Source organism: Macaca nemestrina, chromosome 16 (genome assembly GCF_043159975.1).
Source record: "Macaca nemestrina isolate mMacNem1 chromosome 16, mMacNem.hap1, whole genome shotgun sequence".
Classification (NCBI taxonomy): domain Eukaryota; kingdom Metazoa; phylum Chordata; class Mammalia; order Primates; family Cercopithecidae; genus Macaca; species Macaca nemestrina.
Window position 1 is genome coordinate 33,531,740 of NC_092140.1, and position 72,089 is coordinate 33,603,828.

The following is a 72,089-nucleotide window of genomic DNA, read 5'->3' on the forward strand; positions in this document are numbered from 1 at the left end:
TGGTATTCCACATAGCATTGTTTCTGATCAAGGAACTCACTTCATAGCCAAAACAAGTGTGGCAATGGGCTCACGCTCATGGAAATCACTGGTCTTACCACATTCCCCATCATCCTGAAGCAGCTGGATTGATACAACGGTGGAATGGCCTTTTGAAGTCACAATTACAACACCAGCTAGGTGACAATACTTTGCAGGGCTAGGGCAAAGTTCTTCAGAAGGCTGTGTATGCTCTGAATCAGCGTCCAATATATGGTACTGTTGCTCCCACAGCCAGGATTCACAGGTACAAAAATCAAGGGGTGGAAGTGGAAGTGGCACCACTTACCATCACCCCTAGTGATCTACTAGCAAAATTTTTGCTTCCTGTTCCTGTGACATTATGTTCTGCTGGCCTAGAAGTTTTAGTTCCAGAGGGAGGAACGCTGCCAGCAGAAGACACAATGATTCCATTAAACTGGAAGTTCAGATTGCCACCTGGACACTTTGGACTCCTCCTACCTTTAAGTCAACAGGCTAAGAAGGGAGTTACAGTGTTGGCTGGGGTGACTGACCCAGACTAGCAACATGAAGTCAGTCTACTAGTTCACAATGGAGGAAAGGAGGAGTAGGCATGAAATACAGCAAATCCATTAGGGCATCTGTTAGTATTGCCATGTCCTGTGATTAAGGTCAATGGGAAATCACAACATCCCAATCCAGGCAGGACTACAAATGGCTCAGACCCTTCAAAAATGAAGGTTTCGGTCACTCCACCAGGAAGAAAACCACTACCTACTGAAGTGCTTGCTGAAGGCAAAGGGAATACAGAATGGGTAGCGGAAGAAGGTAGTCATCAATACCAGCTACGATCATGTGAGCAGCTGCAGAAAAGAGGACTGTAAATGACATGAGTATTTTCTCCTTCTTTTGTTAAAAACATGTTTGTGCATGTATACACTTGTACTAAGAAAATGTCTTCATTTTATTTCCTTTTCCTTTATTTTGTGACACAAGATTTATTGATTTCATGTCAGCATTTAAGTATAGTTAGCTTTATGTAATATTATTTGGGTTGGGGGTTGGTGCGTTTCCAGTTGTAGGAAGGATAATTGTATTATGTTAGGTGTAATTATGACTTAATTATTATCTTTATTTGAATATTATGTATGATGTCAGGAGATGTGTATGGGTTCAAGTTGACAAGGGGGTAGACTTGTGATGGTTAATACTGAGTGTCAATTTGATTGTCTTGAAGGATACAAAATATTGATCCTGGGTGTGTCTGTGAGGGTGTTGCCAAAGGAAATTAACATTTGAGTCCGTGGACTGTGGAAGACAGACTCACCCATAATCTGGTGAGCACCACCTAATTAGCTGCCAGTGAATATAAGGCCGACAGAAAAACATGAAAAAGGGAGACTGGCCTAGCCTCCCAGCCTACATCTTTCTCCCATACTGGATGCTTCCTGCCCTCGAACATCAGACTCTTAAGTTCTTCAGTTTTGGAACTTGGACTGGCTTTCCTTGCTCCTCAAGCTTACAGACAGCCTATTGTGGGACCTTGTGATCGTGTAAGTTAATGCTTAATAAACTCCTGTATGTGTGTGTATATATATGAGTGTGTGTATGTATGTATATGTGTGTGTGTGTATATGTGTGTGTGTGTGTATGTATTTATTCTATTAGTTCTGTCCCTCTGGAGAACCCTGACTAATACACAAATGCTCATTTAATAATTGTTGCATGCTGTCATATTCTTCTTCTCTGTAAACTAGCATCAAACAATCTGATGAAATCTTTAGAAGTCAAGTTAAACTCACAAGATTTGACAAGATTTGAGAATATTACCTAAAGAAAGAAATTTAATGAAAAACTGAAGAAACCATGAAGGAATAGATTCTTCCTCTACCCAACCCCCATCAAATATTTTGCATTTTCGGAAAACAGCAACAGTTGTTGGATAATGTGTGTGTATACATATACAGACACATATTTAAATTGGAATAAAATATCTGAAGCAGCACAAATTCATTCCATTTAAAAGGTGTTTACCTATTTATTTATGATTCATTCATTCAAGAAACATTTATTGAAAACCTCCTAAGAATCATTGGTCTATGGACTGGAGATATAAAGTTTAAGAGAACAGAGCCCTTGCCCCTGAAATATACTGTAAGTACTTTAATAGAGGTATGTGAAGAGAGCATTATGCAGAAAAAGAAGAATAAACCTCCAACTTTCCCTAAAAATAAGTCAAAGAATGCTTAATAAAAGAGAAAGGAAACGTTTATCTGAGTCTGGAAGTAAGAGTAAATATTTGTTGAGAAGATCATTTTGAGGAAAGACTGACATTCCAGACAGATGTTCAGAGAACTTGGCTGACCATTGGGTACTGCTGGAACCTGGGATTTTTGTGGGGAGTAGTGGGAGGTGACATTTGAAAGCTGGGCACACACCAGAATATAAGAGCCTTAAATGTTTTGCTGAGATCCTGGATATATTCAATGTCAATGGGGGACTGCTGAATAATTAAGTAGTAAAGGGACATGGTCAGAATTGCCCATATCAGTTGTAGAGTACAGAGTGTAGGAGGACATTGTGCACTCAATGATTTAAACATGGTGCTAGGTGCTAGAAACACAAAGTAAGGCAAAAATGGGAAATGATCCTCCTCTTACTGGGCTTATAGTTCAGTCCAGTGGGAGAGGCAGACGTTAGACAGATAACTCCATTGGTGAATATATAATTGCAAACGGAAATAAGTGCTCTGAAAGCAAGGAGCAGATTCCATGAGAGCTTGTGATAAATAGATTTTCACCTAGCTAGGGGTAGTGTGTATAATACTCTAGGATGAATCAAATTAATATATATCCACAAAAATGTACAAGGAAAAATGAAGTTCACATTAAAAATTTACCAAAAAACTTAAGCTAGCCCTTACAGCCTTTTTTTCTTTTTCTTTTTCTTTTTCTTTTTCCTTTGAGACGGAGTCTCGCACTGTTGCCTGGGTTGGAGTGCAGTGGTGTGATCTCTGCTCACTGCAACCTCTGTCTCCTGGGTTCACGCGATTCTCCTGCCTCAGCCTCCTGAGTAGCTGGGATTACAGGTGCACACAACCACACCCAGTAAATTTTTTGTATTTTTAGTAGAGATGGGGTTTCACTATGTTGGCTAGGCTGGTCTCGAATTCCTGACCTTGTGATCCGCCCTCCTCAGCCTCCCAAAGTGCTGGGATTACAAGCATGAGCCACTATGCTCAGCCTAGATTTCTTTAACTTCAGATTGTTCTACTTGCAAAAACCTTAGTTGCAATAACATATTTTTAAAGACTTTTTCAATTCTGGAGTTTAAAAATATATTTTCCAAACCTTCCATTTCAAGCTAATTACTTAAATATTTTAGAGTACTTAAGTAGGTAATATTTTATTATTTCAGACAAAATTTTAGAAATAGCGATGCAACTTTTAACAGCCTAATTTACTGAGCATGAGATAGAAATGAGTTAAACATTTACTAAATGCATATGATGTTCCAGTCACTTTTACGTCTGTTGTATCATGTAATCTTCACAATAATCTTATAGGTATTTTTACTGGAGAATTTACAAAAGGGAGGGAGGAAAGTTTAAAAGCTTCATGTTCAAAAGTAGAAATCTTCAGGGAAAGAGCATTCTTGTTCAGAAAAATATATTTATAATCCCGTTGGTTATGAAAGAGGAGAAGCCTTGAATATAATCAGGATGATTTGGAGTAAAATAAATAGCCAAATTCCAAAAAACAAAACAAAACAAAACAAAAAACAAAACTGGAAATATATGGACAAGACAGCTTAAAAGCAGGAGATAAAGTTGGCAGAGAGAGAGAGATAAGAGAAAAGATATAAAAAAAAGATGAAAACTGGGGCTCTGCAAGAATCAATAACTAGAGACAAGTTTCTAGTAAAGAAAATGTTTGAAGGGCTTCGAGAAAGAGAAATATTGAACATTACATTGAAAGATGTCTTTTTGGTTCGACTCAAGTATGGAATCTTCAGATGCAGTTCAGGAATTTAGAATTCAGAGGAGAGAGGAAACTAGATCTAGAGTGTCTAGCAGAAACACAAGGCACCCCAAAATTCATAAATATGTATGATAAGTTGGAAAGTAGATTTTCCATCATATATGAGAGGGATATCATCCAACTTTATTTGAGTCTTAAAGAACATGTGTCACAGCAGGCTGAAATTGTTGAGAACACCCAGGGGAGTGACAGTTGGTTCATTTATTAGTATCCCCATTTTATAGTTAAGAAAATTGAACCTAAATAGATTAACAGTATATTCTAGGTTACACAATAAGTAATGGAGATGGAAATAGAACAGCCACTTTGTAACCACACAGCAACAAATTGGAGAACAAATATCACATACTAATTTTGATGGAACAAAAAGAAAGAAGGAACCTGGATCACTGCTGATCTCATGAAGCCACTGGGCTGCTTACCTCCAAACCTTTCTACAAGAAAAATACACAGTAATTTCCTTCCATATGGGATCCAATTAAATGCCACTGGTGACTCTAATTCTTCAGTAATAGAACATTTGCTTAATCTGTCAGCACATTGTATATTGACCATGTACAAACCAAGGCTGCTGTGACAGGAAAAATGATGGAAACAATTCAGGATGGTAGAATCTGCTCTTTCTTCCTCTTTCTTCTTTTCTCTTTGAGCCAAATTCTACAAGAGATAAATCAACTGAGACTACCCTTAGACATCTGCAGGCAAAAGATTAGGAGAGTAAATTGGCTGAGATGCATATGCATATGTGCATAAGACCCAGAAACCAAGTTGCGTGAAACTATCACGGTTTTTGCCTCGATAGGTTGAACAAGGTAAGTTATTCTCTTTCCAAAATAGGGGACAGCTTAGAAGAGATGGTTTCAGATTGATACCTTCAGCCTTTCCCACACCTTGTCTACAAAAATTCCCTGTTGGGAAAAAAAAAAAAAAAAAAGAATGTCACATTCAATGTTTGTATCTGCACACAAGATTATTTCTAACTACTTCAAGGCACTGACCAGCAGGAGTTTAGGAAAATAGTCAAGTCACAGATGTCAATAGATAAAATACTTTAAAATACTTTAATGAATAAAACTATGTCCATGTGAGATCCTTGGCTATAGTTACTCAGAGAATTGGCTGCAGCAAATAGCCTTAAAACCTGCTAAGTTTTGAGGGGACTATATTGACTAAATAAACAAAAAATTTCAGGAAAGGACATCATCTGCCTGTGACTTTTCAATCCCCCAAAACAGTTCTTAGACTCTAAATTGTACCAGAAACACATGCAGTCTTGAAGGTGTACTCCCACCCCAGTGCTCTATTAAGATGTAGGGGTGGAGGATTAGTAGACTAGAGGGAATTTCCAAGGTACCCGAACTGGAGCTACCAGGTTGGTCAATAAAGAGTTGTAGCTACTCTTATCAGCAGGATCTGATATTTGTGGTAACCACTGGCTTCTCTATTTCCCAGAGGGTATTTTTTTATTGCAAATAATGCTATTTTCACTCCACCATTGTACATTGGATATTTTGTATATTTTGCAAGGAGATAACTAGATTATTGGATAAGGACAAATTACATATGGTAAAAGTTACACTGTCCCAGAAACTCACTATTTGACCTAGAAGAGAAATGGTTATGAATTTAGGATATCACCTCCTTTGGGGACAGAAACAATATTCCTATGTTTGACAGTGTTTCTTAACAGCAGTCAATATTGGGATTCTAGATGAGATAACTCGTTATTCAGAATCATTGACATCACTAGCTCCTATACACTAAATGCTAGTGGAATCATACATCACTAGCCCCTATACACTAAATGCTCCTCAATCATTATGACAAGTATGTCTCCATACATTTTATAATATTTACAAAGTGGCAGGATACTAGAATAAACATGTGTGTGAGTGAACATTGGGTAGCCAAAGTGGTAGACTGTGACAGAGATAACTAATTTCATACTAAATATAAATGTTTTCATCTTTGCTACTATAAGAACCCCACCTTTATTTGGGTGAACCATTGTGTCAAGATGAACTGCCCACCTTCCCAGATTACACTGTACTTAGCTGAAGCTCTAAGAAGGTATACAGAAATTACTAGATGAGGCTTCCTGGAAATCTTTCAAATATAGTACAGACTCTTCTGTCATGAGACCTCTGTCCTCTCTCTTTATCTTTCCTGTCCTCCTTCTTCCTGCCTGGAACATGGATGGGATATGTGGAGTTTCTAGAACTGTCCTGTATCCATGAGCCTTCCATCAATTCAGCAGAAAAGTACATGCAGTACCTGAGCCCCCAAGGTGTCCTTGGCTGTGGCATCAGCCCAGTCTATCCATCTCCAGACTTCTACATGAGCAAATAAGCCACTTAATTGTTTAAGCCTCTGTTTGGGAGTGTCTGTTGCTGGCAGCCAAACTCAGTTCTAACTGACACAAAGAGCATCTCTCCCTACTCTAGTTTCAGTAAAGATTTCATGGACTAGGGAAGGGCAAAGAGGGGTGAAAGAGAGCATTGAAGTAAATTACAACTGGGTGCTTTTGAGAAAGAACGTTGAACTCTGTCCCTCCAGCTGGCTGAATCCCAGGAGGAACCTCTAGAAAGCCCGAGGTAAACATGGGAAAGCAGCTGACAGGGAAGTTCTCGCTGGGTTTCTTTGTACCCCAATGAATCAGAGATTATTTTGTCAGTACTATTACGTTTAACTTATGAGAATGCTCAAAGTTAAACATAATGGGAGAGAAAATGAGGATCATTAGTCTTGTAAATTTTTACTCAAGTTCAAGGTAAAAACACATCCTGTGACATTTGTAGAGGACAGTTTTCATTGTAGCTTAAGTACTTTGCATTTCTCCAAGTGAATTGGTTGACACCTGCTAAATATGAAAAGTTTACTGTAAGCACTGGTCCTATGAAATACTAAACCCCAAGGAAAAAAGTGGGAATGCAATCAATTTTCCCCCTTTACAGATTAAGAATATATATAATTTCAAGAGGCAGTTTGCTAGGGTACCACATGGGAAATTTAAGGTAAAGTCAATTAGTAGTGTCACATGCTGTATATCTCATTTGGAAAGTGTCCCTGTAAGAGTTAAATCTATCTGGAGCCACATACTGAAAACCCGATCACAACAGCTGCTCTCTGAGACCCTTCTGCAGAAAAGAAAGAAAATAAGTTTTAATTAAATTGTATTAATTGGTTTAGCTGATCTGGAAATAGAGTAAGGGTTCTGCTCTAATTTTGTTTTTTGGCTCAAGTCCACTTGTCTTTGACATGAGAATAAAGGAATGAAGCAATAAAATGCCTAGAAATGCCCTGGTAGAGACTTTTAAACTGTCCAAGGTTAAAAAGCGGTGCTATCTCTGAGATGAACTTAAAATTCTGCTGCCAACTCCGAGAAGTCAGAAGTGGAGCAAGAAAAGAAGAGTGTGATTAAAAACCCTGCTTCCTTAAAGCTCTGCAAAGCTGCAAAGAAAAGGCAGGCATTCTTCCCATAATAGTGAGCACTTGTTACAGAGAAAAGGAGAAGGTTGTGAAAGCATCAGGGTATAATGACCTTATTTCAGGCCACTCAGCGTAAGTTTTCGTATATAAGGTAACTGAAATTTGTAAGTGTAGCTTAAGTTTGATGTTACCATGTGTAAAATACATTTTGTTTTACTTAAAAACATATTTGATTCCACCTTCCATGGCTGTATTGCAGCATTTTTTACTAGTTATTAAAAATAGAAATTATTTTAAAAGACACAATGATAATACAACATACTCTGTTTTTTGCTTCCATGTATAAGGTAAAGTTTAAATATAGTCACGATCACCTGAAACCATTCATTAAATGGCAAAATTCTGTGACACAGAGAAGATACTCTATAAAGAATGGCTTAAATGTTGTTCTCTAGAAAACATGCAGTTAAAATTTGTTGTTAGAAAAATGCATATGGGATAACAAGCTTGCTATAGGCTGAATGTATGTCTCCCCAAAATTCACGTGTTAAAGTCCTGAAATCCCCAATGTTATGTTATTTGGAGATGTGGTCTTTGGGAGGTAATTAGGGTTCTATTAAGTCATGAGGTCAGGACTGCCACAATGGGCTTAGCGCTTTATAAAAAGAGACACTGGAAAGCTTGCTCTCTCTTTTTCTCCATCATAGGAGGACATGGTGAGAAGACAGCCATCTGCAAACCAGAAAGAGCCCTCACCAGAATGCAACCATGTGGATACCCTGATCTCATAGTCTCAGCCTCCAAAACTGTGAGAAAATACATTTCTGTTGTTTAAACTATGACTTTTCGTTATGGTAGCCCAAGGTGACTAATATAGAACTAATGGGGAAAAAATTAACAGATGTCATTTATAAGCAAAATTTGTAGTAATGAGATTGTATCTGTGCCTTTTGGTTTTAATCCATGACTGGGCTCTGAGAGTGTCTGACTATTACTCTGTGACTGCTTGTCCTTCACACACTCCTGAATGGTGATGCATTTTCCCCATAGTGACAATTGCTGAAAGGAAACATCCTAAATGTTGGTGACTCAGGCAATCACTAAGAGTGTGTATTTCCCATCTGTCTTGTATATTAGAACAAATTGTGTCTCCAGAACTCAAGTCATGTCTTTAGAAAGAGCTATATTAGCTGTTTTCCTTTTACTAGAAGGTACGTGCAGCAATGCTTCAGGAATTGTGGCCAAATGATGATATGAATGAGACTGGATTCTCCAGTAGGAAATGGACTTGGCCTCAAGGTGAGAGCCAGAAGTTGAAGTGGACACAGTGCTAAAAAGGGGTAATGCTCAGCTGGATGGAGATACTTACGTGGGGTAGAGCCAAGAGTGGGAGGAAAAGGGAGCAGAATTAATTTACAAGGAACAAGAACCCACTCTTACATCCTTGCCTGGGTCTATTCAGCCACTTATCTGAGTCCTTGTCCCTCTTCCTTGAGCTCCTTCCTGACTCCATTGCATACCTATATACATATATAGTTTTAAAAGTTCAAAATGCCTGGTTATAGAAAGTTCTGACATACAAAATCATACAGACATGCTCTCTTGAATGCCATTTCTCACCCCTTTCCCAAACTCTAATTGTGTCTTTCCTTCCGATAAGACTGGTTAAAGAAGGATTCAGTGGTCAAGGATGAACAATTTCATGCCCCCTCCACCACAATCTATAGGTCCAGGAACTCACCCTTAGGGGAACCCTCCTGGGTCAGCCCCCAGAGGTGGAGGTTGGAAAGCTCCCCTGCAGCTCCTTTCTGAAGGCTCCTCTGTATGACCTCCTCAGATAACATCATGGTCAACACTAGAGTCCTTTTGTTCCATCACTACAGTCATTTTGCAGTCTCATTGGTATTATAGTCTCATGTTCCTTCTTTCCTGGAAGGCAAACCCTTATAGGAGCATGAAGTTTTCTCCCAAATACATTTGTGACAGGTTTTAAATTCCAGGATGCATCTTCTACTTTCCAGATCACTGAGTCTTCTGGGAGAGCAGAAGGATAAAAACTCAAATATTGAAGCACCCACAATAACCCCATACCCCTGTGGGCTTGTGTGAATATTCTGTGCTATGCAGTGATGACACCCACACTCTCCCTTTCTCTCTCTTCCAGTCAGGGAGTCGGCTTCTAAGGGTCACCTTGTGTAGGAGATGTTTGATATGGTCTGGCCCTGTGTCCACACCCAAATCTCATCTTGAATTATAATCTGAATTGTAATCCCCAAGTACTGGGGGAGGGACCGCATGATTAGATCACAGAGGAGTTTCCCTCATGCTGTTCTCACGAAAGTGAGTGAATTCTGGTGAGATCTGATGGTTTTCTTTTCTCTCTCTCATTTATTTATTCATTTATTTATTAAGACAGTTTTGCTCTGTCGCCCAGGCTGGAGTGCACTGGTGTGATCTCGGGTCACTGCAACCTCTGCCTTCCAGGTTCAAGCGTTTCTCCTGTCTCAGCCTCTGGAGTAGATGGGATTACAGGTGCACGCCACCACACCTGGCTAATTTTTGTATTTTTAGTAGAGATGGGGTTTCACCATGTTGGCCAGGCGGGTCTTAAACTCCTACCTCAGGTGATCCACCCACCTTGGCCTCCCAAAGTGTTGGGATTACAGGCGTGAGCCACCACGCCCGGCTGAGATCTGATGGCTTTCTAACGGGTTTTTTCACCATTCGCTCTACACTTCTCCTTCCTGCTGCTTTGTGAAGAAAGTGCAGCAGTTTGTTTGTTAGTTTTTTGAGATGGAGTCTTGCACTGTCGCCCAGGCTGGAGTGCAGTGGCATGATCTCAGCTCACTGCAACCTCCGCCTCCCAGATTCAAGTGATTCTCCTTGCCTCAGCCTCCCAGGTAGCTGGCATGTACTGTCCACCAGGGTAATGTTTTTGTATTTTTGGTAGAGACGGGGTTTCACTAGGTTGGCCAGGCTGGTCTCGAACTCCTGACTTCGTGATCCACCCACCTCAGCCTCCCAAAGAAAGTGCCTTGCTTCCCCTTTGTCTTCTGTTATGATTGCAAGTTTCCTGAAGCCTCACCAGCCGTGTGGAACTGTGCATCAATTAAACCTCTTTCCTTTATAAATTGCCCAGTCATAGGTATTTCTTCATAGCAGTGTGAAAATGGACTAAGACAATGTTGACAAAGTCATTTACCATTTCAAATTCATTTTATTTGAATATCCTTTTTAAAAGAAGTTTACTACTGTGTTATAAAAACAATACCTTCATATGCTAGTTGGTTATTGCTCTGTAACAAATAACTCCAATATTTAGTAGTTGAAAACAGCACATTTTCATTGTCTCACAGTTTCCAAGGGTCAGGAATCTGAGTACAGCTTAACTGGATCTTCTGCTTTATGTTCTCTAACAAGGCTTCAATCAAAGTCTGCAGTGTCATCGGAAGGCTTGGCTGAGGAAGGCTTGATTGATGCCATTTCCAAGCTCAATAGGTGGTTTTGGCAGCATTCATTTTCTTGCAGGTTGTTGGGATAAAGCCCCCTGTTCCTTGTTGGCTGTTGACCAGAGGCTGCCCTCAATTCCTTGCCAGGTGGGCTTCTCCCAGATGGCAGCTTGTTTATCAAAGCATGAAAGCCAAGAAGGTGATAAAGTCTGCTAGTAAGATATAAGTCACAATCTTTTGTAATCTAATTATGAAAGTGACATCCCATCATCTTGACCATAATCTATTGGTTAGAAACAAGTACAGCTCACCCTCAACAAGAGGAGAGACTATCCAGGTGTGAACTGCACAAGGTGAGTACAACAAGAGGCCATGTTAGAGGTTGTCTACCATACTAATCATTAGAGACATTTAGAAAATGAAGAAAAATAGAAGGAAAATGAAGAAAAGGTGAAAGTAGGCTTTCGACGTGATAGTTACTCGCATTTATCTTGCTTCTATTCTTTCCAGTCTTGGCTTCTATGACTAAGTTAAACAGACAGGCAAACAAGACTTAGTTATGCTCTATAAAGTAAATCTTTTATTTTTTAAAAAAAAATTACCGTAATATTGTAGTGATATTTCCATATAATTACAGTGCTTTCTCTTTAGAAACATAATTTTAATAGTTGCATTAAGGTATATCGGATGGTTTATTATTCTTTATTAAATACTCTTTTGTGGCTGGCATATTCTAATTATTTTTCTGTTACAAATGAAGACACTGAGCATCTTTGCAGACTTACCCTTTGTTCTGCAGTTTGGATTTCTCTTATAATGTATCTTCAGAAGTCGTACATGAAAGTTAGGATCCTGTTAAAGACATGTGATAAATATTCTGAGCAGTTTCCACCTTTCCTAGTGCTAAAATAGTACCATGTGGGTGACAGATGGCCCCTTAGATAGGTCATCAACATAAGGAAGGTTCTTAAAGAGGTTACAGATGATGTCTCAGAAGAAAGTCAGTGTAAACATGACTATGGAGGAAAGGGAAGCAGGAGGCAAGCAGCAAAAATGTGGGCAGGACATGAATTGGCACCAGGAAGTCTGGGTAGACAGAAAGAAACAACCACTTAACTAATGAAGAGGTAGTGGGTAGGAAGCCACAGCATAAGAGAATGGATGAGAGAATGAAGATAAAGGAATAGAATGAAAAGGATGAGTAGGTTTTCCAGGTAAATACTCAAAGATGGCTATGTCAGATATTCAGCTATTGGTGACAAATGTGGGCACTTGGTCATGGGACTGGTCAGAAGACTAGCTGCTAGTTGAGAACAAGACTAAGCAAGGTTAATTTGATGCTGATTACTTTAAACTGTTAAAATAGTGTTCTTTCAATTTCTCCCAATAAAAGAATTATTCACAACATCTATAATTTGCATGAGCCTATTGATGGAATTTAAATGGATAGTTGAAGAATGAGGGGTTAGGGATTGATGCTGATACCTTTAGCAAGGATCATTTTGTGTGATGGCAACCAGGAAACTGTGAGGAGAAAGAGAGAATGCCCAAAGGAGCATGCAAAATCTGGTGAATTAGAAGCAGAGAATTGAGAATTATCTAATTTTTTAAAGATCTAATTTCAATTAAATTCTTGTACAAGTTTCTAAGGTTTTTTCATTACCTGACTTTGGGAGGTGAGAAGGGAAGGAAAATGCTCACCTGTGTTTGTGCATTTTGCACAAAATATTATGAAATTTGTCCCTTAGCGAAAGAAAGGGAAACGTTCTACTTATGTGTTTAGGGTTCAGATGGCAAGTGTGTTTTGGCTTAAAATATATGATGAATCAGAAAATATCTTATATATTGGTCAGCATGAGCTAGCTAAAAGAATAAATTTATTTATTTAGAAATATTTTTTAAATTTTATTTCTCCTAAATGAGCTAAAACCATTGTGACAATAATAATTCTTTCTGAATGGATGTTTGGTAGAGGAAATAAAGCACTAAGAAAGGAACCACATATGTCATGTGACAAGACTGGGAGAGAGGAACCACTGAGGAGGCAGCCCTGTTTGGGAGGAAAGGGCAACATAATCAAAGATCTAAGCCCAGCTCATAGACTGAGGCTAAGAATTTGGGATTCTAGCCATGGTGTCTGGATGCTGCTCCACAGAGGCTCAGGGCTACTCTTTCATCTCTTCCCAGGACAGGAAATAGAGGAAACCACATAACTGAGCTCAAGTCCAAGAGAGGTCAGTAACATCACACACAGAGTTCTCCCATCTATCCCAAGGAGAGAATGCCAATTCGTGAGGGTATCTTCTCTTGGACCTAGAATGAGATAATAAAGAGCGGGTAGTTGGTTCCGTTTCTTTTTTTATTCTCCAAACCCAAATAAAGAAACTTGCTTTTATTGTTTGTAGGGGCCTGCTATAAAGACTATTCAGTTTGGCAGAAGTCTGGTTACAGGAGTGTGTGGTGAAGATGCTTAGTGCAGTAGAAACCTGTGCATGGCTGGACCAGGAAGAATTAAACGGGGCTGCCATAAAACACTCTTCCTAGCCAGAGGTCAAGTATATAACAATTCACATGAGGAACTTGCACTTCACAACAAAGACAAAAGAAACTGCTATTGCAAACAAATCTGCTTATGTAAGCTTGCTGGATGCTGAGAGCAAAAACTAAAGCATAGGCATGTTATCATTTAGAAATGTTAATAGGATCACCTAATAAAAGTTACAATTATAGAGTATTTATTATACAATACTGACAGCACTAAACAGGAAAAGCAATATATAGAATATGGACAAAATGGTATCCAGAGACAAATGCATGTCTTTTAATGTTTTTATTTCTAAATATGAATGAGTAAAATATAAACATTAAACTTACAAGCTTAGAAAAAGAACCACTAAGTAATATAAAATAAGCTGTAGAAAAACATATTTACGGTAAATGTAGATTTTTTTCTTCCTATGAACCTGAATTCTTTCTCTCTGAAGTTCCTAATCTCTGCTTTAAGAACCACTAGTATAGATGATATTAAAATGCCCATCTCTCAAATATCACCAGATTTGCATATGCAGTCACCTCGAATCATGCAGTCTTGTTTCTAGTGGTCTCCTTTAGCAGAGGTTCTGTGTCATAGTGGTAATTCCAGTGTCCAAGTCAGTGCCAGGATGCTCCGTAAAATGTTATTAAGTGAACATTTGAATAAATAAATTCTTATGCCATATATTTTTTAAAAAACTGTATATATCTTAATCCAGTTCATCAAGTAAGTGTTTCGTCAAATGTAATCCTTATTGGGATCTCTTCTCATTCTTCATTTTTCAGTATAGAGAATTCTCAAAATCTAAATGATAAAAGCATAGCTATCATGGATTAAAAACAATTCCATTGTACTTTTTCTTACAGCTAACCTTGACTAATTCTCACATGTATTTCAGAAATATGAATAATGTCTTCATGCAATTCATGTAAGGCACAGAAAATAGGTATCATTATTTCTGTTTTAATGACAGATTTTGAGGTTAGGATGACTCATGAACAGCTGAGCAGCCAGTCAGTAGGAGAAACCAAAATAGAACGGAAACGCCTCAATTTCCACCCCCGCGCTCAAACCTCGAGTGCACCCTCCCTAGGGAGAATGAAGCGTGATGGGCCTGTGAGTGAACAGGGAAGCGCTTCCTGCAAGTTACTAAGCTGCAAAGGCTCGGCGCTCTGAGCTATCCCTGGTGGTGATCAGTGAGAACCACCCACTCTCAATCCAACTGATAAAAATGGAAGGGAAGGAGAACTTAGAAAAGCAAGCCCCTTAAACGCTGAGCTCCTCTTATTCTGAGGAAGATATTTCATTTACCGTGAACTGAGTTATCTTCAGAAATTACCTGAACTAAAATATTTTTTTTTTTTCATCCCAGTGAATGTAACCTTAAAATGCAAGCTACTTTGTTAGATGGGCACAGCCCAACCTGTTTTACTCCCTGGGGAGGGAAAATATTTTTCCAAGCCTGTTTCTCTGATTCTTTTAGGCACACAAAATTAGTGAGGCAGGCTTTTATAGCAGCCTCTATAACTAAATTACTTTTGTAAAATAATCAACAATAGGATATAGCAGGTGTCAGTCTTTGACCTGCAAACAAATTATTGGTGGAATTCTTAAGGAGCTTAAGAATATCCTTAGAATACTTGAGGAGCTTAAAGGTCATTTTTAAAAATGTGTTTTAAAAGTATTAACTGTCATCCTGTATCCACAAGCATAATGGCCTTAAGTGGAGGAATTACGAATTGCATCTGTAACGTGTTTGATAAAGTTAAGATGTACCTTTGCCTCCACCATCCAATTCAAATAATAATGTTGTCCAATGCAAATACTAGTTTCCAGTAACTAGAGTCATTCCTTTTCCTACACCTCAGTAACTAGACGCATGCAAGTCTATCTTACTTACTGAGGCTGCTTTCATAATTCCAGTGGGCTGAGTTCTAAGAGAAATTTTAAAACTGTGTTCCTCCCCACTAAGCCCTGTGCCACAGTACTATAGCTTATAGCATCCCACACCTCACAAATATGAAAAAGGGATAGTCATTAAAACTTCTGCTTAATTCATCAAAAAATAAAAATAAAAAAATGGTTACTGTTACTGCCTACTCCACACTCACATAGTTATTTAATCATCTACCACATCCTTACACCACCAATCCTACTTGCTGGATTTTCTCTGCACTAACAGTGCCTCTCTTTCTCCTTATTATTATTAATTTCACTACTTTGTGAATTTAAACTTCTAGAGTTGTTTTACGGTCCCTAACATCCACCCATCCTACCTCCTCTTAAAAAACAAACATGAATACAAAGCAGTCAAGCCATTGGATGGAAGGAAAGGAGCTTGGAACTGAGAGAAACACTTCACCAACAGAATGTAAACCAGACACATTAAACTCACACTTGACCATAAAGAACAGCCTGAGTCTGACAGAGGGACGACAGCCAAAACAGAAGGTTCTTGTGGTGAGACAGGTGATACGGTCAGGCTGGAAAAACCTCTCCATTCCTTCCTGTGGGCACCTGAATTCCACAGGCTTGCAGATGGCAAGAATCACTGAATTACGATTCCTTAGAGTTTTCTGTGTGCTAACCAGAGACCTTGCACACGGCATTGAGCTCAGGACACGACGATTTCAGTTTCTTGAGCAAACTCAGATAAAATGAGGCGGAATATGTTTCTAAAATAAGATATTCTAGGGAGCGTTAGTAAAATGTGACACTATCCTAGTGTAATCCAACAGGTAGGAGGTTGGGTGGCCTCCCAGGCCTTCAACACACTGTATATTTGATGTGCACAAGAGGAAATGCTCTAAAGACATGCATTTTCTTTTACCTTTTAGACTAACCCAATGGAAAAACTATATTCAACCCATGGATCTGTATCCACACAGTTTGACAATAATTTACTTCTTTCTGGAAGCTATGAGCACAGTGTAATTCCTGAGAAATTTTAATAATGATATTTTAATTATAATTAAGTAAAACCTAGCAAAGTTGGCTGTATCTGGAGGAACTCCACTGTGGGAAACAAATTCTTAAGGTAATTTTTTTGTTTCATATTTTATCCTACACAACCTTACCTAATCTAAAATTTCTCAAGGTTAATACAGCACCAGCCAGGTACTCTCATTTCTGTCTGTCTAAAGGGAGAATTTGAGATAATGGTTGACATGTCAAAAAAGTGGCAATGTAAAATGGAAGCTAAACTTCAGAATGAAGTGTTCCCCCAGAGGGTAAAGCTGTCACTGATCACCTTCTAGACATTGTTATTCTGGCATCCATGACCCTTGCTGAGAGGATCTGGATTGAGATTCAGAGTATCCAAGGAACACTCTGAAAAATATAGGCTGATCAATGTCATAACATTTGTAAAGGGTTGCATGATCCAAACTTATTAAAACCTAACATCCAGAATATCTTTAAGTTTTACCTTTTGTTGTGTGATTTCTTGCCTCACGAATTTCTTTTCCAAGGGTGTGCTATTATTTCTCCTACTGTCATTACCTTTCTCATTCGATTCAGCCTACTTTCACAAGCTCTCATTTTCTAGTAATTAATTCATTCAACAAATGTCTGCTAAGGGCCTCTTACAGTCCAAGTCCTGGTCTAAGTGCTGGAGAAAGGATAGTGAAATGAAAAACAGATCCATTGCCTCAAGAAGCTAATGGTCTAGTGAGGGGACGTAGTAAAAAACTAGAGGGGGTGTAGTAAAAAATTACGGTGGCTCACACCTGTAATCCCAGCACTTTGGGAGGCTGAGGTGGGTGGATCACAAGGTCAGGAGTTTGAGACCAGTCTGGCCAATATGGTGAAACCCCATCTCCACTAAAAATACAAAAATTAGCTGGGCATGGTGGCGTGTAACTGTAATCCCAGCTACTCAAGAGGCTGACGCAGGAGAATCGCTTGAACCCAGGAGGTGGAGGTTGCAGTGAGCCTAGATCATGCTGCTGCACTCCAGCCTGGATGACAGAGCGAGACTCCATCTCAAAAAACAAACAAACAACAACAAAAATCTAGAAAACACCAACCTGGGCTATATAGCAAGACCTCATCTATACTCAAAGTAAAAAAGATAAACCAGGCATGGCGGAGTTTGCCGGTAGCCCCAGCTGCTCAGGAGACTGAGGTGGGAGGATTGCCTGAGCTCAGAAGTTCAAGTTCAAGCAGTGAGCTACAATTGCACCACTGCACTCCAGCCTGGGTGACAGAGTGAGCTCCTGTTTCAGAAAAAGAAAAAAAGCAACAACAAAAGTAGAAAATAAGTAAATTAGATAATAGTGTATTTGAAGGAAAGAACAATGACCAATGTGGCTGGAACAAAACAGGTGATGGGAAAGCATCCCAGATGAGACCAGAGACTAGTGAGGAGGTCAGATCTTCTAGAATGTCATAGGCCGTGTCATACACTCTGAAACACTGTGCCGATGTTTGGGTGTTTTTTGTTTTTTATTTTTTCCCAAAGTCCATTGAGAACAATTAAAGTGTTCTAATCTATGATATGATCTAATTTGCAATTTTAGAAGATTGCCCTGTTTTCTCTGTGGATTTAGGTAGAAGGGTCACTAGAGAGGGCAGAGAAACCAGTGTGGCTGCCACTGGAGGAATGGAGGATGATGGGGCTGTGATGAGGACAATGACAGTAAAGATGAAATCCGTTCAATGGATTCTGGTATGCTGCTTAAGTAGGACTGAAGATCCTGCTTATGATTTAGACATGAGGCATAATAGCAAGGTAAATAACCAGGATTTTATCTTGGCATTAGCTTCATCAGCTGCCATAACAAGTATAATAGACTGCAGGGCGTAAACAACAGAAATTATTCCTCACAGTCTGGAGGCTGAGAAGGCCACGATCAAGGTGCCAGTCAATTCATTTCCTGGAGAGGACTCCCTTTCTGGTTTACATATGACTGCCTTCTTGCTGTATGCTCACATGGTGGATAGAGAAATCATCTCTTGTGTCCCTTCTTACAAGGACACTAATCTCATTCATGAGGGCTCTACCCCCATGACCTAATTACCTCCAAAAGTTCTGCATACAAACAGCATCCATTGGGAATAAGGGCTTCAATATATAAATTTGTGGGGAGGCACAAATATTCAAGCTATAGCAAGAACTTAGAAAATGGTGATGCCATTTTCTGAAACGAAGGATACATGGAACAAACAGCTTTTGAGGGACAGAGGAAAAGACAGAACTACTAGTTCTCTTACATTTGAGATGCTACTATAGGTGCTAAGCATTGAAATTAGAGTTCCAGTCTGGTAAATCATCAGTCTTTAGGTGGTCTTCAAGTCCATAGGCCTGAGTACTGTCACTGGTGGAGAGGACCAGGGACAGAGAGCTGAGAGGTCAAACAGATGTGGATAAAGGGCCAACATACTTTCTCAAGACATAAGTTGCTTTGTATATTGCAGTAAATGATGACTATGTACCAGACAGTTAAATACACATGCTCTTGCCCTTGAGAAACTCACTATCCCATGATGGAAATAGAAGCATAAATAGATAGTTTCAGATAATTTTAGTGTAGCTTATTTAGGTACTTCTTTTTTAATTTAGGGAATGAGCTGTCTCTAGACCCCATGTGAATTAGTCTGTTTTTACACTGCTATAAAAAACTACCTAAGACTAGGTAATTTTTGAAGAAAAGAGGTTTAATTGACTCACAGTTCTGTAGGCTTAATGGGAGGTATGATTGAGAGGCCTCAGGAAACTTACAATCATGGCAGAAGGCAAAGGGGAAGTAGGCATGTCTTACCATGGTGGACCAGGAGAGAGAGTCAAGGGGAAGTGCCAGACACTTTCAAACACCTAGATCTTGTGAGAACTCACTCACTATCATGATGAGCAAGAAAGAAATCTGCCCTCATGATTCAATCACCTCCCATCAGGTCCCTATCCTGACACATGGGGATTACAATTCAAGCTGAGATTTGAGTGGGGAAACAGCCAAACCATATAACCAAGGATTATGGCAGGATAGATAGATAGATCTAGAGAGAGAACAGTTCTGATCATATTTCTGCCCTTCATTTATTCACAAATATTTTTCAGAATTTAATCTGGTCCAGGAACTATTTTAGGTTCTAGAAATACAATCAAGAGAAAGACAGACATAATTACTGGTGTCACGGCTCAGTAGGGAAAATAGACATTTAAGAGATAATTACAAAAATAACTTACGATTGTGATACAAGAGATAATGGATAAGTATAAGGTTTCTCTGAGAGCATATACCGGGCTGAACCTGGCCCCATCTGGTCTAGGAGGACTAGGAAGTCATGTTTAAAGCCTAGACTTGAATGCTGGTTCATTGAAACTCAGGAAATTATAGCAGTGAGAGAAGATTTAGTAAGGGGAGCAGCATAAGGAAAGACACCCAGCTGAGAAGAAATTTTACATGATGAAGGAACAAAAAGAAAATGACATGGCCAAGAGGTGGTGAGGGGGAGCTCAGCTGAAATGTGGGCAGAGGCCAGGTGCTATAGACCTTGGAGGCTATGTTGATAATTGTGACTTTACCTTAAGAGCAAGGGGAAGTCATTGAGGGAAGTTCGATAGGGAGAGATACGGTCAGATTGGCATTTTAGGAAGGTCACAGTTGCTATTTGGAGGAGAAGATTGAGATGACTGGAAAGTCTTCAGATAGTTTGATAATAATCCAGGCAGAGAGGTACAAGCCTCATAAAGGCTCTCAAGAATAGGGGCTCAATCAATGTTTCCAGCCAAATTTCTATTTACTGAATAGGGAAATTACATAGAGAAATTAGATGATTGTTTTTTCCCAAACACATTTGAGGGCTTGTAGTCTCCAAGCACTTTGCTCCCTATGTTTGGAAAGATCTCTGCTTCCAGCTTTATTAGTTAGTTTTCATCCACTATCTTGAAGTATTTTTTTTTCCATGAAGACTTTATTGGCTCTCATTAGTTAATCTAATTTTCCTTTCTTAGTGTCCAAGGATTTCTTTTTTTAAGAATATGAGATAAAAAATGTTGAGGGTACATGACTCAGAGATCTTTCCAGGATTTTAGCATACCAGTAGCTGGATAGTACAATTACTCTGTAGAGAAAATTCTACAAGGTGAATATGCCAATAGTGGAAGGCACAAAAGGGTCAGGGCCTGAGAAACGGTAAAGGATTCCCAGCTAGAATTAGGTTCCTCTGTGACTAACAGAAAGCCCCCAAATAACAGTACCTTAAAAGTTGATTTCTCCTTCTTGTAAAAAGTCTAGAGGCAGATAGTCTAGACACCTAAGGTAATTCTAGAAACCTACACTCGATCTATGTTTTGCTCAGTCAAACTCAATGTGTGACTTCCATTAGATGGTTGAAGATGACTGTTTGTCTCTATCGATGTGTGACTTTCAACAGATGATTGAAGATGGCTGTTTGGCACTGTCTGTAAGCCAGAAGGAAGGAGGAAGAAGATTAAAAAAAGGCATGCCTCTACCCCTTAGGATCATGTCTCTGAAGTTGTATACAACATTTCTGCCCTCATATAATTGGGCAGAACTTTGTCATAGAGTTACATACAGTTGCAAAGGAAGCTATAAGGTAGCTATGTGCTTAGTTAAAAATTGGGATTCTCTTACTAAGGTAGACGAGGAGAACATATATTTGGAGAGGCAACTATCCATCTCTGCTACAAGATCTGAAACAATATTGTGAGACTATAAACATACTAAAAAGCTCCAGGGATCAGGCGGAAGTAAGAAATTATTTGGGATTCCAGTGAATGGAATGTTGATCATAAACGAGAAACGATGCCTGGGATAATTCCCAGTGAGCCCTGGCTTTTAGAGTTGGGGATGAAGTCAGCCAGCTATAAAGAGCAAGACTGGGTGGGATACTTTGAAATGTCATATCATTGTATATGGCTTTTGTGGTAGTTACTGCTTCTTTTTAGAATAATTCTCATAACTATGTAGAAAGCTCACCTTTGAAACTTCTGTATGCCTAATACAATGCTTCACTCACACCCAATTGTTTTACTCAAGCCAGTAGTTTTATGGTAACTGCATTTGGGGAAACAGTCTTACAGAAGAGTTAACACAATGGGCGGATTCCAGATGTGCTGTCATTTGGAGGAGGCAAATCCATACAGACAAGAAGTAGACTAGTGGTTGCCTAGAGCTGGAGGAGGGTGGGGGATAAGGAATGGATTACTAATGGGACTGGGTTTCTTTTTGGGGTGATGAAAATTTTCTAAAATTAACTGTGGTGATGGTTGCATAACTCTGTGAATAGCAGTGAATTGTGCTATTGTACACTTTAGGTAAATGGTATCGTATATGAGTTATATCCCAATAAAGCTGTTAAAAAAGAATAAGAAAGACCAAGTAATTTGCCAAGGTGGTCTCTCAAATGTGTTGTTGTTTTTTCTTTGAAGCTCTTAACAAAGCTTTTAAAGACACACAAGAATCATTATGGTTCAGAGTCCTGAATAGTACCAGGCTCTGTTTTGAGCTGTTGTCTCTTGAAACTTGTAGCATGCCTTGTCAGGTATGTTATCAAAAAAAAGTAAGGAAAAGAATGGCTTCAGGTCCTATTGCCCTCAAATCTGAGACTTTCAGATCAGAAGTTTAACGTGATGTCCTTGGGCATGGGAGGGAGGGAGGAGGTGTAAGGGGAGATCCACCTTAGAGTTTAACCTCCCTAAAGGTGTATGCCAGTTGTAAATATGTGCCTTGTTGAATTATTCTGGGAGGATGCATTTTTATCATAGTCTCAGAGGAATTTATTGCTTCTCCCACCTCCATCTCCAAAAGAGGGAAGCTTTAAAAATGTGAAGTATAAAATGCGTCATTGGCTGACTCTCTTTTCGGACTCAGCCCGCCTGCACCCCGGTGAAATAAACAGCCATGTTGCTCACACAAAGCGTGTTTGGTGGTCTCTTCACACGGACGCACATAACATTTTGGTGCCGTGACTTGGATCAGGGGACCTCCCTTGGAAGATCAATCCCCTGTCCTCCTGCTCTTTGCTCCGTGAGAAAGATCCACCTATGACCTCTGGTCCTCAGACCAAAGAGCCCAAGGAACATCTCATCAATTTTAAATCGGGACCCCACTGGAAATCGGACTGTCCAACTCGCCTGGTAGCCACTGCCAGAGCCCCTGGAGCTCTGGCCCAAGGCTCTCTGACTGACTCCTTTCCAGACCTTCTGGGCTTAGCGACTGAAGACTGACGCTGCCACATCTCCTCGGAAGCCTCCTGGACCATCATAGACACTTTGGGTAACTCTTACAGTGGAAGGCAGGAATGTCAGGCCTCTGAGCCCAAGCCAAGCCATTGCATCCCCGACGACCTGTACGTATACACCCAGATGTCCTGAAGTAACTGAAGAATCACAAAAGAAGTGCAAATTCCCTGCCTCGCCTTAACCGATGTCATTCCACCACAAAAGAAGTGAAAATGGCCGGTTCTTGCCTTAAACGATGATATTGTCTTGTGAAATTCCTTTTCCTGGCTCATCCTGGCTCAAAAAGCTCCCCCACTGAGCACCTTGTGACCCCCACTCCTGCCCGCCGGAGAACAACCCCTCTTTGACTGTAATTTTCCTTTACCTACCCAAATCCTGTAAAACAGCCCCACCCTTATCTCCCTTCGCTGACTCTCTTTTCGGACTCAGCCTGCCTGCACCCAGGTGAAATAAGCAGCCATGTTGCTCACAAAAAAATAATAAAAAATAAAAAAATAAAAAAGTGTCATTAAAAAAAATCTCATTTCCTAGTTTACACTTATTTTGTTTCACTGATAGGGAGAGAAGTGAAGAGAGGAAAAAGGCTGGGTTAAGGCAGGCAGGCCAGGGTGGTGGTGGAGCGACTCATTCTCAATTTCTTCAAGGAGGAAACAATATTTCTGAAGACACAGCCTAAGTTAAACTTGGTAGAGCAGGACGGACTGATCAAATGTGCTTGTTCTCTCTTCTTTTCCTATAATCATTTTAGGAGAAGGAATGGTTTACAGGGACAAACATCAACTCTGATGAATCAAATGAAATGAATGAGAAAGTCATACTTCATATAAACACTGCAAATCAATGTTAGCCCTCCTTACCCTCTCCATTGAAGATGCCTGCCACATGAATGATTCATGTTGAACCATCAACTCAGTACAGTCACTCTGCAAGAACACCAAGGGTTTGCTTACACATAATTACTCAGAACTGAGTAGGAGGAAATCCTTGTCTCGGATCATGGGAGATAATGGAATTCCAACTAAGGATGCCTTGGCAAAGTAGAAGTACTTTCCCTTGGACCTTTGAAATCCTTAATGAGTTGAATCATGTCAAGTAACAAAATAAACAAGGATGAGAAACATCAGTTGGGTTTGGTCCAAAGTCTAGCCTGCCTAAGATTGGGCTTCCCCCATCATTGCTTAAACATTATACAGTTTTCTATCAGCCAAGCCTGTGGTTTTTTTTTTTTGTTTTGTTTTGGGCTTTTTTTTTTTTCATTTTTTTCTTTCTTAAATCAGATTTCAAAAGCCAGGCACTAGCTGATGGTAATTAGTAGGCATTGGTTGCAGTTTATTCTTGCTGTTCTTTCCAGGCATGCATAATTTTTGTGAAGAGAAAAGAAAATCCAATTACCCCCAAATCTAGTCAGTGTGGCTCATCTGGTGTTGTGTTAGATCTTTAGAAATGGTTCTTAACAATGGAAAGGAAGACATATGGTACTTGAGAACAGCATCTTGCAACCTTATTTATAATATTAAGAAAAAAAAGCCCAGTCAGGTGAACATTGACATCCTACTTTACGAAAATCTGACACAAGAAATGTTGATCCCATAACACATGTGACATAAAGACTTGCTCATGTCATAAAGAATTTATTGGTGATTTTATTTCTAGTGTCCCTTTTACATTTTAAAGGATTTCCTTAAAAATATTTGACTTGAAGCTTTCTGGAAAAGCTTACACAATAAAACTAAAAACATCTGATACAATTTTGAAGGACTCAGATTCTTCAAAGCAAGGAAGGTGAAAATTTCTACTCAACTTTGTAAAGGTTGGGTCTATGACAAAATATCTGATAGATTAGATTATCTTGTTATTTAAATTACTCCTTGAAATGCTGGTTAGTTTCAGAAACTTCTTTGATCTTTAAGTTTCAGAGAATGTTTTAGTATTGCAATAGTAAATATTAAATAGAATTTTGGTAACAAAATATACCCTTTATCATTTGGATTAACATTGTTAGGTCATGTTTTTCTTCTTTATATATTTATCTCTGAAGAATAAATGACATTAAAGGTGAATCATACTAAAATTGCATATATTGTTTTTTGCCCAAGAGAATTTTCTTGCTGCAAGTAAAAACACACAAAAAAAGTTATTGAAACTACATTTTTAAATAAGCCCATTTTGAACCCTTCTGATACAGGCATTGTTCAACAACATTTTGTGTTTATAATAGATTTTCATTAACCACCTTTTGTGTCTGATAGATATACTGTCGTGTTCTCATGACTTCCTGTTGGACATGAGCAGAAGGGCACCTCCCAGGATTGCAAGACCATCTTTGGCTTCAGGAAATTTTTCTATTCAATGTGTAGCAAGACATTGATTACAGGCAGAATTCTCCAGTTATAAGAGCTTTTCTTTCTTGTCTGGATAATAGTTTGATCATACCATATTTTTGCCAAAGGATTCCTAACAGACTCTGACACCTTATAAATTTAAGTCCAAATTCCTCAACATAGATCACCAGGTTCTCATCATGGGATTTACTGTCTTCCTTTTACTTCCTCCTGCAAATCAAAACCTACCTTCTGTTTCAGGCAAGACCTTCTTCCTGCATTCATGCTGATTTCCCTCTCAGAGCCCAGGCTGTCCCATACCCATTCATCTTTTTATACATCCAGTCTAAGATTCCAAAGAAAGCATACTTTCTGGACCAGGTGCTACGCTGGGCATCATGACAGCAGAAAGGTGAATAAGGCACAGTCTCTGTCTTTGAGGAACTCATAGTTTAGGGTTGAACATGGACATTTAACCAAATATATAAAGTAACGCAATGAAGTAAGGGCATTCAAGATTACTTAAGGAAGGGATTTATTTTAGGGAATGACATAACAGAATAGGCTGCAGTTGATTTGAATCTTGAAGAATAAACAGGAGTCTACCATGAGATTTGGATTTTGTCTGGTTAGTTTTTTTATGTCTAGTATAGGCCTTCAAAAATATTTGTTGAAAGAGCTAGCAAAATGCTAAATGAGTTTTGGTGGTGGGGAGCTTGTTTTAATACACTTTTCTTCCCCAATTCTGACAACAGCCTTGTGAAGCTGGTAAGGCTATTAGAGCTATACAAATAAGATACAGGCCCAAAGGAAGTTGACCCAATAAGTCGAAAATCTGATACCATATCCATTCTTCTGACTCTAAGGCCTTTGTTCTATCTACTCTGCCTTTCTACTTCCCTGAGTGCTCTTTTGAATTTCCTGACTGCTCCCATCACAAATAAACACAGAGCAGACACTCAACAATTGTTTATTGATTGAGAGAGGCATATCACTTTGATGTTAAAATTTTAATGCAGATTTTCCAAACACTTTAATAGTGCCTAAACTGGGCTTTATACTTCTTTAACTTGGCCCGTTGACATTTCTCTGTCTTTATACTTCCTGAGGCAGAGATAAACTGCCTGCTTATTTGAAAACAAAAGCATGTAAACTATAGGCCACCAATACTGACCATGTTGAAGAATCTCACTCCTAGGATAGGGGGGTCAGAAGAGTGTTAGAAGGAAAAACAAGAGGAAGAGGCAAGTCCACAACCATATAGGAACTTCTCAGAAGCCACTTATCTCTTAGGCAAATAATACCAATTACTCTGCAAGTTTTCTCTATAGCCCTGGGGCATGGTATGAGACTTTTTAGTTGCCCAAGTGCTACTTTCAGAGGTTCAAAACCACAGAATGGATATTCATTTCCACGACTGCATTAATGTATCTCCTTAGAGAAGGAATTGAAAGTCTTTTACTCAGTGTCAAGCTTTCCCAGGTCTTTACACTTGAGCACCCGCCAGCTGTTCTACAGGCAAGTCATGGGGTCGTAATTGGGGAGCAATGTTCTCCCCAAATGTATGCTTTCCTTTCAGATAACTCTCCCAGAACACCCCACTGACCCTTTGTGCCTTAGTGATGAAAGAACATTTTTAGGTGAGCTGGTGTATTTTACATAATGTGTTCCCAGATGCTTTCCATGAATGACTCAGGCCATGGTAAGCTGCATAAAATTCCGGTGCAGCGGCCGGAAGAAAGCTGCACTCTGTTTAAGCATGAGTGTTGTGTTGTGAGCAGGCTGAGTAATGATGTTCTGTGAGTGACTAGTCCAAGGAAAAGCGAGTAGGAGTCAGACTCTCTGACTTCAAATGTCAGCATAGATGGAACAAAAATAACCAGGTTAGTTAAACTCTTTGGGCCTCAGTTTCTCATTTGTGAAGCAGGAAAATTAATGGCTATTTTTCCCTATTTGACTACAGTGGCAGGAAAGGTCATGTGTAAAATCAGGTTGACTCTTATTTATTGAATGTTTCATGAAAGAAGCGTACATGTCATCAGAGAATATGCCTGAAGAAAAAAGAGATTGTTTCAACCAATGTTTAGTGTCTGGTGCTAGGGATATGGGAGTAAACAGATGTGTTCTTGCCCTTAAGGGCTCATGTGGTAATTTAGGAAACAGAGACTAGATAATTAATTGCACATTTAATTATACAATTAAAATTGTGATAAGTATCACACAAGAGAATTATATATAAGAGTATAAGAACAGAAGAAGTCTAGTCTCAAGAAAAGGTTCTGTATGGGAATGACATTTAAGTTGAATTGTGAGAGAAGAAGGGTAAATTGGGAAGTGGCAAAGATGTGGGAGATGCCTTTTTAAAAAGAGGAAGTGTTATATGTAAAGGTTTGTGAGGCAATCGCACGTGGCAGGAACATAGAATTGAAAGCAAGGCTTCGGGGCTAGGGGCAGCGGGTGTGGTACTACATGGTGCTGAGGTACCACCGCGAACCAGCTCACTTGGGGCCTTGTATGCCAAGTGAAGGGCTCCCAATGGTTATTGTAGGAAGTAAAAGAGACTTTACAGAGTTCTAATGAGAATGGCTTCATCACACCTTTTTTTATAATTACACTGAATGCTGGGTGGAAAATGAATTACTGAAGCATGAGAGTACATAAAAGGACACCCAAAAGGACATTTAGAAAATGGAGTCTACCCAGTTCCTTCCTGCTGTGTACCAGGAATCCAGGGCCACTGTTCTGGTGCACTTGAATAGATCCTGATTTTTTGTCCTTTTATGCACATCAAACCACACGTAATGTTCTTATATTCTATTCTTTCTAAATCTCTGCATGATAAGATAAAATGTGATTATTTCTTGACCTGATGGTGATAGGTGGTAAGCTAGCCTCCCCAACTAACATAGCTAGATTCTAATAGTATTATAACTATCTTTTCTCTTCATTAAATATTTACTAAGAAAATAAAATCTAATTGTAGAGATAAGTTGAAGATAGTTGGATGAATACATAGATATATAGATAGGTGAAAGATAGATAAGAAGATAAATAGATGAATGTGTGGATAGATAGATAGATAATATCAATTAATATGCTTTTAGCTGCAGAAAACAGAAATTCCACATAATAATAAGTCTTGAGGCAAAGCGGTTCCAGATTAGTGAATTTGTTGATTCATCATCATTTTAAGAACCTAATTATTTTCTTTATTTCTACCTGACTATCCTCAGCATTTGACAATCTCTCTCCTTTTTTAAATTGCATATATGTTTGTGGGGTATAATGTAATGTTTTCATATAAATCTTGATGGTCACAAGCTGGTTGCTGTTGTCTTGCAATCACACCCCAAAAATCCAGAGTTCTGAAAAGGGTTTAGCTCTTCCAGGTGTATTCTTGAGAGATAAGAATCCTGTCTTAGAAGCTCCTCAGCCAACCTAATTCATGTTTCATACTAGGCAATTCACAAGGGAATAAAATGCCTATTATTTTGAATTTATTAACTCAATTGTCTTAGAGTTATTACAACTCTCATCCTGGGACTGAAATTTAAGGCAGGCTTTCTTGAAGCAAAAGGCCTTGCCGAGTCTCTATAGAAAATTAAGATTTATTATTAAGGAGAAAGGGGGAATGGCTTTTGGATGGCTGAGACATCAGTGGTGTCTGCTTCACATATAAAAATGAAAGGTAAATCACAAAAACAGTCAAGCAAATGAACGCTACTCAAAGTGTCATGTCAGCTTGCAGCATCAACATTACCTGTCAATGTGTGAGAAATGTTAATCCTCTGGCCCTACTCAGGAACCACTGAATCAGAATGTTTGAGGGTGGGCCCAGAAATCTGTGTTTTAGGTTTAGCAAGTGACAGTGATGGAGAGAATAGTTTAAGAATCATTGCTCGAGTCAAAACGTGTTTCAGAAGGTTGAATGATACCAAGCAAGGAGTTGAAAACATGGATCCGAGCTGGGGGAGAGGGATCAGAGCTAGGAAATTTGACTAATCAATTAAAACACAGGCCTTGTATCATGCTAATAATGGAGATATTTTGCAAGGAAGTCATTTACCATCCTCTGAATCATATTATCTTCCTTATCTACCGGTAGAACCATCTTGGCTGCCAGAATAAGACAAATGGTGTAAAGATAAGAAAATATTCTACAAAAACTATATGAAGAAAGCATGATAAATAATTCACTGGGAATAATGCTAGGCACAAAAGAATTTGAGTAAGTTTAGAATTTGGAAAATAGATAATAAATTCTGGGACATAAATATGGAAATGAAAACATGGAGTGACTGGAAGGCATGCTATTTTACAGATCCAGAATAACAATTATAGGTTCTTTCTCTGGACATTCCCAGATGCTGATGAAAGAACACTTGGTACAGCTGCAAACTGCCAGCTAGTAAATCTATATGGAAATTTACAATCTATATGGGGAATACTTTTGTGAATCTGAATTGTGGGAGTGGAGATAAAAGTTTTCACGTATTATTTTTTATTTGTATGAGTACATGTGGAAGCCACACACCTGCTACAGATGTTGCTCAAGGAAACACATAAGTCTGACTTATAACAGGCTGAATTGTTTTCAAAATAAAAAGTGTACAAAAGAGTAGAACAGAGTCCACAAAGACCATCCTAAGCACATTGTCTGGAAAAGGAAATGCGTGGATTTCTGCTGCCTTGGCATATCCCAGCATCATGGCCAACTGAATCTAACCATAAAAGACTTCCTTTAGAAGAGAAGAAAAGGGCGAAACAGATTCACAAGAGGACTGGATGCAGACATGTTAACACTTAGGAGGTAAAAGAGAAAAACAAGCTAGACATCAAGCCATAAGAATAATCACCTCCAAAAAGCACCCTGGCTAGCCTCAACCTTGTTCGAAAGGTACTTGTACACAATGAGTTTGCATACTACTTTGAAGTTTTTGGAGGGTTTCTTCTCAAGCAGTGGTTCTCACATTGTAATGTGTATCAGAATTACCCAGACAGTTTGCTAAAATACAGGTTTCAACTCAGTAGGTCTGTGGAGGGCCTGAGATTGTGCATGTCTAAGAAGTCAGAAATGCAGTTTGAGGACCACACATTGACAACAACTTAGTTAAGATTTTTGAAGTTTTTTTTTTTTTGTATTTTTTAATATTTTCTACTTTTCATTTTTGCTGACACACACACACACACAAACACACACACACACACACAAACACAGCCCTCTGACAAGACATAGAACTTGCTTCATAGTCCAGGAACATGGGATTACTGGTGACTGAAGACAGCTAGAATAACACTACGTTTGGTACCTCTCATGTTGATTACTCAAGACACTTACAACATTAGAAGGGCAGAGGAGGAAGTTCTGCAAGTGTAACTTTTCTTTTTCATTTACCAAACAGAGGAATGAAAGTCTCTTGGAATTCTAGATAGAATGTAAGTATTATTATAGGAAGGAAATAAGGAAAAAAAGAACAAGGTATAGCCAAAAATTAGTTTGCTAATAGTTTTAGAGAATGTCATGTACCTCTAACAGAGAAGTTTGAATGCATGAAATCCTGAACATAAAGTTGACTACTAGTATATTAGAATTAGACACGAGGCATAACTTTATAATATATAAAAATAAGTTACGAGACATAAGTCTATCATTATTTTAAGAAGAATGATTAATTTACCAAAGACAGCTGAAGCTGGACTAGCTGAAAAAAAATATAGTATGTATTAGTCCATTCTCACACTGCTATGAAGAAATACCTGAGACTTGGTAACTTATTTCTAAAAAGAGGTCTAATTGATTCACAGTTCCACATGGCTGGGGAAGCCTCAGGGAATTTACAATCATGGTGTAAGGCACCTCTTCCCAATGCTGCAGGAGAGAGAATGTGCCAAGGAGGAATTTGCCAAATACTTATAAACACCATCAGATCTCGTGAGAACTGACTCACTATCATGAGAACGGCAGGGGACAAATCACCACCACGATTCAGTTACCTCCACCTGGTCTCTCCATTAACACGTGGAGATTATGGGGATTATAATTCAAGATGAGATTTTGGGTTGGGACATGGCCAAATCATATCATGTTGTGACTAGGATATAAAGTTATAGTAATTTTTTAAGTGTTGTGATTCTAAAGTTTTATACTTAAAACAAAAACATAGTAGTTAGTCCAACAACTCTACATGTGAAGATTAGTATTGCAGAGTAACCATTTAAAAATATACATAGACCAGGCACAGTGGCTCACACCTGTAATCCCAGCATGTCGGGAGGCCAAGGTGGATGGATCACTTGAGGTCAATAGTTTGAGACCAGCCTGGTCAACATGATGAAACCTCATCTCTACTAAAAATACAAAAATTAGCTGGGTGTGGTGGCACATGCCTGTAATACCAGCTACTCAGCAGGCTGAGGCAGGAGAATCACTTGAACCCGGAGGCGGAGGCTGCAGTGAGCAGAGACCATGCTGCTGCATTCCAGCCTGGGTGACAGAGTGAGACTTTGTCTCAAAAAAGAAAGAAAATGTACATATGTTTTTTAAAAATAAAATTTATTTTATTTCAAATATACAAGAGTAATGGTTAATGTAGAATTTTCTGAAAATTTGGAAAATTTGACTTAAAACATTTACTCAGTCTCACAGTAGAAAGACAATAAATAATATTTTATTGCATTTTTAGTCTTTTAAGCATCTTCTATATAATTTTGATACATAAATTTTACATATAATTTTTTACAGTGCTCATTTTACTAAATATTATGAGTCTTTTTCCATTATTAGAAATAGCCATTAGTATATTTAATATCTACATGGACTGAATGTACAATTTACTTGAATTTCTTTTTATGGTCAAATCCTTTGTTTCTGCCTTTCCTCCATATTCTAAATAGCACTACAATGAGCACATTTGTACACAAAAGTTTCCCTGTATTTAACATGATTTTCTTTGAATAGATTCTTGGATTTAAAATTACCTGTCTCAGACTTGGAAATTTAAGATGCTTTCTACACATTGTCAAATTATTTTCCAAAGAAGCTATAACACTTCTCTTTCCTGCTAACAATACACTATCTCCAGTATTGAATATCCTAAATTTAATCTCTGCCAATTGGATAAGTAAAAATTTAGATCTTGTTTTAATTTGCATTTTGTTGTTTACTAATAAATTTTTTTCATGTTGGCTGATGAAATATATTTTCTCTTATATGCATTTGACTTTCAATTCTGTTCACTTTCAATTCAGATATTTACATTTATTTATGAAAAGTATGAACATGCATTTCTGAGAATTAATAAAACAAAATAAAACCTAGAAACATAAAACATCTTAGTTGGTCTGGGAGAACCAAGTGTCATAGGTACAGAATAACTTATGCTTTCCAATTTTCACCTTTTGGAGCCCAGACAGTTCAGTATTGTGTTTGAGAAAAATAATTCCAAAGTAAAACAATCATAACATTAGGGTAAATAATATCATTTAACCTAAATCTTTCCCAGGGTAAGCGCAACATCAAAGATGTGGCCTGTTTAAAGACAATTGCCCTCAAATGGAAGATATATGGTCAACGTCAAAAAGTTTGGGTTTTTTCCTCAAGTGATCAACCTGTAAATGGGAAGAGGAGCAACAAGTTTAGTGGCAAACATGCTAAATAACTGCTTCACCATTTCCCAAGTATTTACTGACCACTGGAGTGGACATATCCGCCAGTCCATAGTTAAGTAAAGCAAGTTTCACTCAAAGAAAGCAAGTTTGGTGATCTTTGTAGGTTTTCAAATTTCCTTCGTCTTGGAAAACGTGATTGACAAAGGAAGTGTCAAAAAGATCAAAGAACTACCTGGATATAAACTGTATCTGGAAACCCCTTTTTTCAAGATTTATCCGTTGGAGGAAGTGCCAGGTCTTGGTTAACGGGACAGTTGATTTCCTAGGCTATTGATGAAGGCCATAAATGTATGCTCATTATTCTTGTTCTGTCAACAGCTTTTGACATCTCTGTATGACTAATCACAGGTCAACCACGGAGAAATATAAAGTAAATGACTCCCTTTCCCTAAAGTTCAGAAATGCTAGATGCCTAGAAATTGAATTTCTTGACAATTTTGTACTTTTGCTGTTCTTTCTCAAGAACTGTGGGATAATTGATGCTAAAGAGACCTATGACTACTTGGTGTGTTGTGTGTGTGTGTGTGTGTGTGTGTGTGTCTGTGTGTGTATGTAAAATAAGATGGCATAATGATGTTCTATATGACACTCTAATTTATATTAGAAAAAAATACATTTTAGAAAAAAGCAATTTTATCATGTACAAATTTAATGTCCATGTTTCTGTATCTGTTTTGTTTGTATCAGTGGTACAATGTTTCCCTTAGAAAGGTGAAACCTGTGCCTAATAAGGAGAAAACAATTACTTCACAAAAAATACAAAGCCAGAACTCTGCTAACATTCAACTATCTACGTGTAGTGTAGAAGTGTTTGTGTGTAGCTATCCTAACATTTCTATCCCCTTTTCTAGCATGACAAGTAGGAGGTAAACAAAAATTTAAAATAGAAACTCCGACTTCTTGTTTGGCCATCCCTTCTGCCAGCTCTCCTGTTTACTAGTAGTTTCTGGTCTCCAGAGAATCTGACCAGCATTGGTTTCCAAAAGCCTATGCCTTTAAGGCAGCAGCTCTTCCCCAAAGGCAATTTTGCCCCCAGGGGCATTTGGCGAGATCTGGAAACAATTTTTTATGGTCTATGGGGTTGTGACTGGCACCTAGTGGGCAGAGGCCAGGAATGCTGCTCAACATCCTACAGTACACAGGACAGCCCCACAACGACAGCATATCCAGCCCAAAATGTCAATAGTGATGAAGCTGAAAAACCCAGTGCATGAGCCACAGTGAGGACTCTGTGAAAAGACAAAACAAATGAAAGGAAAATCATTAGACGGTTGACCACTCCCCTGCCACAGTCCAGAAAACAATCCATTTGGGTGGAAAGGGAGACAGGACAAATAGGAGGAAGCAAATTGGACAGAGATAGCCTTGGAGTTCCGAGGTGAAGTGTCCTCCCTCCATCTCCTTCCCTGTCTGCCAGGTTGGGGTATCAGAAAGAGAGAGGATGGTTGTGTGTTTTGTGTAGTCAGATAGGATCACAAGGAGATGATGATTACTGTGCCTCAGCACAGAAGCAACAAAAAGGTATGGGTTACCCAGGCCTGGTTTGGAACAAGTTTAGAGAATGCCATTTCTAAAAGTGACTTGTGGATGGGAACGAGAGATACCTCAGAGGCTACCTGTGTGAGCCAGTGACTGAAGATTAAATGGGATCCTACCTGAGTACCTAGGTACCTCTGTAATGCTCCTTGATCATGGATACAACCCTGGAGAAGGCGAGTTGACAAAATTGGCTTTCCCCTGGTCCCAGGTAAGGGAGGCTGAAGCAAATTTGATTTATTAAGTGTATGGCTTACATTTCAGAGACTGTGGTCTAAGATTAGTGCATGCTGCAAGTAGAAGTTCTTATCCAAATTGTCCAAATAAATTTTAAATACGTGTCTGTGAACTCAATCGAAAACAATTTTCTTTTTCATTCTGTTACATTGTGTTAGAACAGGTATTAAACCTTCAAAGTGAAATGGTGTTTGATTTTGTGATCCCTCCTCTTCCATCACCAAAAGGATTTTATAATGCTACTCTCTAGTGTGTGTGTGTGTGTGTGTGTGTGTGTGTGTATGTGTATCAGGGCCTAGTGACATAACTGAAGACCATCTAGTGGGTTTAAAACCAGGGCTAACTGAGTGTAAAATATCTGGTTCAAACACATTTCAAATACCAAATTGTCATAATATTAAAGAAAACTTAGTTGTAAAAAAAGTCTATCTGGTGTGATAAGCATAGCTTTTGAGTATTTGGTCTGGCTGGTCTTAAAAAATAATAAAAAAAAGAAATGCAAGATTATGTAACAGCCCATCACAGACACCTTTGTTAACTAAAGTCAGTATTATCTTTCTTTTTTTTTTTTTTTTTTTTTTTTTTTTTTGAGACGGAGTCTCGCTCTGTCGCCCAGGCTGGAGTGCAGTGGCGCGATCTCGGCTCACTGCAAGCTCCGCCTCCCGGGTTCACGCCATTCTCCTGCCTCAGCCTCCCGAGTAGCTGGGACTACAGGCGCCCACAACCGCGCCCGGCTAATTTTTTGTATTTTTAGTAGAGACGGGGTTTCACCGTGGTCTCAATCTCCTGACCTTGTGATCCGCCCGCCTCGGTCTCCCAAAGCGCTGGGATTACAGGCGTGAGCCACCGCGCCCGGCAAGTCAGTATTATCTTTCAAGGGTGTCACAGTTCTATTGATTTGAGTCTTCACCCAGAAACCTAGGGAATTTACCCAACTGTTCATCAAGAATTCTGGACACCATTATCAAAGGAGAAGGACGTGTGTTGACAGAGGAACACCTGCTGCCAGCCCGGCAACAATCCAATGTTTGTGCACCAACTCAAAGCGAGAGGAAGGCTTTGTTTCCACAGCACATCTACTCCACTGTCCTCTTTGGGGGCAAGGTGCTCCTGTGGGTGGGGTGGGTCTTGTCTCTCTCTTTCAGGTACCAATTTGTTTATTTGCTTTCTCTAAACCGTTCTGTGAATCCTTTTCTCTCATTGGAGACTAAATGTTAAGAAGAAAACCTGGAAATTCTCTCCTTTCCTCAGTAAGGATAATTACTTATCAGACAGTCCTTGTTACTATACTCAGCTGCCATAAATACAAGTTGACTTGAGACTAACTAATAGTGACATCTACTCTGGTTTCCTTCCAACAAACTTACATCAGGATTGGGTATCCTTCCCCAAAGCATCACTGCTTATGGCTAACTCTTTGATAATGCTCCCGTTTACTTCTTGAGGCACTGGGACATATTATATAAATTAAATGAGTAAAAACATTATCCTGTTATAAAGATATTTCTTGGAGTTCAGAAATAACAAATCTCATCAGAGTTCAAAGATACATAAAACCATTTCTAAGCTACAGGTTAATCTCTTCTTCATCGATAATATTTTATCTTCCCAAACAGCCTGGAATTGCTGGAAATGTGTCATGTTTTCTTCTCTCAGATTACATAGACATTGCTTTACTCTTTATTTTGGAACTCATTCCCATCTTTGACATGTCAAAGTGAAAGAGATTAAAGTTATTCCTGATCTGCATAGAACTTTATCTAGCATTAGCCTCAGCCTTTACAGAAATTGTCTTCCCAGTTGGAAGTCACCATTATTTTACAATAGTGGTATCATCATAAAGTGTCCTTTGTAGAGGAAAAGAATGTTAGAAGGATCTTAAATAGACACTCAGGAGAAATATTACGACACAGAGGAGGAGATAATATTGAGCAGAAGCTTCACAATTGTCTTTGTAGTTCTGACTATTTATTACAGTTAAATACTTATATCATTCTTCTATAAAGACAACGCCAAGGGAAAGAAAGGCCAAAATTTATCAGGAAGGACCACAGTACCAGAAGTAAAATTATTGGCAGCATGATGTAATGAATGGAACATGGATTTTAATATAACATATTCATTTTAACATACTCATTAATAGAATCCGTAATATATCAATATCATTATTTCATCTTAAATAAAAAATTTATTTCACATTTCTTATGTAAAATAGTGGTGCAGGATTTTTGTATGAATTAAATGAGAGAAGTATATTCATGCACTTAGCACAATAACCACTTGCAGTACAATCTCAGCTATGCTGGTTTTCTATCCTACTTTCCTGGTCCTTGGTTGATTTAAATGGCTTTCTAATTTTTTGACCCAGAGTTGTTGACATTCACCTGAGTCTGACCATAATCCCAGACCTACAGAATAGTTTTGATATTTGAGATGAACAACAACAACAAAAAACTTTCAGTTATCGGCAGCTATGTGAATAGGTATTTCTGTGACTCAGTGCCAGTACAAAGGCTATATAGTTCAGTATTTCCCATAGTATCCCACAAACTACTTTGTTTTACTCTCTTAGCCCCTTTCATACTTGTTTCAACTCTTCTTCCTTCCCCATCTTGCCTGAAGCTGCGTTGCTCAAATCTTTTCTTCTCTCTGCCTTTCATTCCACTTTCCTTATTTCTCTTCAGCCCCCAATCACTCTTTTTGCTAACTATATCAAAATAAATGCCTCATGGTTCAACACTTTGTTGAAATAAAATTCCCATGGTGACTAAAAAGTTGTACCAAAAAAACACTTCATACAAACTAAAATTTTGTATGAAACAAACTTTTGGTAGGAATGGATTACTAAAAAACTTAAACTTGATCTTCCAAATTGCTTTCTATTAATAGTGTCAAAATCTATATTTGTTCTTCAGAGGTAGCAACAGTAGGCAAAACAAAAACAAACAAAAAACTGTATTTGTTAATCCTTTTCTTGGTTCCTTAATAGGCCTGTCTCATCCAGATAGCAATAGCGATGATGACTTTCCTATTCTTAAACTCTTGCGCTGTGACAGGCACTCTGTGAAGGCCTTACCTCATTTATCCGAGAGCTTATGAAGTAGTTCCATTCTACCTTCAAGGAAACTGAGTCTTGTAGAGATTACACAGCTTGCTTCAGAGGGTGAATGTTGGATCTGAAATCAAAGCAAAGCCCATGTTCATAAACAAACATAACAGAGAGTGGGCAATGAAATAATTCCCAATGAACAGAAGAAAATCTTGGTCAAAGACTGAGTTATTTTAAACCATGTTTCAATGTGTCCAAGAACTACCCCCTACCCACCTAGAATTTCTATTTTCCATAAAGCATGTCATTATTGGTGTAACATATTTAACACCAGTGAAACCATTCCTATAACCTATGAAGCCTTTGGCAGTAAAAGTACCACTTCCACATATCTTGAGTCCAGTCATGGAAATAAGTGGTACCAAGCTCAGTGAAGAGATTTTCTTTTTTTTTTTTTTTTTTTTTTTTTTTTTTGAGACGGAGTCTTGCTCTGTCGCCGGGGCTGGAGTACAGTGGCCAGATCTCAGCTCACTGCAAGCTCCGCCTCCCGGGTTTACGCCATTCTCCTGCCTCAGCCTCCCAAGTAGCTGGGACTACAGGCGCCCGTCACCTCGCCCGGCTAGTTTTTTGTATTTTTTTAGTAGAGACGGGGTTTCACCATGTTAGCCAGGATGGTCTCGATCTCCTGACCTCGTGATCCGCCCGTCTTGGCCTCCCAAAGTGCTGGGATTACAGGCTTGAGCCACCGCGCCCGGCCTGAGATTTTCTTTATGTACTTCCTGTTAGTATATTTAAAATGTGATACTAAATCATATTCCTTGGGTGGACATCTATTTATTTCACATTGTTTAGTTATATCTTGGCTTAGAGATAGAAGGTTAAATAATGTATTTCCTGGTTATTTATAGGTTTGACTACCTATAAAAGAAACTCCAAATAACAGTGACTGAAAGACAGAAGTTTATCCCTTTCTCATTTAAAAAAGTCTGATGAAGGAAGCTCAGAGCTGTTACGGTTTCATAGTTATCTGGCAACTTAGCCACTTCTAAATTTTCATTTTACCTTTCCCATAATGGAGTTCTCATTCTCCTCATCTAAGGTGGTGTATTAGACCACCTTAGAGTGTAACAAATTACCACAGACTTGCTGATTTAAACCAACAGAAATGTATGCTCTCACAGTTCTGGAGGTCAGAGGTTTCTATAGTCAGTTTCACTGGGCCCAAACCAAGAAGGCTGTGTTCCTTCCAGAGGCTCTTAGGGAGAAGCCATTTCTTGCCTCTTTCAGCTTCTGGTGCTGTGGGCAATCCTTGTGGCGTGGCCACATTGTTCCAATCTCTGCCTCTGTGATCACACTACTGCCTCCTCTTCTGTCTGTGCCAAGACTCCCTCTACTTTCCTCCTACAAGGATACATCTCAACACATTTAGGACCCACCTGGATGATCCAATACAATCTCCCTTTCTCAGGATCTTTAACCACCTGGCAAAATCCTTGTTTGCCACATCAAGTAACATTCACAAGTTCCAGGGACTGGAACCTGGACATTTTTTGATGGCAGAGGAAGGGGCATGCTTCAGGCCACCACCATAGATATCTAGCCAATATATCCCTGTTCCAAGAAATAGGACAGATGAAGGGGAGAAAAAGGGGGCACATCCACATTCTTTAGAACATATTTCAAAAACTGCACATATAATTTCCCCTCTCACATTCCCTTAGCCTGAACTCAGTTACATGGTTACATTTAGCTGTGAGTTAGGTTGGGAATTAAAGTATTTAATTTATTTATCATGATCTCAGCTTTACATAGAAGAAAAGCAGAACAGGTATAGGACAACTAGCAGTATCTGTTACCACCTGCCACCGTGGCCACCCAAATACCATATGCATCTTTCTTTTCACAAGCTCCTGCTTGGTATCCTCACGAGAGTGTTATTCAAAGCCTAGCAAGTCTTGAATCTCTGATTGATGGGCACTCATCTCTAACAGGTACAAATATGGCTCCTCAACGTGGCCAGTCATCTGCCCCTACAGCAGCATACCTTGGGGCACCAAAAAACAAGGTAACCACAACAGAAAAATCTCCCATTTGGACAAAAGATCACAGAAAGCAGAGCAATCTTAGAAGTTATCCCATCCTGGGGGGGCAGGAATAATGACAACTCTCTTCTTGTCAGTAGCACGAGTTCCTAGGTCATCCCAACTGAAAAACTGAAAATGCCTCCCAGTGGACCTTCCTGGCTCACTATCCTATATGGGTCATCTGAGGTGGACATTGGAGAAGGTATGTTTTTTGGACCTGCCTAGCCTTTTTTTTTTTTTTTTTTTTTTTGAGACAGAGTCTCGCTGTGTCACCCAGGCTGCAATGCAGTTGCACGATCTCGGCTCACTGCAACGTCCGCCTCCCAGGCTCAAGTGATTCTCCTGTCTCAGCCTCCCAAGAAGCTGGGATTACAGGCACCCACCACCACGCCCGGCTAATTTTTGTATTTTTAGTAGAGATGGGGTTTCACCATGTTGGCCAGGCTGGTCTCAAACTCCTGATCTCAGATGATCCATCTGCCTAGGCCTCCCAAACCGCTGGGATTACATGCATGAGCCACTGCATCCGGCCCTGCCCAGCTTTTGTAGGCTGCCTTTTGCTGGTCCTGCTTTGGTGGCCAAGGGAATGCCTTGGGGGTTGAATAGGTTTTTGTTTTCTTAGTAATATAATTTTGTCAAACAGCTAGTGGTCTTCCAGTTTATTTGCTTCAGGTCAGTTCCACGTGTCAATAGTCACGGATAAAAATCTTGTGGAGTAAGAGTTTTCAAGACTGACGATAGAGACTTTAACTTATTACCTCTGGGCTCTGCCTAGCCCCCTCCTCTCATGTTTCAGAGGGGCTCTCTTAAAGTCACTGAAACTAAGAGCTGGGGTGAGGACACAGCTCTCTTCACCTAATTTTTGCACTGAGCTGGCTCCCATTGTCTGTCAGAGAACCCTTAACTACAGGTGCTGGAAAAAGCTCAGAGGCACTGTTTTGTCTTCTGATAAATCTGACCCTTTGCACCCTTTACTTAGAATTGCTTCAATCTGTAGTACAAAGCAACTAGCTTTGTCAATTCCATAAGGTCCAAATAACTGACTGTTTAGTGTAACAATTAGGAATACAGACTTTGGGGCCAGATTGCTTAGCACAAACCAGGTTTCTCACTTATTAGTTGTAAAACTGGCAAGCTCCTTAGCCTATCTGGTCTTCATCTATAAAATGCAGTTAAAAACAGTATATACTTCATTGTATTTTTTGAGGAGTAAGTGGCTTAAAATACATAAAGCACTAGAATGGTGTCTGGCCCACAGTAAGCACCATATATGTGTAGTTAGCATGAACTTACTAATGTGATATTACTAGACTCTATCAACTTGTACTGCAGGATGCAGTCTGATACTAGACTGAATAGCTCACACCTAAGTTTACTTCTTTTGTAGTCTCCGCTGAAGCACCAAGAAGTAACCAACATTAGACAACATCTTGAATTGTTTCTACAATTTTCCCTGATGCTATGACCATAGCATGTGGTCTGCTTTCCAATGATCCTAGTAATAGTTTCATCATATGTTTTTCCACAGCATAACAAGAGTTGCTAGCTTTTTGGCTTCTATTACCTGCACCCACAGCACCAATCTTTCAGGTTTTGCCATGGCCAACACTTCACTTTTAGGCATCAAATTCTGTATTCATTGGGGTTTATATTTGTTCATAACAGAGATCCAAAATACCTAAAGTGTAAGCCTGATGAATCTTCATTTCTTTTTGCATGACAGTCTGAATTGAGGTAGTTTGGAGACAGTGTGATGATTCCACAGTCAGATCTGAGACACAGGTTGCCTCCAGTGTTCCATGTCGACATCACTAGGAGGCTTCCTTACTGTCACAGTTCAGAATGAAGAGCCAGCCATCACACCTACATCCAAGGAGTAGAAAGGAGAAAAGGGAGAAAGGATATATTCCGGAAGTTGATCACACATACCCACATAACCAAAACTTGTCACTAGGCCATACCTAGCAAGGGAGTTTGGGAAATGAGGTCTTGATTTAGTGTCAGTGTGCCAAACCAAAGCTCAGGCTTTCTGCGATCACTGAAGAGAATGAGAACAGGCCCTAGAGAGACAACCAGAAGTCTCTGCCATTCACTGAAAATTGTTGTTTCTCTAGTTTAATGCAATGTCTGTTGAAAGTAATGCATAGCATGTAACCTACTCAATGTCTACTTTCCCTGCTACAAAAAAGTAAAACCTCTGGGTGCATATGTATTCAACAAAAAATAAAATGAAACCCAGTAGCTTATATCAAATGAAAATTCTATCCTGGACTAGTTTTTATTTCTTAAAATATAGGAATTCCATTTACTAGAATTGGGAATTAACTTTCATTTGTAGTTTTTAAAAATGAAGATCAAAATATTTGCATATGTGTAACATATGACTGGTATAGGCTTGTTTTATAGATAGAGTACCTATTTTAACCTATCAAAACACCTATTTTAACCCTTACATGCTTCCTCAACTTGTATATAGCAAAGTTATATTTTTAGAGGGTATAATGACCCAAATGTTTGAGCTGAAATGAAACACAGCATTTTCTATCATATTTGAATATAGAGAGGGAGTATGAAAGACTGCATATCTTCCATTAAAAAAATATTTATCAGTCTCTCTTCATGAAGCAAAGAGGGAATTAAATAAGCAAAAATTCGATATTTGGGGTTTTATACCTGACACGAAACTTCAACCTTAGAAAAAATTACCAGTGAGCTAAAGAAGAATAAGCAATATATACATGGTTTGTTTAATTCTTCATCAAACAACATTGCTGTATCTGTGCCTAAGTGTTATTTTATTTTTTTGGTTGGTTGGTTTTGTTTGGTTTTGTTTTGGGTGATGTTCAGCATTTTGTGTCCTGATGGGAATTTTAATGAACATAAAACAAAAGCACTGGTACCAAGCTGAGCCCAGCGGATGAATCAGGTAGGCGTGTATATTCACAGCGCTGATTACTGACAATTTTCTTGTGTCACTGTGTCCCAAGTGTTGGTCAATCAGACATATTGCCAGATAGGCATATTTTTTAAAAACCCTGGCCACCTAAAAAAATACATATATAGACACATATTTTGGGGCTAGAGATTAAGCAAATTTTATAAGAACACTAAGCAAGTCTGAGAACAAACATTCTGCATAGTGCTCTGTTTCAGACGCAATAGAAGTGGAAGCAGGAACCAGCCGAAGAAAGCATCTGCTCTGGACAGCAACTCTGACACACGTCACTCGAGATAAACTGCTTCCCTGCAGCCGTGAGGAATTAACCCTATCCTCTTGCAGTCGGCCCAGTTCCTAAATGGAGTAACAGCTAATTTATTTTTTCCCTTCATCTTTAGAATACTAACGTGGGAACAGGTGTTCAGAGTTTATTAGTGTAACACATTTTACAAAAACAACAATTCCTGTAAGTTCCTACAGGTCAGAAAAGAAACATGATTCATTTGAAATGATTCCTATTTATTTATGTTTTTGTGCGCCTGTTCTTAACCTTGTCCAGAAAGGGTTTGAGCTAACTCATTGACACTTTTGGTTTAACTCACAACCCTTACCACTATCTAAGGAAGATGTAGTTACCCAAGTAACTCTTTCAAGGTGTCTGTTTTGCAGAGTCTAAAACTGGGATGGAATCTGCTCAGTCTCTACTTTAAAACCCTTCAAAGGCTCCTCATCCTCCATCGTCAAGTCTTTTAATGTGTTGCACACACTTCGTGCCTTCACCTCTTCCTGCTGCCAAAGTTTCATGTTTGCCCTGGCAGTATATGACTTGGCTAGAAAAACATGTAATATAATATTTTCAAAATTATTTTATTGGAAAGAAAGCAGGTCCACATGAAAATGAAGTGTCAGTGATGACCAAATGGGCTTTTTAAGTATTGGCAATTGTGCGCTGTTTTGTTACTCCTTTTGTGTCTTTAAGTATTTTTGTCAATTTCTGGAACCATTAGTGCTTTTTAATTTGCAAATCGTTTTTAGTTGGCTTTACACTGCCATATCACAAAAACTTGGAATAGTGTAAATGTCCACCAAGTGGTTTGCTCAAATCTGATAGGTTATAATGGCATAAACGGCATAATCTCATTTTACAAAAGAAAAAATTCAATAACATATAATAGTATATGGAAACCAGATAAAAGAATATGGAAAATATTCAGCAAGATATTAATAACAGTTATCTCGGAATGAGTGGGATTATGACATTCTTTGTGTTTGTCATATTGAGATTTTTTTCTTTTCTGCAGTAATAATTTCTTTGCTTTTTTTTTTTTTCTCTAATAAGGAAAAGGTATTAGAAGAAGGTAATGATGGAAGTATCTACTTTTTAATGAGTGAAGGCTTACTGCGTTTAGGCACTGTGGCGAATTTTAGTTTTAATTGCGTGTTTTAATCCTTAAACTTTCTGGGAGACAGATACCATGAGTGGCATTTTATAAATGCAAAAGTAAAAACTTAGAGATGTTAAGTAATGTTCAAGGTCACATTGTGCCTGGATCTAGATATGGCATTTGAACACATTTGAACACAGACTTTGTAGGAGTTTCTACGAAGTCGTTATGCCACTCCCTTGTTACTGGTAGATTTGGTTTTTTGTTTGTTTGTTTTGTTTTGTTTTTGAGACGGAGTCTCGCTCCGTCACCCAGGCTGGAGTGTAGTGGCTGGATCTCAGCTCACTGCAAGCTCCGCCTCCTGGGTTCACGCCATTCTCCTGCCTCAGCCTCCTGAGTAGCTGGGACTACAGGCGCCCGCCACCTCACTCCGCTGGTTTTTTGTATTTTTTTTTTAGTAGAGACGGGGTTTCACCGTGTTAGCCAGGATGGTCTCGATCTCCTGACCTCGTGATCCACCCGTCTGGGCCTTCCAAAGTGCTGGGATTACAGGTTTGAGCCACCACGCCCGGCCGTTACTGGTAGATTTTAAAGCTATGTTTCTATTACAAACAGCACGAAGAAGAAATAAATGGTTGTGCAATTAATATGACATTAAAGAAAATAAAGTTAAAAAAGCACTTAACAAATCAAAATGCTTAAAGCCATGTGAGAGACTCTTTCTTTCTTTCTTTTTTTGAGATGGAGTCTCACTCTGGTCACCCAGGCTGGAGTGCAGTGGCACGATCTCAGCTCACTGCACCTCTGTCTCCCGGGTTCAAGCGATTCTCCTGCTCAGTCTCCTGAGTAGCTAGGATTACAGGCGCCCACCACCATGCCCTGCTAATTTTTGTATTTTTAGTAGAGACTGGGTTTCACCATGTTGGCCAGGCTGATCTCGAACTCCTGACCTCAGGTGATCCACCCACCTCGGCCTCCCAAAGTGCTAGGATTACAGGCATTAGTCACCACGCCCGGCAAGAGAATATTTCATAGTTTACCAAAATGACCAAACTTGGGTGGGAGGAAAGTGACTGAAGACACTCACTTTCAACAACAAAAATTTTTAAGCAAATCAGTACACTGATCAGCTTTTAAAAAGTTTTGTAACTACGTTGCTTTAGAGACAGATTACCTAGGGTTCTCTGGCTCCCTTGGCATCTTTCTTAGTACCCTGGCCAGTTTGGACAACTTAATCCTCTCCACACACAGCAAATGATTACTTGGATCTTGACCCTTGCTCATGCTCTGGAATTCTCCTCCTACCTTTTAGTAGTTCTTATAAGTCTTCAAGATCCTGCCTCTTCTCTGTTAATAGCCTTCCATTCCACCTTGAAGAGGACTTAAGTTCAATTTCACTGTTCTCCCACATTCAAAACGCTTAACAGCCAATATGCCAGGGGCCCTGCCAGATCAGAGCAGACCTCAGCCTTACAGCAGCACCAGTGCACACAGGCTGAGTATCTACTGCTGTGAAGAAGATACTGTGTCAATCTCTGCAATAGGTATTGAGAGAATATCTTGAGGACAGGGGCTAACAGATATTTAATTTATGTGACAGCACATATTGGCTATGTTGGAGCTGAATTAGAACAGCAGACCAATGCTCATGCATATACACCTCTTTCTTTGTTCTAGAATGCTCAGGAGACTCCTTACCCATCACAGATTATGAGGTGATGCACAAAAACAATAATCTGGCTGCATGCCTGCTTTTCATTTATTTATTACTTCTATTTTTTTAACTTTTAGGTTCAAGAGTCCATGTGCAGGTTTTATACATAGGTAAATTGCACATCACAGGGGTTTTGTGTGCAGATTATTTTGTTACCCAGGTAATAAGCATAGTACCTGATAGGTAGTTTTTTGATTCTCACCCTCCTCCAACCTCCTCAAGTAGGCCCCAGTGTTTGTTGTTGCCTTCTTTGTGTCCATACGTACTCCAAGTTTAGCTCCTATTTATAACTGAGCAAATGTGGTAGTGGTGTTCTGTCCCTGTGTTAGTTTGTTGAGGACAATGGCCTCCGGCTTTATCTATGTTGCTGCTAAGGATGTGATCTCATTCTTTTTTATGCACATGTGTGATTTTCTTGGGGGTCCAAATATCCACAGGGAAGAGCATGGGACCTGCTTGCCATTCATGTTTGGTAGATGCCGGCATATCCGATACAGGGGGTGGGGATGGAGCAGGAGCCAGACTCACTAAAAAACCACGGGCCTTTACCAGACAAATCACCGCAAGAACATCATGTCTGGCATGCCGGGCCTGTCACCTCTGCTTGGCATATGCATAAAAGGAAACAGTAGCTTAAAGTACCAGTGAGGTGAGCTTGACCAGTTCCTCACTCAGTATTCTCCAACAAGTCTGGAATATCTGTGCCGCAAATGGGAAAAGACCATTTAATAAATAAAATTAGTGTATCACCAGAGGTCCAGGCATTTCTCTGCAGGACCCTGCCTTTGAAGAGGCATTGATTTGAGAAAGGTAGAGATGTCCTCCTGTCTGGGGAGAGACAGTCACCAAAACTTAAACATCAATATATGAATGCTCTAGGAGAGTGTGGATGTCCCATTTTCCAGAAGTTGTACAAGACATTTCCATCAGAGGGATGCTGCATTTTACTTCTGTGGCTATTGTAACAAATTACCACTAACTTGGTGGCTTAAAACAACACTAAAACAGGCTCGAGGGCAGTATCTGTTACCTGGACTTTTCCAGCTCCTATAGGCTGCCCACATCCCTTAGACCGTAGCCCCATCTAAAGCCAGCAAAGGTGCATCAGGTCCTTCCATTGCTTCACTCTGATATCCTCTTTTGCCTTCTTCTTTCATTTAAGGACCCTTACAATTACATTAGGCCATTGGGATAAGCTAGAATACGCTCCCTGTTTTAAGATCAGCTGATGAGCCACCTTAATCCTATCTGCAAACTAAATTCCTCTTTGCCATGTAACCTAATGGTCGCAAGTTTTAGGGATTTGATTTGATAGTGGACATGTATTTTGGAGGGAGGAGGAACATTATTCTGCCTACTATAGATGACTTAGCAGAGTACAGTGTATGCAAAAGGCAAGAGCGGTAATAACGTGGAAAAATGAATGACTGTCCGGACAGGGCCTGGCTGTGGCACAAAGGCAGAGAGACACCTTGGAGGACCATCAGCTGCAAATGGATGGTGAGAGCAAGAACCAGAAAAAGAGGTTGTAAAGCAGAGAACAGGTGGTTTCTGGCTATCCATGAGCAGCTCATATAAAACCACACCCCACCCTCTACAGGATTCCCAGAGTTAAGAAAGGAGAGACACACTGCCTCTTAGCATTTGGCAATGAATTCAATGGATCTGTGGACAAATTGGAAATTAATCTTACCAAGAACATAAATATTGGTGTCTTCTAGACTACTTTCTGGTTCCACATATACAACCCTCAAAGTTCTCTATTATTCAGGAAAGTAGGGGCTTGGAGACTTGACATATAGAATTACTAAAAGGACATAAACGTTGTCCTCACTGGGTGATAAATCATAGACATTACTCTTTAATAAACATCTCCAGGGTTGAATAACATATGGTTTAAAACAGCTAATCAGTAATGATGTGCTAAATGAATGAATGAGGAAATCTCAGGTGGCAGATTTGGCAGAGTAGACAGATTGTTCTTGCATGAATTTTAAAAAATGACAAAATTACATTTTTATAAAGACCAAAATACATTTCATTCATTGGTTTAAACTCATCTTTTTTGGCAAACCTACCTTTTAAAATTCTGTTTATCTTAAAAGTGCATTTCAAATGCACCCATAAATACATACTGACTAGCTAGTGGGTGTTTATTGTTATTTTAAGTTCCGGGGTATATATGCAGGATGTGCAGATTTGTTACATAGTAAATGTGTGCTATGGTGGTTTGCTGCACCTATCAATTCATCACCTAGGTATCAAGCCCAGCATGCATTGGCTATTTTTCCTGAGCCTCTCCCTTCCCTAACCCTGCCCCTACCCCCAACTGGCCCCAGTATGTGTTGTTCCCCTCCCTGTGTCCATGTGTTTTCATTGTTCAGCTCCCACTTATAAGTGAGAATATTCAGTGTTTGGTTTTCTGTTCCTGTGTTAGTTTGCTGAGGCTAATGGCTTCCAGCTCCATCCATGACTCTCCAAAGGACATGATCTCATTCCTTTTTATGGCTGCATAATATTCCATGATGTATATGTACCACATTTTCTTTATCTATTCTATTATTGATGGGCATTTGGGTTGATTCCATGTCTTTGCTATTGTGAATAGTGCTGCAATGAACATATGTGTGCATGTATCTTTGTAATTAAATGATTTATATCCCTTTGGGTATATACCCAGTAATGGGATTGCTGGGTCAAATGGTAGTTCTGCTTCTAGATCTTTGAGGAATCGTCATATGTCTTCCATAATGATTGTACTAATTTATATTTGAGATGTGGATTTTTTTAAGTCATCATTTGTATTAGCTGCTTAATCTACAAAACCAACTGGAAACGATCAGTTATAATATGCACAAAAATTAAAATAATGGTGGATTCTATAGCTTTATGTATGTATATACATTCAGTGTAGTTGTGAATATATATATATATATATATATATTTTTTTTTTTTTTTTGAGACGGAGTCTCGCTCTGCCGCCCAGGCTGGAGTGCTGTGGCCGGATCTCAGCTCACTGCAAGCTCCGCCTCCCGGGTTCACGCCATTCTCCTGCCTCAGCCTCCCCGAGTAGCTGGGACTACAGGCGCCTGCCACCTCGCCCGGCTAGTTTTTTGTATTTTTTAGTAGAGACGGGGTTTCACCGTGTTAGCCAGGATGGTCTCGATCTCCTGACCTTGTGATCCGCCCATCTCGGCCTCCCAAAGTGCTGGGATTACAGGCTTGAGCCACCGCGCCCGGCCTTGTGAATATTAAATAAAAGAACTGCATGATTATCACATTTGCCATGTGATGTTAAACCTTAAAGTAGTTTCTCAAAAAAATTCACTTAGTTGAACAGTAAAGATTAGACTATAGATCTGGGTAGAAGCCATTTTTGATCATCTTATGAATGACAAGAAGAGACAATTCATTTTGCTCTAGAGACTGAACTATCTAATAACCTTTAGTGTGGAACTATTTCTCCCTCTAATTCAATCCTTGCCTTTGCATCTCGTCACTGCTAATCTTAGTCTAGATGAATTGGTAGAGCCATTATAACAGTACAGTGGGGCGAATAAATACAGGCATACATTGCAGGTTCAGTTCTAGGCCACTCCAATAAAGTAAATATCACAATAAAGTCACATGATATTTTTTGGTTTCCCACTGCATATAAAAGTTATGTTTCCACCATACTGTAATAAGTGTGCAATAGCATTATATCTAAAAAAGTACATACCTTAATTTAAAAATACCTTATTGTTTAATATCTGAGCCTTTAGCAAGTTGTCATGTTTGCTGGTAGAGGTTCTTGCTTCAATGTTGATGGCTTCTAATTGATAAGGATAGTGGTTGCTGAAGGTTGAGGTGGCTGTGAGAATTTTAAAATATATGACAACAATGATATTTGTCACGTTGATTGACTCTTCCGTTTATGAAAAATTTCTCTGTAGTATGCAATGCTGTTTGATAGCATTTTACCCACAGTAGAACTTGTTTCAAAATTGGAGTCAGTCCTCTGAAATCCCACCACTACTTTATCAACTCAATTTATGTAATATTATAAATCTTTTCTTGTCATTTCAACAGTGCTCACAGCATCTTCACCAGGAGTAGATTCCATCTCAGAAAATCACCGTCTTTGCTCATCCTTAAGAAGCGACTCCTCATCCATTCAAGTTTTGTAATGAGATTGCAGCAATTCAGTCACATTTTCAGGCTCCACTTCTTTGTTATTTTCAGGACATCTGCAGTTCCTTCCTCCACTGAAGTCTTGAACCCCTTCAAGTCATCCATTAGGGTTGGAATGAACTTCTTCTAAATTCCTGTTAATGTTGACATTTTGACCTCTTACCACGAATCATGAATGTTCTTAATGGCATATAGAATGGTGAGCCCTTTCCAAAAGGTTTTTGATTTACTTTGTTCAGATCCATGAAAGGATTTACTGTCTGTGGCAGCTATAACCTTACAAAAGGTATTTCATAAATTATGAGACTTGAAAGTTGAAATGACTCATTGATACATGGACTGCATAATGCATGTTGAATTAGCAGGCATGAAAACAACATTAATATCCTTGTAAATCTCCATCAAGAGCTCTTAGTTGACCAGGTGCATTGTCAAGGAACAATAGTATTTTGACAGGAAGCTTTGAGCAGTGTGTCTCAACTAGTGGACTTAAAATAATCAGTAAACTATGCTGTAAACAAATATGTTGCCATCAAGTTTTAATTTTCCATTTCTAGAGTACAGCAAGAATAGATTTGGTATAACTCTTAAGAACTTCAGGATTTTCAGAATGATACATGAGCACTGGCTCAACTTAAAGTCACCAGCTGCCCTTAGCCCATATCAAGAGAGTCAGCCTGTTCTTTGAAGCTTTGAAGCCAGGCATTAACTTTTCCTTTCTAGATGTAAAAGGCCTAGACAGCCTCTTCTTCCAACATGAGGTTGTTTCATCTATATTAGAAACCTATTGTTTAGTGTAGTCACCTTCATCAATGATCTTGGCTGAATCTTCTTGATAACTTACTGCAGCTTCTACATCAATACATGCTGCTTCACTTTGCACTTTTACTTATGGAGAAGGCTTCTTTTCTTAAACCTCATAAACCAGCTTCTGCTAGCTTCAAACTTTTCTTCTGCAGCTTCCTCACCTCTCTCGACCTTTATAGAATTGAAGACATCAGGTTCTTGCTTTGGATTAGGCTTTGACTTAAGTGAATGTTGTGGCTGGTTTGATCTTCTATCCAGAGCACTGTAACTTGCTCCCTATTAGTAATTAGATTATTTCACTTTCTTATTATTTCTTGTTTCTTATGTGTTCACTAGACTAGCACTTTTGATTTTAAGAACTTTTCCTTTGAAGTCACAAGTTGGCTGTTTGCTGCAAGAGGCCTAGTTTTTGGCATATCTTGGCATTTGACATGCCTTCCTTACTACGCTTGATCCTTTCTTGCTTTTGATTTAAAGTGAGAGATGCGTAACTCTTCCTTTTACTTGAACACTTATAGACCATTGAAGGCTACTAATTCACCTAATTTCAATATTGTTGTGTCTTAGGGAAGAGGGAGGCCAAAGGAGAGGGAGAGAGATGAGGGAATGGCCAATGGGCGAAGTCAGAACGCATACATTTATCAATAGAATTTGTAAACTTATATAGTGTGGTTTGTGGCACCCCCAAAATGATAACAATATAGCATCAAAAATCACTCATCACAGATCACCATAATATATGTAATAATAATGAAAAAGTTTGAAACATTGTGAGAATTACCAAATGTGAAACAGAGATACAACATGGGCATATGCTGTTGGAAAAATGGTGCTGATAGACTTGATAGATGCAGGGTTGCCACAATCCTTCAATTTATAAAAAATGTAATATCTGCAAAGTGCAATAAAGTGAAGTACAATGAAGGAAGTGAAGTATGCCTGGACTGCTACTCTATTTTTAGACAGATAAGAGTTCATTTTTTCTGACATATTACCTAGGATTAACATAATAGACTGCAAACCTATAAATAGAAATTTGCAGAATTTGGTTCATGGATCCAAAAATTATTTTTAAAGTAATATCTTTCTTGACTAATAAAAAATACTTATTTCTTTTGTTCCTCATATAGGCTCAGAGCTCAAGGAATAAAACTCCTGATTTAGGTTACTTTACACAAAACAAAAGGCATTCACTTTTCAGCTCATGATCACAAAGTTAAATGTCTGACTTTAAACTAGCTTTGCGCTACCAACTATCTGATTTTATAAGTAGCTCCTTGAAAGTCCAAAACTGGACTAGGATTTGCCCATGATCAAAATTATGAGAAATTACAAACAATATGATTGCTTCTTCTTATAATGAAACACTGAAGTTAAGATGTGGAAGAAGTTACATAAATATTTTTGTGGGGCTAAATCTTTCTTTCCAGTTTTAAAAAAACTTAGTCTCCTAGTCCAGTTTGTACTGCTGTAACAGATACCTGAGACTGTAATTCATCAAGAAAAAATGTTTATTTAGTTCTCAATTCTGGTGGCTGAAAAGTCCAGAATTGGGCAGCTGCACCTGGTAAGGGCCTCATGCTGCTTCCACTCATGGCAGAAAGCAGAATGGGAGCAGCTGTGTGGAAAGAGATCCCATGGTAAGAAAAGGAAGCAAAATAAAGCAATTGAGGATGCCACTTTTTAATAACCCACTTTCTTGAGAGCAAGAGTTCACCCCATGGGAGGCTATTAATGTACACACAAGGGATCCACTCCCCTGACCTAAACACCTTCACTAGGTCCCACTTTCCAACACTGCTGCACTGAGATTCCCATTTTGACATGAGTTTGGGTGGGGACAAACCATATCCAAACCATAGCAACCAGTTTTCCACATTTAAATTTAAATATATTGCCTTAATTCAATCCAAACCAACAAAATTGCCTACTAGTCAGCTGTGAGGAATCTTCTTGGAAAAAAATGCAAATTAACATATCGAGGATTTATATATAAAAGGGACAATGTTTAAAATAATTAGCAGCCCTAAGAATTTTGGATATTATTTTTATTTACATATTACCTACTATTTTCATGTTAAAGATATATTTATTTGTTGAATAAATTTGTTTGGGGCCCACTTGCAGGAGAATTTAGGACTATAAAGTAAAGAAGTCGCAGTTCCTGACTTTTGCTATATGTCAGGAGGTGAGGTTAACAAGATGTGGTACTTAAACAAAGGCAGGCTATGGAGGTGGATGGAGATTTTTACAGCAGATGCAATGGGGGTTGACCATGGATGTGCAGCTGACCATAAACCTCCAAGTCACAGGCAGGCAAAACTGTGCCACCAGTGGTAGGGCAGAGGCCTCAGAGGAAGGTGTGGGAGTCAGAAAACAGTGGGAGAGGTGGGGTCAGTGATGACTCAGAGGCACAATATCATCGGCATCAAGAGCAAGAGTTTTAGACTCGAGCAGACCCAATTGGTTTGAAATGTCTGCCAAGTCAGGTTATCTCTCTAAGCTTTAGTGTCCTATCTTTTTTTCTTTTTCTTTCTTTCTTTCTTTTTTTTTTAAAGGACATTGATAGGAATTCCTCATAGATTTATTGCAAGGAAAAATGATATAATGCATGTACAGCACTTGGCACAAGGCCTGGCACTGAGCAAATCTTCAAAGACAATTGGCTGCTTTTAAAAAACGATTTTAATATGGAAAGAGGAGGAGGGAAAAAAGACAGAGAGGAGGAAGTGAAGGAAGGAGAGCAGAGGAGGGGAGGAATGGGAGGAGATCCAGGACGACTGTTGGTTGTCGTCCAGGAGATATGCCCCTGAATAGCTCAGGGTTCCTGAGCAAAGCTCAGCATATTAGCAAAGAGTAAACCGGGGAGTCAAGAGAATGTGCCAAACCTCATATAGAGACTTGAGTTGATACTGAGAGGGAAAGCAAGGACAACACATCCATTTAAAGCTCTGAAATAAATCATGCTGCAAAATGCCTGGGAAACCTCCAATATACCCTGGAGCCCGAAGTACAAGTTAGGCAGCCATCAAGGGGAATTCAGAGAATAACCCCTGAACCCAGGGGTACCTCCCCGAGCAGCATACCCTTCATCCAGGGGAGGGACAATCCAGGGAACTGTGGTGCGCTATTGTCCTCAGTTTGTTCTGGGATTTGGAATGAGAGCCACTTTGCAGAGGAGTAATCACTGAGAAAAGGGATGTAACAGCTCTGGGAAAATTAGATAGCATCTTGAGGAGGTCCAGTAGAATAGGAAAAAGACAAACACATAAACAAAAGCTGTATGCAGTGGTGCAAGCTATAAGAGAAACATATATCAGATATATAGGGAGCCTAGAGAGGACCATGATAAGTTCTGCTGGGGAGGAGACAGGACAGGCTTGGGAGACTCTCAAACCCTGAAGCGAGACTTTGGAGGATAAGTCCACCAAGATGAGAGTAGAAGGCAGGTACATTGTATGTCTATTTTGTGAAGGGTCCTTATGTGCCATGTGTATTGATAAATCAGTTTCTAAAAGTATCTTGTTCAGTGTGTAATGGGTCACAATAATTACATGATCTTACATATATTTATATAAGTATCAACTTACTGTACACAGAGTACTCCCATGTCTTCTTTAATCCTTATGATAGGACAGGAAGATAGGTCTGGTCGTCCCTAAATTTGCAAAATGAGGACAGAGTTTCAGAGGATGCTGAGCCGCATGCCCAGGGTTGCCGCGGTTTGACTGAGACCAGCTGCCTCCGTATTCATTCATATTCAGCAAACATGCACTGAGTCCCTACACTACTGCCAGGCGCTCTGCTAGATGCTGGGAATACAAAGACAATGCTCAGATGAATTCACAGAAAGGAGGGGGAAACAAATATATAAACAGAATTAAAATACAATGAAGTAAAACCTATTATATGGATTGGCATGTGATTGCTGCTGAGAATATGCACAGATGAGCATAGGAAGAGCTACACAGAACAGGTGCCACTGAACTACATCTAGAAGATGAGTAGGTGTTTAGGGGGTGGAAAAGAGAAAGGCTGTTCCAGGCATGAACACTGCACGTGCAAAGCCAGAGAAACACAAGAGAGCATTACAGGGGGCCAAACTGTGAGAAGTTCAGGAAGGATGGTCCTGGGTTGCTGATGAAAGACCTAGGAGCCAGATCAAAAACAGTCTTTGTAGGCTGTGCTCCGGAGTTTGAATTTTCATGCTGTAAGTGGCTGGGATCCACTGGAGGATTTTAATTGTGTGAGTGACAAGATCAGATTTGTTATTCAGAAAGCACACTCTGGCACAGTTCAGTGGGTGGAATGGAAAGTGGTTACCCTGGAGACAGGCAGACCCATTAGGAAGCTATGACAATAATCCAGGAGAGAGAAAATGAGGATAGTGGTTGGAAGAACGGGCAGATTCAATGACTCTCTGGAAGGAGAACTGATGGTCAGGAGAGACTCATTGGGTATAAATGCTGAACAAAAGGAAGAATCAACAATGATGGCAGGTTTCTGGCTGGGATTTCTATGTGGATAAGTAAATTATTAACCAAGATGTAGAATACCAAAGGGTTAGCAGGTTCAGAGTAGAATATTACAAACACATATGGGACGAGTCGAATTTTAGGTGTCTCTGAAACCTCTAGGTGAGGATATTGTGCACAGTTAATATCTTTAGAATTCAGAAGAACGATTATGACTAAAGGTATAGATTTAAGAGTAATCATCAAATAGTTTGTTGTTGAGGTTTTGGCAATCTCCAAAACTACAAGATCTGGGTACCACTGCTTCTACTCAATTCATTTGCACCATCTCTGAAATAAGTACTAGCTCAAGCTTTGTTCCAAAGTACAAATTAGCATAGCAGCTCAGTAAACAATGTCTCTGAGCTTCTGGAAAGAAAGATGTTCAGTCACCATAAGGCCCAGAATTAATGAAAAGTCAAAGAAATAATAGCTCTATTCTCTAGTTGCTTTTGAACCTCAAATCACTCTTTGGCAACAAGGTAAGAATTTACAGAAACTGCTGAAAAGACCTTCTGGTAAATAGGACAGCAAAAAAGAGTGTTTTTAATATTTGTTCTAAACCATATATGTGGTCGTGTTTTGAAACTGCTAGGTCACATACTTGACCTGAATTCCTTTCCTAATTGGAAAGTCAATTTTGATTTTGATTATAGGATATAATTTCTTGACAAAAATATATTTTTTAAAAATTTGATCCTTCTCTTTATACTGTTTTTTTTTAAAGAAAAGATCAAATTGCAGGAATCAGATGATATATGCTTATATAATGAATGTGGTTTGCCTATATTTAATTAGAAGACATTTGTTAGAGGAGAGATACTTTTGCTTACTCATGGACAAACATCAACAACACAAATTTAAAAACACATACATGGAAATGATTTTTTCTTTCAGATTAAGTAGAGATGACCATGATGTTACAGCAGAGCAATGCCAGGGTATTACTGTCATTAACGCTCGGGAAAAACACTAAAGGCCGATTATTTTTCTCCAAATTGTGATATATAGGAAACAATCACCATCTTTATATTTTCTCTTCCCATTCTTATGCATCCTAATTTGAGTCATTGTGGAAAGAGTAGGGGACCCATTTGCCATGCCATATGCTTGCGACATATGGGTCCCCTACTCTTTCAACAGTGACTCAAATTAGGTAAGTTTGATATTCATACCATGTTCACTAGTATGAATATCAAACTTACCGGTAGTATGTAAGAGGAAAGAAGATTATAACAGGTGCTTTATATATTTAATCTTCTCACATAGTTTTCACAATAATTCTATTCTGGGGATTCAATGAGCTAATACACTTAAAACTCTCAAAACAGTAATAGTAAACTATTAAAGCAGTAACTATCACATGATACATATTCCATAAATATTTAGTAGTATCATTGCTAATAAGATATGTCTTTTTTTTTTTTTCTGAGGAATCCCATATTCAGGGATGCTAAATGTTTACCCAAAGTGATATAGCTAGTAGGGGATGGGTCCAGGTTTGCAACCGAACTTTGCTTGCCTCGAGAGCTTATGCTCTTTTCATTATTCTGTGCTGCCACTTAGTGACTAGTAACTTTAGTCCCTACTGAAAGCAAACTGTATATTATCAGGGAGAGGCAACAAAAACCCATTACTTCTATCCCTTGATAGCTGACCCCAGTAATCTTTCAATTGACCTATGAATTTGCTTTATATTTGGAAAATAGAGATGCCATTACCTACTCTTCTTTGCCAATATGCTATTCAAATACTCAGTATAGTATATTATCATTTCTATATTATAGATTTCATCTATCATCTCTTTTGATCTTCAAAATAGAACAAATATGACCTAATGGAAAGCACATTGAATTTCTATTTCCACTAACGTGAAGACATTGCATAAGTTAATGAAATTCTTTGAGTCTCAGTTCAGTTACCTATAAAACTAGAGGGTAAAACTAGGTGTTCTCTCTGGCTCTTTTAACAACCTTGCTTTTTCTGTGAAAAAAATTTAAAGTATATTTATTTATTAATTTGTTAAAACATTAAATCATCTATTACATGTAGCTGTAAGTAATGTATTATTTTAATAATCTTAGAAAATAGAAATAAAGTTGCATAGAGATTATTCTAAATGTTAAGTGTGATAAGGGTGCAGAGAAAACAAATAATTTCTTCCAAGGATGTCCAGCAAATAACTGATGAAATTCTAGGTCCCAGATCTTTGACTCTTAACACAAGTTTCTTTTCATTTTACCAAATGACACATTATTCTGATGGGCAAAGACACATTAATGATCTTGATGTGAGTAATATTGTAACTAATCAGATGATTGCTTTTGCCTTTAGGTAGATTGATAAACTTCAAAGCAATTACCATCTATAATTGCTAAACTGAGAGCTAAGTGGCACTGGTGACCTGCCAAAATAAAACAGTTGGCATAAGCTTTGTGAGTTACCCTTCATCAGTAAGCTTCATTTTAATCCAGTAAGTTCCACCCCGCCTGTCCCTGAATTGCCCTCTTGAGGCAAGTAACAAGTGTCACATTTCTTTTGAAATGGCTGGCACTGCTGTGGTATCAGTTATCACACAATATTCCAAAAAGCAATTGTGATCTCGAACTGTAAGACATTGGCATCCACTCGGAAAAAAATGGAGTTTAATGTTAAGCATCTGGCAGTTTTCATCATTGCTGGAATTAACAAAGATCCAGAAGTCACCCGAGCTGTCTCTGAGCACGGTGAAAATGTCACTCGATATTTAAACTGCATGAGAAATCACAAAACCTCAGGTTTCACAAAAGCAGAGCCTCAACTATCAAAGCTGTCAGGTCTTCAGAGATTGTCTAGTTTAAAAACCTTATTTTATACTAGAAGAAATTTGTCACCATTTGTGTGAGCAGAGGAAGAAGGACTTGGAGCGAGCATCTTCATTAGTTATTTTGAAGGGAACTATAGAAGTAAACAGATACTTGATGAACAGCAACCTCACTAGAGGCACTATGCATTTGCTAAATGCATGTTTATGTTTTTCCATAAAAATCCAAACTATTTAGGCTTTACTTCATATATAAGTATCCCAGCCTTTAGAAATGTTGGAAAGCAGTAGGGGTAATATTAATAAAATGCAGCATCCCTGGCTTTCCTTTATTACTTTAGCCACATCCTGGTCAGATGCAATTGTTCACTGGATCCTCTGATTCATCCTTCACACTGTCATTACTGACTATAACCTTCCAAAACAATTTTTCTTCCAAAAACAGTCCCAACAAGGCAACCTGTGTTTTTCTCATAATGTTTTCTCCCCTGTCTTCATCCTGACAATCGATTTTCCCCGGTTGCTCTACGGCGTGATTACCAGTTTTGTTTTTGGGTTGTATAGTGACAAGAGTGGAAAAGCTTTTGAAGAAATGAATGAAGTCTCTTTTGGATCTGTTTCAATAGGAGAATGATAATAATTTTAGAGAACAAAATAGCATAATTGTCAAAGTTATGCCATGGAAGCTTCTCTATGCCATGCCTATCCTCAGTTTCTAAGCCTTCTCTGTCTAGCCGTACTTAATCATACCTGCATGCACCTTGTTCCCACAGTGATCCTCCATTCATAGCTCTAGTTGGGTGGAGAATGATGGGGGCCATCATAGCTGGCCCAGGGAGTCAGTCCTCCAGAATGAAGAAGATGAAATTGCCGCTGATGTCCGTTCCTAAGAAGGACCTAAAGCTATTTGGCGTGGCAAGAAAAATATGATTTTCTTGAGTGACCTCTTGAATACGTCTCATCACTCTGTAGTTTCAACATACATAGCCAGAACATAAGTCCTTCCTCAGGCCCAAACAAACTGACAAGATACCTGGCTCTTCCCAGTTCTACTCCTCAGACACCATGATATTATTTTTTGTGGCCTTTCTCTTTCAAGACTGTCCTTGACGTTCAGTATGTATAACCTGAACACACTTGGACAAAAACATGGCTTAGAAGGCACTCAGAGGGTTGCTATCCTGAATCCAGGGCCTCCCAGGGAGAAAAAGTAGTCTGCAAAACTTAATAAACAAAGACTCATTTGATGTGATTTAAAAGACAGAAATTATACCAGCCAGGACAAAAGAGAAAATACGAGCTTGCTGCTTCTTAGAAAGAGCATAAAACATTGGCAGCAAAAGTCTTGTTTCCTGGTTATTGAATTAATGAATAAAGGAAATAATCACAAATGGACCCTAAATCCAAGTGACCACATCATAATTCACTGATTTGTACATGATGGATAAATGACCTGTTTTATGATTGAGACATTCCCAAAAGTAGCATTACAGTACTGAAAATTTTTAAGGATTATTCATTCTATGCAAAGATAATGCTACTCACCAACCAACAGCAGTCTGAAATGTTTTCAGTAGGAAGAAAAAATTTGCAGTATAACAAATAAAAACATCTTAAAGGTGCTGACCTACAGCTATGAAGCAGAGAACATTTCACTGAAATTTTAACCTCCTTAGTTGGAATTCTCAATTGTCACCCCTTACACAGCAATTCACATATTGATATACCAAAAAAGGAATACACAGGTTTGATGAAATCCCAAAATGATTAGTGGTTGAGACCTCTCCAAAACACAGTTTTTGCCATGGCAATACTTCAAAAATGTTACAATTTTGTAAGTGAGAAGACCAGATATTAAAGGAATACACACATGTACACAACGCAAAAAGGGAAAATAGTACAACTAATCTAATTTTCAAGCAAAACATTTTCAAAAATAATCTTGCTATTTCTAGATTGACATTCTCTAGATAATATTGAGTTGAACAAATATGTACTGTAACATAAGCAGAGGTGAAATAGATCTTACTGGTAACATTTTAACACATTGGAGAGGAACTCCTGTTTCAACAGCTGTAAAATCTGTTCTAAATAAAATAAAATAAATAGTTATTTGATGGTTACAGAAAGAAACCAATGCAGCCAGTACTTAAGGATTCAAGATCCTGAATCCTTACAAAATGAGCCAAGATTTTAGAGAAGAGGGAGATACTTCAAGGTAAGCCCCATGAGCCTTTGAGGAACAGGCTAGTTTCTGGCACAGAACGCAGAAGCAAAACAGAAAACAGTGGCATAGGGTTTGTAGTATTCTCCTTGCACTGCAGAGATAAAAATCAAAGTTTTAATTGAGGAAATTAGAAAATATTTATAACTGAAAGGCATTTGTGCAATATAGAAAATGTCGTGCTTAGAGGAGAATTTTTAAAGCCTTAAATACATGTACTAGAAGAGCAGAGAAAAGATAATAACCAATGATCTAAGCATCCAATTCAGCAATCTGGAAAAAAAGAACAAATTAAGCACAAATAGGAGGAAGAAAGGAAATATACTTTTTTTTTTTTTTAAAGAACAGTACTTGAAAAAATAAAAAAATATTCAACTGGGAAAGTAAAAAAGCCAAAAGTTGTTTTTTGAAAACATTAATATAATCTATAATTCCCCTGCAGTACTGATCAAGAAAATGGTAAGAAAAATATTAGAAACAAATTATTATTAGCATATATATATTTTTTGAGATAGAATCTCACTCTGTTGACCAGCCTAGAGTGCAGTGGTACAATCTTGGCTCACTGCAACCTCCATCTCCCAAGCTCAAGCAATTCTCATGCCTCAGTCTCCTGAATAGGGGGTGATTAGAGGCGTATGCCACCACACCCAGCTAATTTTTGTATTTTTCAGTAGAGACAGGGTTTCTCCATGTTGGCCAGGCTGGTCTCAAACTCTTGGCCTCAAGTGATTGGCTTGCCTTGGCCTCCCAAAGAGCTGGAATTACAGGCCTGAGCTACCACACCTGGACAGAACAAATTATTAATATCAGGAATAAAAAGAAAACAGTGTTACACACATTAAAATATACTAAGAGTTTATCAACAACTTTATATCAATTTTTATAATTAAATTTCCTTAAAAAAACAACTTACTAAATTGATACAAAAACATATAGAAAATCTGAATGATGCTATTATCTGTGAAAGAGATTGAATTAAAAATTTAAAACCTTTCTTCAAAGAAAACTCTTGGCCAAGATGCTTCAAAAGAGAATATATCCAAAAAATTTAGGAAGAAATAATTTCAGTTCTGCGCAAACTATTTTAGAGTCCGGAAAAGGGGGAATATTTCTCAACTTATTAAGAAGCTATTATAATTTTGCCACCAACATCTGACAAAAACATAAAAAAGGGAAATTATATATCAGTCTCTCTTGTGAATATAGTCAAAAACATATGAATTAAAATAGTAGCAAATCGAACCCAACAATATGGAAAAGGGCTAATACATCCCCACAAAATTGAATTTAAATCGGAATGCAAATTGATTGCGTTCTGAATCAGTGTAATTAACTACATTAACAGAATTAAGCATGCAGCCATAGTAATAATGCAAAAACAGAAAAGGAACTATGTATTCATGATTGAAACAAAACAAAACAGGAACAATCTCCCTTATCAAAACAAAAAATTTAAAAAAAATTAATGTAATAAAGAATATGTTCAAAGAAAACTTATAGTATAGTTGATAAAATATCAGAAAATTTTCTTGCAAGATATGGATATCTGAGGAGGTAAGGATAACCCCATCACAATTTCTATCTAACATTGTCCTGGAAGTCCTGTCAATGCAATCAAGTGAAGAAAAATAAAATAAAATACACAGTATTCCCTTGTGCTCTGTGATTTTGCTTTCCAAGGTTTCAGTTAGCCATAGTTGACTGTTAGGTTGATGCAAAATTGTGATTTCTGTCATTATGTTTAACGTCAAAATTGCTTTTTCACGTACCTAATAGGTGAGTATAGTACAATATTTTGAGAGAGAGAGAAACCTCATTGACTTTTATTACAGTATACTGTTATAATTATTCTATTTTATTATGAGCTAGTGTTGTTAATCACTTACTGTGCCTAGTTGATAATTTAAACTCTAGCATAGGTATACAGATAGAGGAAAAAACATAGTATAAATAGGGATTGGTACTATCTGCAATTTCAGGCTTCCCCGAGAGTCTAAGAATGTATTTTCCACAGATAAGGGGGCTCTATTTTAAAAGACATGATAGCGGACATAGAAAATCCAAAAGACAAATATTCGTCTATAAGTGAACATATCAAAGCGAATGGATACAAAGTCAATGTATAAAAATGTGTTGTACTCTTATAAAATAACAACAAATAATTAGAAAATAAAAGTTTAAATCAATGTAATGTTATTTACAATAATATTAAAATTTCAAATATCTAGGGTTGTATCTAACAATAGTATAAAAGAGGTGAAACCGAGAAACATAGTATACTGTGTTCATGAATTAGATAACTCGCTAAGGTAGGAGGATCATTTCTCCACATATTCATCTATATGTTTCGTGTACTCCTAATCAGAATCCCAATGGGTATTTTTATGGAGTTTCAGAAGCTGATTTAAATCAATGTCAAAATGTAAAAGGCTATTTCAGTTTCTAAAAAACCAATATACAGGTAAATTAACTATATCTAATTAGCAGAAATCTTGTAATCTAAGAAAATTCCAAAGCATTAACCATTTCAGCAACAGGAAGTCCCTGAATCAATATACAAGAGACAATTGCTTGATTTTAATTCAGTTCATCTTGTTTCAAATGATGCATTATTGGGTAAAGAATTAAGTCTGTTCCACAGAAAGCATTTTAAAATTGAAAAGTGGTTTAGAAGGAAAAAGAAGTTAATCGTAATGTCTATGAGCATCTGGCTTCACTCCTTAAGTCTTTTCTGAAGCACAGTTTTGATAGAACTAGCTCATTGAGACACAGCCTAAAAGTCGAAGCAAGTAAGCACTGAGAGATCATCAGGTAAAAAGCAAGTGAATATATGAAATATGCACAGAGACTCTATCTTAATCAGAGGACTAAAGTCACAGGAATGTATTCAGTATTTATGATCGAAGTCAGCTTTAGAATTCTACTTCACATCACTACCTACAGCTAATATGCCACGTTATTAAACTGTGTGTATGTTGAGGGGAGGGAAAGCTATTTCCAATTAAAAAAAAAATAGAATAAAAACAATACCCTGGTATCCAGAAGCCGTGAGTGGTTCAAGTTCATATGTACAAATAAATCAGCCCAAAAAGTGATACTGTGCAATTAAAAAGGTAAAAACGAAAAGATGTCGTGCCATTATGAAGCAAAGGACTAAGCTGCAAAATCATTGCAGGCTGGCTACATAATTCATGGGGCCCAGAGCAAAATAAAAAATGCAGGACTTGTTCAAAAATTGTTAAGAATTTTAATACTCAGCAACATCAGAGCATTAAACCAGGAAAAGGGCCCTTCTAGCTGCTGGGCCATGAGTGACTACTCTATGAAGCTGGCCCTGTCTGCAGGCAAAGACTGAATCACAAAAATCAGGCTTTCCTTTCAGGCTTGCCTATAGGAAATATCACACCATCAGCAACGTTCTCTGTGACCACAGAGAGCTTCAATATGACGTGCTTTCTATATGAGGTTAAACAGGAGATACTGAGTCTAAACTCTGGGCTTTTACTTCTGAAAATGATAGTTTGTTAATGTGATTTTCAGAATACTTTCCCATTTTCTGTTTCCAGTCTTGTGTTCCTTAGACTGCCCAGAAAGAAAGCATTGTGTGTGTGATGATTTTTTTTTCATGCCCCAGTAAGCTTTCAAAGTAGGCCAATCAGAAATGACATGTGGGCACAAAAAAATCTAGCCTGCTTTAATTCCATCAATTAATAAAGAGAGTGAAACTGACTATTTAGAATATTTAATACAAAGAACAAAAGAATGCCATTACATGAAAAATATAAGAACTGGTTTCAACTGTGTGCTATTCCATCCTGCTTTATCTAACCACTTTATCTGCATGGATTTCTTCCAGAAGATAAATCTTTCAATCGGACCTTTTTTTTTTTTTTTTTTTTTTTTGGTGAGTTGCAGCCCATGTCCTGTCAGGTTGAGTATCAAAAATTACAGGTGAAGTTTTCCTCTCTTGATTCTGCTAAACTGTAAAAGGTCTTGCAAAGCCAGAAATCTTAGATGTTTTATTCATTTTAGGCACTGAAAAATGGTGAATTGTTTTTCCTGCTAAACGCAAAATACTCATCTCCTGTTTTGTTCCCCTAAAGACAAATCATAGATCTTTGTTTTATCTAAAAAACATCAAATGAAGATTTAGATGTCATATTTCAGGGAACAGTTTTCTATTTCTTACCATTTAAGGAACATTTTTCCAAAATCAATTTCTACTCCTATTCAGATTTCTTGGAAGGGAAGAAGAAAATTGAATATGAGAAAAAATATGACTGGTAATAAACAGTAAGAAAGGGATATTTATACTTTATCTTTGGCAGTCCATCCTGTGAAATAATAATGAACCTGGGGGAATGATGATAACGATCTCTTGCTTTTATGTGCCAGGGAACCACCATCTCAGATGGTAGAAACCACCACGGAAGAGCAAATGCTGCAGGGAGAACCAAAGCAACCTAATGAATAATTTAGATATAGTATGTTACAGGAGGGACTTTATCAAAATATGTGCAAAGGGAAGAGTTATCGCTATGTAATGTAAAATCAATACTTGTCACAGTTGAGTTTTTAGGGAGAGTATAAAGAGGCATCAGCAAACTCCTTATATTTTGGATTATTCTACATCTTATTACCATCTTTTGCTGTACTTTGAAATATTTTTAACATTAGATATTTGGTGTACTGCATTCCTATGCATTTTTGTTCCATGCCATTTGATAACATCAGAAAATAAAAGCCCTTCTCCCCATGTTTGAAGATATCCCACCACGTTTTGAGAGTCATTTTTTGCTAACTCTTCTTTTATCTCCTTCTCTTGCCTGGTTGATGTTTTTGGGTCTCTCACCTGGAATATTTTAATGGCCTTGATTGCATTGGCTCTAGTCTTTTCCCCTTCTAATTTGTCACTCAGAAAACTTCTAGGTCCTTTTCCTGAAATGCATATCTCATCATGTCACTCTCCTGACTTACAGGATAAAATCTTGGCTCCCATGTAGATTCAGAGGAAGCAAGCAGAGTCCAAGGGGCCAAGGAGAGAAAGGAAGCCTTGACCAACTCAATGTACATTGAATTCCCTGCCCCAGCACTGGCCCACCAAAGGTCAACCCAGTGCCCATCAATGCTCAAAGTTCAATTTGATTATCTTGTCTTAGATTGAGAGGCTTGCGGCTATAGACTCTAAACTCTAGAGATTGCTCAGTGTTTCTGCATCATACCTAGCTCTTCACCATTTCTGTTCTACTCCAATGGAACACACTTCTCAGGAAAAAAAGATTTTAAGATAAGCCAAGGACACAGGTGGAGTTTTTAAAATACCAGTTAAAACTGGGCAGTTCTCAGGCAAAAGCAATAAACCAGGCTGGTTGGATTAGCTCACAATCTAGGTTCAAAGCTAGGGGCTTCTAGATAGTTCAAAGGTTGACATATGGTCCAGTCAACTGTAGCAAGTTCAGGATTTCACTGGACTTGGGAGTCAAAGTCCACACTAATTGATTGTGTGTTTGACTGAAATGTTCCTGCTGCATATGCCACAGCAGATTCCTCTTTTTGCATTTGGGGATTCAGAATGCAGACAAATCTCATTTTATCAACATTCACTACAAAGACTATCCATGTCGCATTAGCTCAGGGTTGGGATTTGGATTGTGTTCCCTAATGACATCAAATGAATCCAGTGAGCAACAAAGAGTCCAACGCAAAATGAGAGATCACATTATACTCAACTACACTTCACAGTTTTTTTTTTCTTTCAAATCACATATTTACTATAGTACTCACATTAAGGCTGAGCAGGACATTGAATCTCTGAAAGATCTTAACAAATTGGATAAAAATCACTTTATTTGCAGTATAAAGCCAAATATTTTCTATTATTATAAGATTTTTTACTAAATTCCCATAATTAAGATGTTCATGGTGTGTTCTAAATGAACTGAGCTACATCAGTCCTCAATGCATCACTGTCGCCTTGTAGCCTTTAAAGATCTGCATATTCCAGAGGGATTTCGTTTAAGAACTAGTCTTTTAACAATTGTGTCCTTCTTAATATTTTAACAACTTTACAGGCCTCTTGAGGTGCAATGTTATATCAAAACCTCTTTAAACATCACAAAAGTGAATATAGAAACCCAGAATTATTCCCAGAACCAGATTAATCCTTCATGGGAAGAACTTCAATCATGTGATCACAAAAAACATCTTTTTCTCAGTATCGTGTTAGGATTTCTGTTAAACCAATGACTTGTTTTGTTTACTTTCTTTCAACGAAAGACATTATTAAAATGAAAAAGGAAAACAGAAAAAAATAAACCTGTAGTCCTTGGTAGCAGTTGAATAGCTGACAAAAAGAAGACTTCATAACCACAGAGATACTCGTTTTGACATGAAAATACTCCACCAGAAAGTGAACTCTGATCCAATACATGAACAGATACTGTTTTCCCTGATGCTTCTTGGCGAGACTTCACAAGGAACTTGTTTTCATCATTTCAGTCACTTACAAATGAACAAAAGCTAATGCAATTGAGGCAGCAGAGCTCCCAGTCCTGACAAATGGATACAATGTTCTTTTGCTAGATTTTTTAAAAACTTGAAAAATGCTTTTGACATCCTTCTATGTGTGCATGCACACACTACCACCAAGAAATCCAGCTCCAACTTGTTGTTCCGAGCTCCTTTAATCTCTTCCTCCCTCTTTCTGGCATTAGCATGTTTTCCATGACGGCAGTGTGAGTTCTTATAAATAAAGGTGCTGACATCTGTATGAGTTTCAGGGCCTTCTTCTTGATGCCTCAATATTTTTGAAAAGCAAGATTGTTAAATCCTCTGACCACAGAAATCACACGATGGATTTAGGATTTAAAAGTCTGACCAAGAATAATTTTAGTCCATAATGAAAGAATGTGGTCTGATCACTACTCCCTTTCAAATGTGTTTATGAAGATTCTGCTAGACAGCACTTAGTGTCCTAAAGGTACATAATACAGACAATGGAAAATAAGATGTATAATGACCCTATGGCTATGTTTTAAATAGCTAATTCTGTTGGATTTAAGAGTCAGTGAATAGCAAAGACCTGAAACCAACCCAAATGTCCGTCAGTGATAGACTGGATTAAGAAAATGTGGCACATATACACCACGGAATACTATGCAGCCACAAAAAGGATAAGTTCATGTCCTTTGTAGGGACACGGATGAAGCTGGAAACCATCATTCTGAGCAAACTATCACAAGGACAGAAAACCAAACACCACATGTTCTCACTCATAGGTGGGAATTGAACAATGAGAACACTTGGACACAGGGTAGGGAACATCACACACCAGGGCCTGTCATGGGGTGGGGGGAGGGATAGCATTAGGAGATATACCCAATGTAAATGATGAGTTAAGGTGTACAGCATACCAACATGGCACACGTATACATATGTAACAAACCTGCACGTTGTGCACATGTACCCTAGAACTTAAAGTATAATTAAAAAAAAAAAGAGTCAGTGGATGCACATAGCTCATGAATAAAATTCTAGCCAATACCAATGGAAGAATAAAATATAATTAATTTAAAAGTTACATAGGAAAGTTCAGGTGTGCTGGACTTTCAGTGTGCTGAACTTTCAGGGGTGCTGGATGTCCACCTTCACCAGGCTGAGATATCACCAGTCTCTCCTATGTCCTGTTTGCATTACAACTTTAAAACTTTTTGTCCCTGGATTCTTCCCTAGAGAAACCCAACAGTGACCAAACAGCTTGGGCAGACATACTAGTTCTGATTGTCTAGGCCATAGCCCAAATGCCTACAGCCTCCTGGCAGAATCCTCAGACTTTCCAAGCAAGCTACTTCCTCTATTCTGTCACCATATGGATAAACAATTGGTTCAGCAGCTAGGGGCCAGGATAGAGCTTGCTTGGATCTGCTCATTTGTTTGTTCTGGAAGATGTGTATGTGGAATAAGTTTAACTGTTACACAAGCTGCATGCGCTATGTCTACAGAAGAAAAACAGACTCCAAAAATTTCTAGAAAGTGTAATAAGGAGGAATTGATGATCACTGAGATCTCTGGCCACATAAAAGTCACGAGATTAACACCATTGAACAGAAAGGAGAGGTAAAATCCACCCAACAGCAGGTGCCCAGCCTGCAAGGAACCCACTCTGAGATATGAAGACTCAAGATTCATGAGTTCTTTTCTGGATGTGGTATGCATCATTTTGCAAGTTCACTCTGATCTAGGCTCTACAGAACCTTCCCTAAATGGTTTTAGGTAATGCTTTATAAATTGAAAGAGCAGGGTGGCTTTTGGAGTAAAAAGAGGCTTAGAAAGAGCTATATTCGCTTTATGGCAAAGCCAAGTGTAAAGAACAGCATTATGACCACAGTGGAAGTGACAAGGATATGTACAGAGCAGTGGCACTGACCTCAGTGTCACTAGAATCTGTAGATTTCTTGTGCTTTATTAGTGATGCAGAAACTATTCAACAAGGTCATTGAGTGGCACCCTCTGAGTGTGGGCAAAAAGAGTGCTTGTGACAAATGTCTCTAACTCTGATTGTAGGGGCCATTGGTCAATGGCATATGGGTCCTTGAGGACAACATGACTTTGGGGAAAGAATTAGCATAGAGATGTCACAAGTAAACACATCTGTGGGTGAGAGAAATTACACTGTCTCTAGTGTTTAAATGGCATAAATAGGTTTTTAAACTTCACTTCAGAGCCAAAATAGTGAGGTTAGACAAGAAAGAGTGATGAGAGAAAATACTTAGCACCCAAAGACCACAAATTGCATTTTAAAATGTGGTTTCCTTAGGAAAATTAATAAATGTAAAAATGTAGATTTCTCTAACTATAAAAACAACTTGAATTTATTCTTGGTTATATCGTTTAAATATCCAATACTATTTTCAAAGGCTCTTTTGAATGAAGATTTCCATTAAATTTATTTGTATCTCATTTGGTAAGTTCAATAGTTGAGGCATTGAACAATTGAACATATGGGTCCATATGTGCTTTTAAATCATTGTCTTAAACATCTCAAATTCAGTCCATAACTCACCATTTTTTTCTCAAGACCATCTCCTCTTCCTAAGTCCTATATTGCAGGGGCTGTCATCACCATTAACTGAATGATCCAAGCCAAAAAACTGGAGGTCATTCCTTATTCTTGTTTCTTTGTTCATTCATGTATTCCTTCCATCTTTCACTCAATAAATCCTTTAAAGTAACACCTAGGTATGAGGCATACAGGTGCTAGGATAAACTACTTAGACTGCATTCTTAGAACTATGGCATCTTCCCCATCAAGACAATTACAAAGGCCTTTTGAATTAGCTTCGTTATACTTCAATAGCTCCTTACTTCATCCCATCTTCACTCCTACTCCCTTAGCTTAGAACAGAGTTTCTCAACATTGGCACTATTGGTATATTAAATTGGATAATTCTTTTTTGTGTGGAGATGTCCCTATATACTGTAGAAGGCTTAGCAGAATTCCTGCACTCTACCCACTGGCTGTATCACCCACCCCTAGTTGTGACAACCAAAACTGCTTTCAAATATAGCCAAGTGTCCCCTACAAGGGGGAAAATAAACCCCACCTACAACTCATTGAGAATCACTTGTTTAGGCCATCATTGTGTCACAGCTGAGTAACTGAAATAAACTCTTTACTTTTATCCTTTCTTCCTATGATGTGTCATACACATCATGGGCATCTCCATTTCTTAAGCCATTTCTAAGCATGATCTCACCTCATCCTAACATCCTGCCATGAGCTGTATAATTAGCCTGCTCTACAAAAAGGCAGTAGAAGCCCAGGGGAGTGATTCACCCACTGTCAGAGATTAAGTAGGAGGCAGGATTTAAAACCAAGATCTGACTAAATGTTTTAAAACTTCTTTTAACAAATAAGTAACAGTAATATTGAGTATTTATGTTAATATTAAGAGCCAAATATGTTTTTCTCAGTTTGAATTCATTTGATGGCTCCCAGTGGTCTGAATCGTGAACAAGGCTTTTCAGGGCTTGGGTGGTAGTCACTTCGCTACCACATTTCTTACCTCCACCCCCACTTCTCACGATATATTCCTGTTCCAGAGTTGCTTGTGCTTTTCTTCAAACACCTGTGTTCTTTCTGGTTTCTGGGATTTTCCTCACGCTCTTTGTCTGCCTTGAAAGTCTTCTCTTCATTCTTCATTATCGAACTCCTCTCCAATCTTTAGGACTTAGATCAGGCACCCTATTTCCAAGAATTCTTCTCTGACACCCTCATTCTGTGTTACGGGCATTATCTCTGCCTCTCTGTCACCACCTACACATATTGGTATTATATCCCCCATCACACTGCATGTGATATTCTGTGTCTCTCTGGTTGGTCCCACTTGGTAAGGCCTCCACCATTCAACTATTTGTGTTACCTTCAACAAGTCATGGAACCATTCTGTGCTTCAGTTTCTTCATCTATAAAATGGGGACAATAACAACAGCTACTTGTCTAGGTTATTGCAAGAATTATGTGAGTTATATTAAGTGTTCAGAAGAATATTAGGCAAGCGTGAATGCTACGTATGTGATTATTATTTTTATTTGAATTCCAAAAATCTATTATACTCCTGGTACATGTTGGAAACTCAAAAGTCATGGTTAAGCAAATGAATATTTTCACTATAATTTTTAGGATAATTCCTCAGTGCAAGTTCAGCAATACTCATACTCAATCGACTTTCTGTCCCCACATTGATGGAACAGAGCTGATTAGCTCAGCCAAGGGTCTGTTGGATTAGACCTGCAATGGTGAAGTAGATAGCCATTCCTTACCTCACTGCAGAGAGCCGAGTCAGAGCCAAGAATCTTCCAAAGCTGTATTTGATATGCCAGATAAAAGTAGTTAATCTTTAGAACTACTGCTACTGAGAAAAATCAAAAGAGGTTCTAGGTGTACTTTTACCCTACTCAAGTGCAGTGTTCCATTTTTTTTCTTTGGTCTTTCTACTTCTTTCATTCTTTCTCCTCATTTCCTAAAAGCCTTCTTTCCCACTTTTTAATTTTCATTTGTTTGCCCTTGCCTTCTTTGTGAATAGATCTTTCTGTGGCTCCCTTAAGCAGTTCAGAGGTGCCAAGTCAGAACAAATTTTAAAAATCTGATTATTATTATTAAACAATTTGCTGTCCCAAATGCAAAGAAAATTGTGAGAATGTTACCATAGACAAGAATATCAAAGTACTAACCAAATGACTTGGAGGAAAAATTGACTCGGGGGCACTAGCTGGGTTGACCTCATCAGAAAAATGTTTTCTATTCATCTGCCAATAAAAAATTTTCTACATTTTCCATTGAAGACTTATTGTACACATATTTTTACAGTCAGTAATATTTTTCCATCATTTATTAAACTCTCCATTGGAAATGGCATCAGACAAGTTTTCAGGAATTATGCCATTTAAATGTAAATCAAAGTCCCTAAATCTTACATAGATTTATTCTCTTCTATAATATTTTATTGAATTGCTTCATCTGTAAAATAAGATTGCATTGTCTTTTGTTAAAAGAACTTATGAAAACAGAATTGTACACCAGGGAGATAGATTATAATTTCCTTGGGAATAAATCCTATTCTTAACCTGATATTAAAATAGTTAGAGGCATTAAAATATATTTAATTATTTATTAAGCATTCTTTAAAGAATTCCCACATAACAAATGCTTGCAAGCTTGAAGTTAGATAAAAATGCACTTTATCCCCCATAATTACAGATGATGTAATCTACTTTTAGTTAGAAAAATGCAGAGCATATTGGCCATGATGATTTCACAAATAATTATTCTCCTTTTGTCACATAAAAGAGTGTTGGACCAAATTCTTTACTGGTACTAACTATGTTAGGTCTTTTCTGAATTAAAAGATGGCTCAAGTTTAGGTAGTAATTTAGGAATCATAAAATGTATATATTTTTTCTGCTGCTATAAACT

The 72,089-nt window shown here is 38.4% G+C and overlaps 1 long non-coding RNA gene across 1 annotated transcript; it reads right to left on the reverse strand.

The window, feature by feature from the left end:
- Positions 1 to 11,944: 11,944 nt before the first annotated feature.
- LOC105481700 (uncharacterized) lies at positions 11,945 to 54,285 on the reverse strand. The gene is made up of 3 exons (XR_987107.3): positions 54,162 to 54,285; positions 37,498 to 37,597; positions 11,945 to 14,255 (listed from the first exon to the last, which is right to left on the reverse strand). It is a non-coding gene; the product is annotated as an uncharacterized lncRNA (long non-coding RNA).
- Between the last annotated feature and the right edge of the window lie 17,804 nt (positions 54,286 to 72,089).